Source organism: Triticum aestivum, chromosome 5B, assembly GCF_018294505.1.
Source record: "Triticum aestivum cultivar Chinese Spring chromosome 5B, IWGSC CS RefSeq v2.1, whole genome shotgun sequence".
NCBI lineage: Eukaryota > Viridiplantae > Streptophyta > Magnoliopsida > Poales > Poaceae > Triticum > Triticum aestivum.
Window position 1 is genome coordinate 22,710,390 of NC_057807.1, and position 71,733 is coordinate 22,782,122.

At 46.4% G+C, this 71,733-nt stretch overlaps 3 protein-coding genes across 4 annotated transcripts; all 3 read right to left on the reverse strand.

Annotated features, from left to right (window-relative positions):
* Positions 1–12,630: 12,630 nt before the first annotated feature.
* On the reverse strand, positions 12,631–17,536 carry LOC123110184 (protein AMEIOTIC 1 homolog). Its single transcript, XM_044530659.1, has 6 exons — positions 15,688–17,536; positions 15,194–15,290; positions 14,192–14,254; positions 13,915–13,977; positions 13,699–13,782; positions 12,631–13,534 (listed from the first exon to the last, which is right to left on the reverse strand). The coding sequence occupies exons 1-6, from the start codon at positions 17,409–17,411 to the stop codon at positions 12,926–12,928; spliced, it is 2,640 nt and encodes an 879-aa protein (XP_044386594.1). The 5' UTR covers positions 17,412–17,536; the 3' UTR covers positions 12,631–12,925.
* A 950-nt stretch (positions 17,537–18,486) lies between these two features.
* On the reverse strand, positions 18,487–23,746 carry LOC123115502 (protein downstream neighbor of son homolog). 2 transcript variants are annotated; one of them, XM_044536650.1, is made up of 14 exons: positions 23,413–23,746; positions 22,835–22,908; positions 22,609–22,726; positions 22,407–22,489; positions 22,157–22,319; positions 21,886–22,079; positions 21,295–21,482; positions 21,101–21,196; positions 20,734–20,849; positions 20,048–20,149; positions 19,849–19,958; positions 19,669–19,756; positions 19,167–19,381; positions 18,487–19,058 (listed from the first exon to the last, which is right to left on the reverse strand). In XM_044536650.1, exons 1-14 carry the CDS (start codon positions 23,512–23,514, stop codon positions 18,851–18,853), a joined length of 1,857 nt encoding a protein of 618 aa, XP_044392585.1. In that variant the 5' UTR covers positions 23,515–23,746; the 3' UTR covers positions 18,487–18,850. The 2 variants fall into 2 exon arrangements, with proteins under 2 accessions (XP_044392585.1, XP_044392584.1); XM_044536649.1 differs by having other exon boundaries at positions 22,157–22,322.
* Positions 23,747–39,043: 15,297 nt separating this feature from the next.
* On the reverse strand, positions 39,044–39,960 carry LOC123110185 (uncharacterized). The gene has a single exon (XM_044530660.1). It carries the CDS (start codon positions 39,848–39,850, stop codon positions 39,239–39,241), a length of 612 nt encoding a protein of 203 aa, XP_044386595.1. The 5' UTR covers positions 39,851–39,960; the 3' UTR covers positions 39,044–39,238.
* Positions 39,961–71,733: the final 31,773 nt, after the last annotated feature.

The window sequence follows — 71,733 nt, forward strand, 5'->3', positions numbered from 1 at the left end:
TGGACTCGTGTGCGCCACCTCAAAAGAGTCGCTTGCAGTCGTAGTTTAGGATAGCCACCGAGTCAAAGCTGGCTTGCTGCAGTTAAACCCCACCATCCCCTTTGTTGATAATGATGCATATGTAGTTAGTTCTGATGTAAGTCTTGCTGGGTACATTTGTACTCACGTTTGCCTATTTTATGTTTTTGCAGAGAGACTTCAGTCTCACTAGTAGTTCCCGTGGACTTCGACGTTTAGCTTGATACCTCAGCTACGATCTTGTGCCCTCGGCAGGATCTGGTAGATAGTCAGGCTTCTCAGCCTTTTTCATTTATAGATGTCTGTACTCAGACATGATAGCTTCCGCTTGTGCTTTGACTTGTATGCTCTGATTGTTGGGTCATGAGACCCATGTTTGTAATATCTCGCTCCTCGGAGCCTATTGAATAAATTACTTGAGTCGTAGAGTCATGTTGTGATGCCATGTTGTATTTGCACATATCGAGCATATTGTGTGTATGTTATTGAAATGCTTGGTATGTGTGGGATCTGACCATCTAGTTGTTTATCTTTAGTAGCCTCTCTTACGGGGAAATGTCTCCTAGTGTTTCCACCGAGCCATGGTAGCTTGCTACTGCTCCGGAACACTTAGGCTGGCCGGCATGTGTCCTTCTTCGTTCCTGTGTCTGTCCCTTCGGGGAAATGTCACGCGATGAATACCGGAGTCCTGTTAGCCCGCTACAGCCCGGTTCACCGGAGTCCTGCTAGCCCAGTGCTACAGCCTGGATTCACTCGCTGATGACCGACACGTTCGATGCTGGGTCATGGATGCCTGTCCCTGTAAGTCTGTGCCGCTTTGGGTTTACGACTAGCCATGTCAGCCCGGGCTCCTTATCATATGGATGCTAGCGACACTGTCATATACGTGTGCCAAAAGGCGCAAACGGTCCCGGGCAAAGGTAAGGCGACACCCGTGGGAATACCGTGCGTGAGGCCGCAAAGTGATATGAGGTGTTACATGCTAGATCGATGTGGCATTGAGTCGGGGTCCTGACAGCGTTGGTATCAGAGCTTGACTGCCTGTAGGATTACCAAGCCAAACTGGTCGAAGTTGAGTCTAGAAATTCTTTAGTTATATAAGGGAATTGATTGTGGGATGGAACGTAAGGCTCTTTTTACTCCTTATACCTCATGCCCTTCTGATCTGAGTCATCTTATCTTTCCTGCGGGGATTAAGAACTAGGCTATCTCTTCTTTCTATTAGGATCACGTGTTACTAATCAGTAGACTTATAAGATTGTTGGATTTAAGTCTCAGTTCAGTTCCTACTACTTCCGTATGTTAATTGTTGATCTCGGAACCTTGATATTGTGCTTCTGAGTGGTTATGCCACCATTTTTGTGATTGTCTCAAATCTTTTTGAGCAATTATAGCCGTTATGCTGTCCGAGTCATCCCAGGTTTCTAAATAGTCCGATGCATTTGCAAATCCCTTCCTTCTGTTTCCGATGTTCCCATGGGCCAGATTAACCACACTAATCGGTGTGTTGAGGTAATTATTGCCTCGACATATATGTTGGAATTATTATTATGACCCTAAGTGCTTAGGGGATCATCTAGTGGTCTAGCCATGATTTGTGTCCTAGTGTGAAGATTCTGGCCTTTATTCTCGGAAGCATCCCGTGATGCTACTTAGTAGTAGGTATTCTACTCCTGGGTTCTGAACCCGAGATTCACTCTACCTACTTCATGTGGATAGTAATTGCTAGTGCCTTTAGGATATTAGTAACCTTTGCGATAGTCCTTGAAGTCCGTGGTATCTTCTTCTTCCAAATACCATGAACTACTTATGGCAGATGTTTATTGGATCAAAAAAATCACAATTAGAGTACTCTTGAGGAGTTCTCCATTCATAAATCGTGACTCTGCCAGTTCTACCTTTCTGCATGGGTTATCCGGAAGAAATATGTTGGACTTGGTTCGACATACTAATCTATGCATCCACAACTCAGAAAGTTATATGTTCCTTTGAGTTGTTCTCTTTAGTTGCATTCTGACCCTCGTCTATCAATTGATAGTCAAGAGTATGCGTGCGTTCGTTCATCGATGCCTATGACTCTTGTGGTCTGTCAAGCCATTCTATTCCGGAATGACTAGGAGAAACAAACTCCAGTACCTCTTCCATATCTAGGATTGGGTCAAAGTAGTTGTATTCCGCAGATCAAATGCCAATCCAGCTTTTGGCTCTGCTCTACCTTGGAGTATTACATATTTTATATCGAGATTGTTATAGGAATTGCACACCATCCCATGAACTCTTGGTACAGTGATACTTCTTGCCATCACTGTTCATTCCTCGGCCCTCGTGTTGATGCAACCGGAATACCGACAAATGAATTGTGATGTGTGAAATCAATACTGCTAGCAACCCTGTTGCTTGGTAGTTAAAGGATAATAATTTCATTCTTAGTATGTTGGTTTTCGAATCATCCTTCTAAGACTGATCGTGCTACCTAGTCCTTATTTCGGTGCACCCTTCGATTGATGAGTTAGGATCTTGTCAAGTCCTCACTCATTTGATCATATCGTCTTGCCCTCAAAAGCAAGATTGTTCTCGAGCTTAGTAACATACCGGTGGTTCGTGACTTTCCAAATATCTTCTTGGAGGTGTTACCGGGTTGTCACCTGACCGCTATGTTGAGTTCGTGATCAAGTTGGTTTCTTGTGAACCACCTTCTCTCCAAGAATCGGTGTTAGATATCCCTGAGCTAGTTGGTTAAGCTAAACGACAACTTGGAGAGTTGGAAGATAAAAGCTTGCCTGACTTAGTTCGTTCCAAAGGGATATTCTTGTGTAGTGTGTGTTGAAGAAAGATGATATCTTCATCGATTGGTCCTTGTGATCAGTTGCTGGACCTATTGTCTTATCAATCCTTTGATTTGAGTGTGGGCTATCGTCAAATCAAGTCGGAACCAACGATGTTCGTAATGTTGTCTTACTCGTGGTTGATCCCTCGAGCATACACCATTATATCCTTTGGGTCTGACCAATGCTATCACCGTGTTCACTTAACTATGGAATTCCTTTTAAAAGGAAACCTAGATGAATTGTTGTTGAGCCCATTGACAACATCCTTGTCTTCTCCATAATTTTGTTGAACATTAAGCTAGTGTTGGAAACTTTTGAAAGCATTTGTTCATGCTAGCTCATGAAGCATATGTTTGGATGAAGGTAGTGACTTCCTTTAATTCATGTGCATCTGATGCAAGTTGCCGCCGTGGATTCGAGAAAGTCAATGTTGCTTTCTTTGGAATCATTCCAAATCAGTCATGCACACGTGCGAAGAATGCTGTGGTTTGAAGACTTGCAACCTTCAATCTATATGTATCCCTAGCACACCAAGCCACTGATTGATTTGTTCAAGGAGAAGGAGTTCCTTCATAAGAGCTAATCCGGACTTATGAAAGAACTTCGATACCCTCGTTGATGGTTCCCCCTCCTGAACTCGGTAGTGTTTTATTATAAGACTACCACGTGGTTATGCTTGTCTGGGACAACGCGTTCACATGTTTGTAGCAGAACCAGCTCATGTTTTGGAGCTTGCTATCGTAGTTCATCTCCCGAGAATCCCGCAACGTCATCTCGTCGATTTGTGTTGCAAACTTTCATTTTTCTTCCTAAGACTCGATGAGCCTGGAATATCCTAACACCAACCAGAGCTGAATCTCAGGCAGATATGATGGTTGGAACATTACCCCAAGAACTATAATATGGGTCTCCCGATAACCGGTAAGGTGGATGTCGCGGCCAACACACCCATCCGGTAGACCTATTATTATAGTATCTTGTTTGAGGAAGTTGGCCACCTCCCCATAAGGATTTCGTAGGATTTACCTCCCTAGTTGTTCCTTATGGATTCTTGTGCTCCCGAAGTCCGACCTTTACTTGATGTTCTAGATACCAGACCGTTTCTATGAATGGGTTACGCTAGCACATCAAGGAGAACATTTGAAGCGGAGTGCTAAATGTCTCTCGGTCGATCATCCAGATTTTGTTCCTTGGCTTCGCTAAGGTGAAATCTGAGAAGGTGTTATCTTCCTTTGCATCTGCATCTTCCATCACCATTCATCATGGTAGTGAGTTGTGTTACCGGACCCTTGACACGGATGTTGGTAAAACCTTGATGATTGTGGAAATGCTCAAGTTCTTGAGAGCACGCGCAAGCGCTACGTGTTATCCTCGGCACTAGCTGGGTTTGCTCTCAGTTTCCTCGGCAAATGCTATGACCTTTTCAAACAGTAAATTCACTCTCTTTGTTGGGTTCTTCCCCAGTTACTAGAATCATTCCCAGCATCTGCATTTTGTTCCTAGCTTGCACCGCCAATGTGCCATTCTACCATGGGTCCCTTCCATTTCCGGTGATAAGCAAAAATCATCCATTACGTTGTCTTCAACAAGGTAATCCACATCATCCAAGTCCGAGTATGCCATTCTACCGACCCCCTCCAAACGATCGCTCGAGAATTGCCTTAGGCTTGTTTAAAGAGTTTCAATGATCTCTGAATCAAAAGTAATTCTTTTTGCCACTTAAGGGGATATCTCTACGAGTCACCTTCCCTAAGGTGTATCGTTATGGTATCATGGCAACTCAACTCCTCGCTACGTTGACAATCGTTTACCACCTTCTTAGGTATGAAATTGTTGTCTACCTAGTGAACCTTCGTCATCCGTTTCTTCCACCCCTATTGATGTGTATCTCGTGTCTCAACCCGAAAGATGGTTCTATGTCTCATTCCGTAAGTTAATCTTGAGTTGTTCGATCTTCGAGGAGATCGACCCTTCTAGAGTCTCCTTTCCCCCCCCCCTGTCATGTTGACAGGATTTCTCAGAGCAAGACGACAAGACAAAGATGGTGTTCAAATCAACGTTCATTTGAAGTGCACCCTGGATCGTGAACATTATACTAGTTGCGTTTCCCCTTCACCTTACCCTACGCTTGAATCTCGAGACGAGATTCTTGTTTAGTGGGGGTGAGTTGTCACATCCCTAGCTTCTGGTGCTGTCTGGTGTGTGCATCATGTTTAAATTCAAATGAAAATTTGAATTGGGGAATTTTCAAAAGCCTCAGAATCCTTTAAAAAAATGATCAAGATAAAAATTGCTTCAAATAAGTCCAAGAAAATGTTCCTGTTATCCTCTGGAAATATTGGCAAGAGGCAAAATCCAAACCAATATTTTTGGTGTCTCAGAAACATTTAATTTGGGCATTTGAATTAAATCAATAATTATTTGAATTGGATTTATATCTACTATTAAATAAATATAGGTCCAATAATTCTGAAATATTTTGTGGAGCATTGTTTTAATTCTTTTAGCTCCTAAAAATATTGTCAGAAGCAAAATAAATTGAATTGGTTTCAAAACCAAATTCAAAACAAACCTGCAAAATAGAAAACTGAATTAATTAGAAAAAGACAGAGAGAGAAGGGAATTACCTGGGCCACTTACCTGTAGCCGGCCCAGCTGGCCAGCTCCTCCCGCTGGCCCAGCCCACCGCCGCCTCCCTTCCCTGTCGCCTTCCTCCTCGCGCCAGTAGGCAGAGGAGGGACACGGCGCGCGCGCCCGAGCTCGCCACGCCACCACCCTGCTCGTCTGCATCGCCTGGCCACCGCGACGCCGCGCGTCATCTCCTCGGCGCCGCCCCGACCCCCCTGGACCCCCTCACTCTCTCCCGAGCTCTCCCCCCCCCTCTGTTCCTCTCTCCCTCTCGTGCCGAGCGCAGCCGTCGCCACCGACGCCGTTCGCCGCGGCCACCGGCCACCCCTCGCCTCGCCGATGCCTCCAGAAGAACCGCCGCGCCTTCTTCTTCGTCTCCACCAACCCATGTGACGCCGGAAGCCTCGGAGCGCCGTCCCCGACGCCTTCTTCCTCCTCGGGCCACCGAGATCGCCGGCGACCTCCCGTCGTCACCAGCCCCTCCCCGAGCCCACTGACCACCCCTGCGGACTCGCTGTGAGCTCCTACGCCTCCCCTCCCTCTTCCCCCCTTCGATTGTGCCCTGTAGCCCCGATCCCACCGGAGCCGCGAGCTCGGCTCCGCCGGCGATGTCGCCGCCGTCACTGCAGACAGCAAGGCTCGAAACCGAGCACGGCACCGTGCTCCTAGCATCCTCAGGAGCTCGGCGAGCCCCTTAACCATCCCTCCCGTCCTCTGTGGCCTCGCCCCGCTCGAACCCGAAGCTCCGGCCGCCGCCTCGCTCGCCGCCGGCACCGATTCCGGCCGCCCCGAGCGCAACTGACTCCACCAAGAGCTTCGGCTCGTCCCCAGCTCCTCCTAGATGCCCTCCGCGGCCCATTTGGTCGCCGGAGTGGCCAAAACCACTCTCGCCGCCGCGTCGGGCTCGCCGGCGGCTAAACGCCGGCAGCCGACTTTGACTTTGACCACGGGTGGGCCCCGGTTGACTCTCCTGAGTCAATGACAGGTGGGGCCCAGCCCTGTTAACTATTAGGATTAGTTTAATTAATTTTAGTTAAGCTAATCACACTGACATGTGGGTCCCAGTGTCAGGTTTGACCTGGACCCGGTCTGTTGACCTGCTGAGGTCAGCATGACGCAATGATGACGCAGATAATCATTTTCTAAAATAATTCAGAAAATCCAGAAAATTATATAAACTTCTAAAAATCATAGAAAATTAACCGTAACTCCAAATTAAATAATTTATATATGAAAAATTATCAGAAAAATTCAAGGAATCCATCTGTACCATTTTCATGCATGTTAGAACAACTTATAGCTGCTGTTTAGCACAAATCAAATAAAGGGCATTTAAATAATCACATATGGAGTTTGAATTTGAATCTTGTATTCAAACCAACTCCATTTAATCTGTTGCTAGTTGCATTAGCCCAAAACACATTCATTTTGCCATGTCATGATCATGCATCATATTGTGCATTGCATTGATTGTGTTCCTTCTGTGTTGCCGGTATTTGTCCCCTCTCGATAGACGTGATACCGATGATGTGATCGTTGACACTGATGAAGACTCAATGTTATCTTCAGAAGTGCCAGGCAAGCAAAACCCCCTTGTTCATTCCGATAAAATCCCACTCTCTCGCTCCTGCTCTCTTTTACTGCATTAGGACAACATCGATTCATCTGTTACTTGCTGCGGTAGCTGAACCCCTTTATCCTTTGCATGACCTGTCATTCCACAGTAAATAGATGAAACCCACTAGCATGAGTAGGAGTTGTTTGAGCCCTGTTGTGCCTACTCATTCATGTTTGTTTGTCATGCCTGCTACTGCTTAGAGTTGAGTCAGGTCTGATTCATCGGGGATGAATCAGAGGCGTGTGAACCTGTCCTACTGTGTGTGAGCTAAGTGTGTGAACACGATTTGGTAAAGGTAGCGGTGAGAGGCCATGTAGGAGTACATGGTGGGTTGTCTCATTGCAGCCGTCCTCAGGAACTGAGTTCTGTGTTTGTGATCCATGATTCAGCTACTACCATACATTGGGCCCTGAAACAATGGACCCCGCTCGACTTCTTATTCACCCTTGTCCTCTGTCCAGGAGTTGCAAGTAGTTTCTGGTGTTTGTAGTATGCTGGAGGCCGTGGACAGCGCTGACCGTAGGGGTGGGCTGTGATGCGGTAGGCACGTGGCCGGGTAACCGGGCGCCCGTTTGGTGTCACGGAACCCTGTTCACATCGTTTGGGGCTGTGAGCGAAACTCCGGCCGGATCTCCTCATGGATGGAACCCGAATAGGCGATAAACCTGGACTAGAGACTTGAGTGTTTAGGTAGGTCGTGGCCTACACCCACGTCGGCTTTCGCTTGAAGTCTGCCGAGCACATGTCGTGTGCAGACGCGTAAGTGGTGGAAACATGTATGAAGAAGTACACCCCTGCAGGGTTAACATCATCTATTCGAATAGCCGTGTCCGCGGAAAAGGACTTCTGGGTTGCTTATATCAGTTCATAGACAAGTGAAAGTGGATACTTTAAAATGCGCAAGATAAGCGTGAGTGCTATGGATGGCGTTCTCGTAGGGAGACGGGAGCGGATCCATAGTGGTGTATTGATATGGTGAATATGTGGACTCATGTGCGCCACCTCAAAAGAGTCGCTTGCAGTCGTAGTTTAGGATAGCCACCGAGTCAAAGCTGGCTTGCTGCCGTTAAACCCCACCATCCCCTTTGTTGATAATGATGCATATGTAGTTAGTTCTGATGTAAGTCTTGCTGGGTACATTTGTACTCACGTTTGCCTATTTTATGTTTTTGCAGAGAGACTTCGGTCTCACTAGTAGTATCCCGTGGACTTCGACGTTTAGCTTGATACCTCAGCTACGATCTTGTGCCCTCGGCAGGATCTAATAGATAGTCAGGCTTCTCAGCCTTTTTCATTTATAGATGGCTGTACTCAGACATGATAGCTTCCGCTTGTGCTTTGACTTGTATGCTCTGATTGTTGGGTCATGAGACCCATGATTGTAATATCGCGCTCCTCGGAGCCTATTGAATAAATTACTTGAGTCGTAGAGTCATGTTGTGATGCCATGTTGTATTTGCACATATCGAGCATATTGTGTGTATGTTATTGAAATGCTTGGTATGTGTGGGATCTGACCATCTAGTTGTTTATCTCTAGTAGCCTCTCTTACGGGGAAATGTCTCCTAGTGTTTCCACCGAGCCATGGTAGCTTGCTACTGCTCCGGAACACTTAGGCTGGCCGGCATGTGTCCTTCTTCGTTCCTGTGTCTGTCCCTTCGGGGAAATGTCACGCGATGAATACCGGAGTCCTGTTAGCCCGCTACAGCCCGGTTCACCGGAGTCCTGCTAGCCCAGTGCTACAGCCTGGATTCACTCGCTGATGACCGACACGTTCGATGCTGGGTCATGGATGCCTGTCCCTGTAAGTCTGTGCCGCTTTGGGTTTACGAGTAGCCATGTCAGCCCGGGCTCCTTATCATATGGATGCTAGCGACTCTGTCATATACGTGTGCCAAAAGGCGCAAACGGTCCCGGGCAAAGGTAAGGCGACACCCGTGAGAATACCGTGCGTGAGGCCGCAAAGTGATATGAGGTGTTACATGCTAGATCGATGTGGCATCGAGTCGGGGTCCTGACAATGGGCCAGAAGTGAAAACGGGCTGGAATCATATTGGATGGCCCAGATGACGCTACTGGGCCTAATTCGAATAGGGTGTAACGGGCCTTGGGTTAGCGGGCTGTAAATGGGTTATATGCGAACAGGCCGTTAACAGGCTTTCCATGGGCCGGCCCACCACCTTTTGACCAAGTTAAACGGGCCGGCCTTTTCACAGGAATGGGCATCTGTTGGGCCGTGCCACGTGTCGACGTATCATAGGCGCCTTCTGTCCAATGAGTGGATGGCATCTGTCCTAGCGATGAGCCGACACGTGTTTCCTCCAGCCAATGATGATTTTACATGTGGAAAATCCCCATTGGTCGGGGCTGTTAATGGGTTATCGGATCCAAAACCCGACCCGATAGCTTAACGGTGTTCCATTACGGTGGATGCCACGTGTCGGTCACCCTTGACGAAAGCACTTCTGTGACGCACGATTTATCGTCATGGAAGTGGACACTTCCGTGATGATAATTTTGGTAATGTCATGGAACACTTCTACGACAGCACAGGTATGACTATCTTGATTCTATCATAAAATCCTCATGGATGTACATGCATGACAGAAAACGTGACCTACTGTGACAAACATGTATCATCACAGAAGTGTATTTTTTTGTAGTGATCTGGATTATGTACTTGAGGCGCTTCGAGGCATGTCTGCCTACATGAACATGAGCTTCTCCAACTAGAGCCAGGAGTAGGCTCCTGACCAACCGTCGCAATGGTCTTGCTGGTTTGGGCTTGCAAAAGCCTAAACTTGGGGGAGGTTATCACCACTTCTACATCAAGATGTGGTGGTATTTGAATAATTTATAATGATGTTGTATTTAATCTCAAGGAGCTTCAAAACACTTGTGTTGGTTTGTTCCAACACTTGCTTTCACTAGTGCAAGTGACTGCTATACAAACCGTTTTTGCCCCCTTTCCGCGATGGAGTTTTAAATCGTCGCCTTGCCTGTGTGTGCGATAGGGGGGTCCTTCCACACGACCTAGAAACCTCATTATACAGGTGGGGCAAAAAGAGCTCGTGTGCAATCGGGCAAGCCATCGCACACAATTATACAGGCCCAATCGTTTCTGTTTGTATGTAGATCCCATACAGTGAATCCAAGAGAAATCTTTTCGTTCGTTTATACATCCCACACAGTGAATCCCAGACAAATGTTTCCGTTTGTAGGTACATCACCTGACAATTTTCCCCATCACATCGTCTATGATAGTGTTGCCATTGCAGACAATATTAATAATTTTATCGTTTGTGTATTAAGTGCATCACGCACGATGTCTTCAAGAAACTGTGTGGCATAGGCTTTCCATCACACACATTTTTTATATGGAAAACATTTGCGTACGGTGGCCTAACGCAAACAGTTGTCCAGAGGAAGTCGTGTGTGATAGTTCATTGATCCAACGTGTTTACTTCCTAGAAACAACGTGGGTTGTCCGAAGTCATCGCCCACGGTGTTGTCTCAATAATTGTAGCAATAGAAAAAAACCAATTAGCAGGCCTATTATTTTTAATCCATTTAGTAATCAAATTGACATTTCATATTAAACACACCATATATTTAATTTTTGTAATACGAAACCAGGATTTCACAATTGAAATACATCAGAATGCAACATCATATAGCTTCATCACTCAGTTACACCATATAGGTATATAGCTAGCTACCCCCATTACACAACAACATCAAGTTTCACATGCAACATCTAAAACCTTTGGAAAATAGCATCATAGATGGTAGATAGGCAGATGAATCACATCTGGAAAACTATTGAAGTGGAAGGCGAATATTGAGGCTTCAATGATGTTGAAGGTCCTTGCAACTTTAGGCCAGTGACTGTGGATGATTGACCGCCCATCTTTCGTCCTCTTGAGGAAGACTTTTGTATTGTACCGTGGGTGTTGTATGAGCACCTTCCTCGCCTCTTGACCATACAGGTAGTTTGAGAGGTAATCATCAGTGAACTGCTTTGGAAAGGACTGAAAACAAAGATATGCATAAATACCTTCTCTAAAATTTGAAATGGCGCAAAGGAATAAAAAAACAAGATATAAGAGTTAGTACCATCATGTAGCTCACTGGTGTCTTCTTCATTGTGTAGACAAAGATCTTGTTGTTTCATGTTGCTAGTTTTTTTATCCTAACACTTTTTTCTCAGTTTCTTGACTTGACTGACATTCATGGACATCTCATTTCCCCAATGCAAAAAATGGGTCGAATAGTGGGTCAAAATCTCTAACAGCATGACCTAGATGTGCAAGACCAAATTGTTAAAAATCTAAATATTAGAATGGTTCATGTAATTGTGCAATAATGTGTTATTAAACAAAGGACCATGCATTGTGCAAACCTCGGTGGTAAATCTCAATGCCTCCCATTGTTTTCTTGCAACACATATAAGTTAGTTATTGATCAAGTTAAGTGAGGGTTGGCATACTATCAGTAAATATGTTGACGGAAAATAAACACATTGCAGATTCAGCAGATTAATTCAAGCCAAAGACATTGATCACTACTTTAGTGAATCTTCGAACAGACTCCAAGATTGTGTCTTCACCAATGTGAACATAGTCATCGATTGCACCGGCCGAACACCCATATGACAAGACTCAAACAGCCGCACATATGCCAAGACTCGAACAACCCCAATGCATTTCATCAGAGGGCTTGCACTTATCTCTCCACATGCATTTCTCTGAAGCTTGAACCAATCATCATATCTCTCAATGGCTTTTTGCAATGGTGAGAGAAAGACTTGTGTGCATCCGAAAGCGCCGGCAAAAGTACTTCTCCGGATAGGTTGGCTTTGTGGCAAAGTGGTCTCTCATGATCTTCGCATGACCCTCCGATCTATCACGGTTGATGTGTATGCAGCCAAACTGTGATCCCCTCCTCGGCCGCCGAACATCATCATTGAAAATCATGCCTAAAACAGTGTCATAGTCATCATCGTCTTCTTCCTCTTCGGATGACGAGGAGTCCTCCAAAGCCATCTCTCTCTACCTCTTCATCTACAATTCAAACGGCTTGGTTCAATCCAAACAGCCTGGTTCACACAGAAACGATCAAAAACCTCACCTAGTCAATTCGTCGAACACTTGCGGTGCGGTGGTGGTGCACCGGCCGGTCGGTGTCCTTCTGGCCAAACAGGCCGGTACGACGAGAGGGAATGACCTACAACAGTGTGCAATCAACGTGAGATGCGACGGCCGACAGAAAAAGAAGAAGAAAAGAAGCAATCCAACGAATCATAACAACAATGGCGACCGCGGCGGCGGTTCACCTGGTTCCGGCAACGGGGACGGGGGCCGAAAGGGCTGGACGCCGGGCAGGGGAGGCAACGAGGCGACAGCGGGGCCGGCGGGCGGTCATCGAGGTGACTCGGCTCTGTTCTCTACTGAATCCGCGTGTTTCTGTTCTCATCTTCAGTTTTGGAAAATTTGGTGGAAAACATTGATGTCAAGACTAATCGAGGATCAGAAAAACTAGTTAAGCCGTCTCCAATTTCTGGTCCATGACGAACAGATTAAACAGCAACATACAGAAAGACGAGGTCTCGAAATCAAAGTCTGATCCATGGCGACGACGAACATACTAGAGAACAAACAAGAAGAAAACTAAAGGTTGGCAATGGAGATCCCAACGAAAGCGATGCCACAGTATTGTCTTTCTTCATCCTCTTCCTTCTTCTATCCTGTTTCCTGTGCAGTGGTGGACTGGTGGTGGCTTGCTACGATCTGTCTCGTCAATGGCGATGGGGGGCAAAAACTTGGAAGGTCGGTCAGTAGGAGGGGGTGGCGAGGGCCAGCTCGGTGCCCACTCTGCCGCGGCCGCCGGCCGTCGCCGTCTTCCCGCCTTCCGGCAGGCCGGCGGCGGCTCCGCACGGGAACGGCAGCGACGCCGTCGCGTCCTGCGCCGTGTGCCGGAGCTGCAGGTCGAGGCCGCCGGAGCGGGACTCCGCTGGCTCCTGGAGGCCGACGTCAACCCTGGCGCTGCTGCTGCTGGTGGCCGGCGGCTGCGGGGGTGGCTGGACCGGCGAGTCCGGGGCGGGGAGGAGCAGGAGCTTGGCGGAGGAGGCGGCGTTGGTGGAGGATGCCGACGGCGGCGTGGGCGGGAGCTCCAAACCACCATCCATCGCGCACCCGTCGTCGTCCACGGACGCGACCCTCGCCGCCGTCGGGGTCCGCGGGGACGACGGTTGCGCCTCGTGCGGCCACTCCCTGCGCCTCCCGCCGTCGGCGAGCTGGTCGCCTGCGCCATTGCTCGGTTCCTGCCTGTCAGCTTGGCGGCACTCCCTGGCGCACAGAAGAAGACGCGGCTCCGCTCCCATGATCCGCAGCTGCTGCTGCTGCTGCTGCTGCTCCCCATCATTCAGAAACTGCATGCCCTCCTGTTCATCACACACACAGCACTAAGTTAAAATTACCAAATCATTCCTCAAATCTGATGCTAATATGTACGCAATCATCAGGCACAGAATCTTGGATCAAATGCTATCATGACAAGAAATCAGAAACATTATTCGTTACTCATCTTGCAGTCAAGTGTGTGTACCTTGAGAGACAGGAAAGAAGTGGACAGAGCAGCCACCTGCTGCTCCAGCCTGCTGTTCTTCTCAAGCACAGCCTCATACTTCTCCTGCACAACACATTCAGGCACATGACATGATTAACTCATCATGAAATGCAGATGCATGGTGCTGTACACTGACAACAGGTGCTGTGCAAAGATTGGTTAAAATCCAGATGATTGGTTAAAACTCAGATGTACCTTGAGGAACAGAACCTCCTGCTCCAGCTTGCCATTCGACCGTGTCGCGCCGGCGTACTTCTCCTGAAAACAGATCCACAGCAATGGCTTCAGCAGGATCAACAATGTGGTTATGTGGAGACAACAATTCAACCAGGAAAGCAGAATCTCATTATTTATTCAGATTTAACTTGGCAGGCATTTCTTGCAAGATAACTAACTAGATAAGTATATATTTTTCTTCAATAAATAAACTAGATAAGTATGATGAATTTAAGCTGAGGAGTCGCAGCAGTACCTCCAAGGACAGAACTTGCTTTTCCAGATTGCCATTGGCCTTCAGCACACACTCATACTTGTCCTGCAAATAAGATCATCATGAGTTCAAGATCAGCTTAGGAAATGCTCCATGGAACAAACAAAAAGAATGTAAACTTTGCAATTCCTACAGCACTGGTGGAAAGAGATATGCACTCTGATGATTAATAAAACTACCTATGTCAAGTGTACTTTGCAGCATATCTGCAGATCATCAATGGAAATAAAAAGGTGCTTTGCCTAAACATCCACCTTAACCTCAGTGTAAAAAATGAAATGTGAGAAGCAAAGCTGAGAAAGATTGGTGAGTACTGCAGGTGTCTCTGCAATGCTTTCCCAGAGGAGACAAATTGAGAACTACTCCCTCCGTCCGAAAATAATTGTCACCAAAATGGATAAAAAGGGATGTATCTAGAACTAATATACATCTAGATACATCCCCTTTTATTCATTTTGATGACAAGTATTTCCGGACGGAGGTAGTAGTACAAATGTACCATGCTTTGGAAAGGCAAACCTGCTCCTGCATCTCACAAATTTATGATGCAGTACTGCAATGCAATGTACTATGAGGCGACCAAAACCAAAACTTGCCACTTGGAAGCAACTCAAATGTCAAAATGTCTTTCTTTCTGTGATTGAAAATCCAAAAACAAGACTATCACAAAACCAAAACCAAAGACTTTCCACTTCCAATCCAAGCAAACTCAAATGTCAAAGTTCTTTCTTTAACTGAAACTCCAACACCAAAGTATTCACAGAAGATGGAACCAGAAACCCTGACAGCTGACAAGTTTGCATCACAACTAAGGGGGTGGGCTACATCCATGCATGCATACCCCATTTCCCCATAATTTTTACTACAACAAATGTACATGATGCAGAACAGGGAGATGTAATTTTGACAGCAAATATACATGATGCAAACAGAGAGATGCAAAGCAAGAGAGATGCATATCTGAGGACAGATAAGTGTGGTCACCTGATAAGGGTCATGAGAAATGCAGGCTTTGGGTGCCTCAGGCTTCACTTCATTGTTCATTGTGCCTTGATGTGCCTTCACCAGCTGCTGCATGTGCCTTCACACACAAATTCAGAGCAACAGAATTCAGTGCCAACACAAACTGAATAGAGCAATGCAAAAATGTTGACAATTCAGCACAAGTAATCAACTGCAGCACAAATTAGCATTGCTCTATTCAGCACAAGTGCCTTCATACACAAATTGTAACAAAATTCAGTGTTAACACAACACTGGCATTGCTAGTTAATTTGCTACCTACTCTAGGCAAGAATCTTAACAGTATAGTAGCAATTCAGCAAAAAAGATCAACTTTAGCACAAACATTTCTTCCTCACATGCAAGAATCAATGGATGATCGTATCGGCATTGTAGTGCATTCTCCACTAGAGCAATCCAGGAAGAAGAAGAAGAAACTGCAAAGGAAGATGGCAGGAGAAGGGGGAAAAGGAGACCTTTTTACTCCGGCGAGCTCCTTGGTGAGCTCCTCCACCTGCTTCTTTGCCTTGAGCGCGTAGCCGTCGGCGGAGACGGGGTCCCCGCGCTTCCACCCTGGCGGCGGCACCCAGTACGGGTCGACGCCGACCTCCCGGCGCAGGGCCGCGAGCTCGGCCGGCTCGAGCCAGTACTCCATGGTGCCGTCGGCGGTGTGGCGGCGGCGGATGCGCTCGGCGCTGCCGCGCGGCACCTTGTCGGCGGTGTGCTTGAGGAGGTGGTCGAGGAGGCCCGTGTCGCCGACGTGCTTGCGCGCCGCCTGCCGCAGCTCGCCGCGGGGGACGGTCTTGCCGGGGCGCGCGCCGAAGCGGCGCAGGACGCCGAGCAGCGACGCCTCGGCGGCCGCGTAGCGCGTGGCCGTCCACCGGTCGACCATGCCGCGCGGCGCCGCGGCCAAGGCGGCTGCGGCGGCGGCGGCCTCCTCGGCCTTGACGCCGGCGCGTGGGGGCTTCGTCTCCGGCTCCTCCGTGACGGTGACGGCGCGGCCGCGGAGAGGAGCCTTGCTCTTCCTCTCCCTCTTGACGGCCACCAGCACCACCGCCGTGCGCTCCTCCTCCGGCGGGCCCCTCTTCCGCTCCGCCTTGACCGCCGTGCGCTCGTCCTTCTTCTGCTCTGGCAGGTTCGTCTTCTTCTCCTTCTTGACCACCTTGCGTTCCTCCTCCTCCTCCTCCGGCGGGCACCTCTTCTTCTCCGCCTTGACCACCTTGCGCTCCACCTCCGGCACCGGCGGGGCCGCCTTCTTGGCGCGCTTGGCGACGCCACGGCCACGGCGACGAACGTCCTTCCTCTTCCTCTTGGCCTTGTCCGCCCTGGCCGCCACCTTGCGGTCGCTCTCTGCTTCCGGCCCCGCGTCGGCGTCCTCGAAAACCTCGAGCTTTGGAGCGGGAGCGGGCTTCCGGACCCTCCGCTTGGGGAGGCTGAAGCTGTGGACACTGCCGGGCTTCCTCCTCCTCCGCTTCCTCGTCGTCTTCTCCTCCTCCACGGCCGGCACCTCGCGCTCCTCCTCCTCCTCCTCCTCCTGGCGGCCGCTCTCTCCTCCCTCCTCGGCGTCCGCCCGCGTCTCCCCGAGCAGCCCGAGCAGGTCCTTGGTCTTGACGTTGCTGGAGCTGCCCTCGTCCGCGTCCGCGCTCTCGTGGACGGCAGTGGCGGGCGCGGGACGGCGATCGTGCGGGTTCTCGGCGACGACGGCGGGCGAAAGGCGTGCGCGGCGGTCGTCGTGGCGCGCGGCGCGGTGGCGGGTGACGTAGCGGACCCGCTTCCGCACGCCCCAGCCGAGGCCGGTGCCCTGCAGCGCGAGCAGGCAGAGGTGCGCGCTCGTGGGCTTCCTCGGCGGCGGCGCAGGCGAAGGCGCTCGCGGGGACGGCGCGGGTGGGAGCGGATCCGGGCGCGGCGCCGGGTCGCGCTGGTGCTCCTTCTTGGCGAGGTCGCGCTTCTGCTCCGGCTTGGGGAGGTCCTGGTCGTGCTCCGGCTTGGGGTCGAGGTCGTCGTGCTCCGGCTTGAGGTCGAGTTTGTCGTCGTGGTCGTCGTGGTGGTGGTGGTGGTGGTTGAAGAGGTGGTGCTTGGAGAAGTCGTAGAGGCGGGGCGCGGCGGCCCAGTAGGCGTCGTGGTGGGCGTCGAGGCCGAGGTCGTCGGCGATGGCGCGGCGGCGCAGGACGGCGGAGGCGTGGATGGCCGTGGCGCTCATGGCTTGAGCAGGGCAGAGCAGGCCGCCAAGGGGAGGAGGACGGTGGATGGAGTTGAGCCGCAGGAGCGGCGGGGAGCGGGGTTGGGAGGATCTCCCCTCTCTCTCCCTCCCTCCAGCACACCACAGCAGAGGCGTTGCAAGAAAGTGGGGAGGCCGATGGGTATAAGAAGAAGACAAAGGCGGCGGGTGGTGTGCTGCAGGCGGGGTGGCAGGTCCGGTCAGAGAAGAAGGGGAGGGATGGTTGTTGGGTGGGGGACAAAATTACTGTTCTGACCCTTAAGGTAAACTAAATCCCGATTTGACCTCGTTCCGAAAAAAATTTCGTTTCTGACCTTTTCTGGTGACGCCAAGGTCCCTGGCGTCTGGGTTACGAAGCAGACGCCGGGGTCCCTGGCGTCTGGCCCCTGGCGTCTGCTTCGTAACCCAGACGCCAGGGACCAGGCGGGCAGGCGGGCAGTGCGGGCCAGGGGCCAGACGCCAGGGACCCCGGCGTCTGCTTCGTAACCCAGACGCCAGGGACCTTGGCTTCACCAGAAAAGGTCAGAAACGAAATTTTTTTCGAAACGAGGTCAAATCGGGATTTAGTTTGCCTTAAGGGTCAGAACAGTAATTTTGTCCTTGGGTGGCAGCTTTGATTTGCTTTGGCAGGCGAGGAGGAACACGGGACGAGAGAGGTCGCTTGGGGTTGATCCTATCATCCCTTGCCATGTCTCCTCTGCTGTGGTGTGCTGGAGGGAGGGAGGGAGAGAGAGAGAGAGAGGGGAGATTCGTGGGGAAAAGGAAGCTGAAAAGGGATCGTCTCGGATCAAGGAAAGCAGAAAAGCAGAGCAGAAAAGCTTGCTTTATCTCTGCTCGGTTCCCGCCAGAATTCAAACCCGGAGCAAGCAGACAAACGCGGCCCTCTTCCCGCCAAAAAAAACCAAACGGTGCAAAACGACACGCGACGATCACACTAAACCGGTACGGTGATTATGGAGGATCACACCGACAATTAAGGAGGATCAAGCAAACAGCACGAGACGACAAACCTGACCAACCAACCAACCAAAAGAGAGAAAGAAAACCATCCAAGAAGGAAAAAAAACAAGAAAGCTCCTTTTTCCATCAATTAGCAGATTAATTTCCAGTCTGGGAAGGGTAAATAACATGTCCAAAAGTTCCGCCACGTGAATAACGACACAGTCCTCCGTTACCGCTACCCTACCCTACCCACAGCGCAAAAGCTGAGCAGCTGGAACTTGGATATACCTCCTCCTCCTACAAGCCTATCTTTTCATCCATCAAGATTCTACTTCTACTCTAGATCAACATCATGGCGTGGCGTGGAGGAGCCTTCTGCTTCTTCTGCCCACACCGGAACACCAAAAAATGGCGGGTCCGTGCAAGCGCAAGCACACGCACCGCCCTCTCCGAGCCCCGAGGCGCCGGCCGGGGGGAGCTCACGCGGTCGTGCGCGCGAGGTACTCGCCGCATTCGTAGCTCAATCCCCGGAGCACCGCCGAGCGCAGAGAGAGGACCAGGACAGCGCCGGGGACGCCCAGGGCCTCGCAGACGCCTTCCGACACTGCCGTCGTCTTCGACAGGCCGTCCGCGCCTAGGGATGCCAAGGCGGCGTTCAGGCCCACCGATGAGGGCTCCGTCGCAATCCTGTAACGAACAACAACAGAAGAACAGGCAATCACTATTTTCAGCGCGCGCAGAAAAGGGGGTTTCGACGGGCGATGGATGATGGCGGGGAGGAACTGTGGTGCTTACGTCAGATCGAAGCGGTCCGTGTCTGAGGTCATCACGGCGGAGACGCCTGAGACGACCCACGGCGGGAGAGCCGCGTCCTTGATCTCCATGCTGTAGCACATGCTGCCCGCCGCAAGAGGAGGATCAGACACCTCTGATCCAGGTTCTCCTGCGTCGTCGAAAACGCTGGACGGGGCCAGGCCGCTGTCGGCTTTCCTCATCTCCCTGCATATCACCTGCAAGACCATGTATTCAGACCGAGTTTTTGCGCAAACAAAGCGTCATAAAACATAGTGCAGCTGCTTCGAATTCGAGTGGATGAATAAGGTGCTTCTAGACCGAGTGTTCTGCGACTTGTTAACAGAGAATCCAGTGAACAAAATACGTGACACTAACAATAATTGTGCAATAGTAGCACCACGTGGTTAATATCTGGACGTAAATGTGAGTACGCAAAACCATTTTGCTTGCTGCCTAAGGAAGCAGAGAGGAAGAAAAACAAAGTCGATGGAAATGAAATTACCTCCGGACTATGGAGGGAACCATTTTGGAATGGCACCGGTGAGTATAGCACCGGGACGTCTGCGGCAGATAATGAGTTCAGAAAGAACCTGGAAAAATAAATCACAAGATTAGATTACACAGCATGAAAAACCAGGGGGTTAGAAGGAACAGAGTGATTATTACAGATTAAGCGCCCTACTTGTAGTTCAACAAGACATCATATAAGCCATGAACGCTCTTATTGCCAGTAAACGAAAGGAGCGACTGCGTGGTGTTGTCCACCTCAGATAAAGCATCTATATGAAGTGTCTGCCCATTCAATAGAAAACAATCACAGTCAGTTACTAGATGCAGCCTTGCCAGAGCAAATAAAGGCAAGTTGAAGAATCAAATAGAACCTGGCCCAGGTTGAGTGTTCGGATTTTTGAGAATTCGATCAGGTCGTCTTCGGTAGCCTGCTCCATTTCGGCCTTGCAAAGGGGCATAGAAAAGCAAACACCCTGCAACAATGCAGTCATATGGTCACACAATTATGATCATAAGTGACAATGATGTTTTAACCCAGTACAAAGCTTGAAATCAACACGGCCTAGATTGGCCTGGAGCAATTCGATGCCCTAGAGACCAACATACCAAGTTAATATTTCATTCCTATTATGGTACTCCCTCTGTAAACTAATATAAGACGTTTTAGGTCACTACTCATATTAGTTTACAGAGAAATACCAAATAAGGGTAGAAAATTGACTTCAACAACCAAAAAGATGTTCCTTTCAGTAAAATGGGCAAACGGAAGAAGCATTGGGTTTAATCACAAAAGTATTAAAGCTTTATTCATATGTGGAACTAGTGTGATGTTGTAACTCATATGTCGTAAGTCCCCAAAATAATGGAAGTGGAAAATGAAGAAATCTATAATAGACTTGCCAACCAATAAGTCTGATCTACTTCAGTGAAGTAACACTTTGCAAGCACTAATGTACATAATGGTTGGTTTGTAACAGAAATGGGGCACTGTAATAGGGATTTTAAAAAAGAAATATGAAACGATGATGAGGTCAGAAAAACAAAACGAAGGAGTGACCTGCTTTCGTAGTAGTGACCTCATGCCACGTGTAGATTGTGATAAGTAGGCATTACAGGACTGCTTCTCCAAACAGTTTCCGCGGATAAATAGAGCAAAAAATTGTGCCGTATAAACTACAATAACAAAAGTAATGTTCAGTAAGATGGACGAGGGTGAGCCATAGAGTAACAGTCTAGTAGAACCTAAAGATTCAATGCTTCCAAGGAAAATGAAATATAACTGCAATCGAAGGTGATCTTGAGACAAATGTGGACTCTTAACATGTTCAGAATTCTTTGTACATGTACAAAAACAGTTAAATTTTCCATATATGTGACTTATCAAATTATTATAAAGGATTGAGGTCTGAGGAGCAAGAAGATACCATAGAAGATATTCAACAGATTCTTCCGGAACATGTAGTAAAGATTCTGAAAAGAATCTTCCCAATCCTGATACCTTTTGTGAATGAACTCTTTTTCTACATGCCAGAAGGAGAAAAGGTAAAGAGATACATCCACAAAAGTACGGGGATATTTTATCTTGAAAAGCACACACTGGTTCAGGTCAAGTAGTTACCTCCTTGTGCAGTTGTTGAGAGCATAGCAGATAAGATGGGAGCAGGTAACATGGATTGTGGATATACCCATGACTGCAGTGCCTTCAAGAACAAGAATTCCTTGTTGCTCTCATGCCTCGTGCGTCCTAAACTTTGAGACCTACCTCCAGCAATACTGCCCCTACAACTTGTACTCAAATTGTGACACCTGTTGCAGGCAAGAGTTATTATACTTTGGGCCTTTGAGGCAGAAAATCTAAACAAAACTAACAAAGACGACAGGGTTCAATTTGCAAGTAAATTTCAATTAATTTCCCTAGTGACCGTATGCTGTACTAGACATGATATCACTTGGAGCACTGGATCATACAGACACCAATACTTGACATGAAATTGCAGGTGTAGTGAGCATCCAATGAGACTAAATAACTAAGTGAGACTAAATAACTAAGAGAGTAAGAGACACATACCATTTACATATCTAATTTTCAGAGTGTCAATCTAAGACATGTCACCAGTTCAATCAAGATACTCATGAACTTTCTCTGGGAAGGGTGCATTTTCTAAATGAAAACAAGAAAGAAATGCAAGAGAAGCTAATGCATACGCACCACTTCACAGAAGATGATGAAACAAACTGCAGGGTAGTCTTCAAGGTGAGATCCAAAGGAGCTCTTTTTCCTGGTATTGTGATCATGGAAGGGCACACCTCTGAACACTTCAAAGGAACATCACCAGCCTGTATGTTAGTGCCACTGGAAACTCCAGAAGCACCACGAGCTCCGAACCCTTTCATCACTTTGTCCTACACAAAGCACTAGAAAGATTAGAGGATGAGTTAATATATACATATACTGTAGCGCCTATGTGGATGCTCCTTACCATGTCGAATTTGCTAGAGCCAGCCTGCTTCTCATCGCCAATGTGAAGCTCTGATACACTCCGCAGAGCATTCTTGCTGCATTTCTCAGCTTTCCTAAAACCTGGTTTTGCTGCTTCCGCAAGAGATGGAACAGAAGAGTCCAACTGGGCAGAGTCGCCATCGCTGCTGAATTTTGGGGAAGAAAACAATCCAAATAAGAGCATGGACATTGCATGAAACAAGATCAACTGTCTCTGGTAAAATAATTACCGTGGAAACGGAGATTCTGCAGACTGTGAAGCCGTTACAGCATCAGCATACTTGGGAGCCTTCTCATTGTTCAGTAAAGCATCCTGCTTTCAAGACATTATAACAAGTTACTTATGTAACAAAACAAGTGGTTCAACATGATGCTATCAAATACTTGGAGAGCAGTGAACATCATTTTCTTTAACAAGACACAACGTCTAACCTTACAATTTTCTTTCCCGACGTTTCTGGATTTTTTAACTGGGAACACCTCTGTGACACGAGTGCTGATGTATTTGGATATTTTCTGCTGTTCTGGGTTCCGAGGCCCATTGCTTGGCCTATACCCACATGCAAAGATTAGTCTGGCATCAAATTTCCCAACAAAGCAAACACAAGAGGAGAGGAACATCAAGAAACATGATTACAGCAGAACACTTTATATATACCTATCAAACGCCGCGGAAGGGAGTGTCGGATCATCGGCAACCTTTTCAGACACGCGCCGCTTCAACTGCTCTTCCTGCAGGAAACAAACAACGGAACAAGTTTCAGTTTTCGTCTGCGACCTTGTAGCATATAATGCTTGCAGCAGGATTTGCTGCATTTTTAGTGTGTGATAATGTGGCAGTGTGAACTGGAGACGAAGCTCTAGCAGGCCCCATGTCTCCTCTTGTGTAACATAAAACCCTTATAAATTGATGAAATACGGAGCCTATGGTTCTTCATAACACATTCATAAGTGAAAAACTGACAATGCGGTTAATTTGCAGCGCACTTTGCTGTACATATGCATATATACCAGTTAGTAGATTACAATGCAGCACTGCATCAAACACTTGGCTAAATTCTGGTGCAGCTACTCTCTGGCTGAAACCTAAGCGCCGTAAACGGTTGGATATGGGTAATAAACCCCTTTCTTTCAAAATAACTGCAGCGCTGCATCTCTGGATTGTGCCGACAAGGAACTAAGCATGGATTGGAGGTATTATGTAAAAAAAAACAGGGTGGGGGATTGGGGCATTACTCGCAGCTCGGAGGGGGTCTTCCGCTTCATCCTCGGGGCCTCGGCCGGCCTCCCGATGAACGCGCCGCCGCTCGCCGCGGGCTCGACGGCGGCCTGCGCCATTAGACTGCTGGCAGCATCCGAAACCCCGCCCAGGTTATGCCTGGTCCGACCTCACTTTCGCTCCGTCCCGGACGCGGCGGCGGGGGCGGGAGCGAAGGAGGGTTTCTTTTGGGTAGGGATTGGCGACGGCGGAGCGAAGCGGAAGCGGGCGGGCGGGCGGCGGAGAGGAGAGGGAAAGATTTTCCCCACCGGGTCCGGGCGACAGGGAGAGAGCCGAGTGGAGAGAAGCCGAGAGTTTCGGGGAAATTTCGGCCCAGCCCGCGCTGCTTCCCTCCCACGCCCACGCCCCGCACCAATTTCCTTTTTACCCCTATAAAAAAACAATTCTCTCTTTTTTTTTCACAATACAACCGAAGTCGCTCACATACACGAGCATACCTCACCCCTGTGCTATGGGCACCTCCGAGAGACTAAGCCGGCATAGCATCTGGAGATTTCACAAAGTCACCACAGACGTTTCGCATTCGACGGGATCATCTCCTCCCACTAAATAAACATAGCCGGAAGGCTGAAATAAATCCAGAAATAATGCGGGCATCAATGTCAAGTGTATGACTTGAACCCTTGTGGGTTGGGATACCGCTGTCCTTCTAACCATTTAACCACAGGTTGGTTCGCATATTCTCTTCTCTGTGGGACCCATCCAACACGCAAGTACTAAGTTCACTAAAACACACCTCGAAAATCTACCGTCTATCTATCTACTACTTCTGTAAAAAAAATGTGCTATGCACACGATGCTCCACAGATGATTCGGTGCCTAATTTGATTGGCGCTGATTAGCAAAATAGTGTAATCTAACAGCTAATTAGACCTGTCGTCCGAAGATCAGACGGAAGGTTGTCGTCCCCATAGCAGTGCTCTGTAAAAATAGGAAGGACGAAGAACCAAAGTATCTGCACTGTCCAATAAGGATAATCCAATTATGCATGGTCCTCCTATGTTTAGCTTTAATTATATTTTAGTGCCCATCAAATCTCTATGTGCATCTGCACCGTCCATAACATAGATCTTCTATTTTACTTTTTTGTGGTTATACTGACATTCTTTAAAAAATTATTGGGCCAATTAATTAGTATTTTGTCTTCAGAAATTAAAATTCACATTTCTATAAATACAATATGCCTTTGTAACTGTTTAATACCTTCATTCCGTGTTGCTCTCGCATGCACACTACTAGCTATCAAACTGAATGAGAGCAACTATGTCGGCTGATGAAGCTCTCCAAAGAAGTGTGTGCTCATCGTATAATCTTAACTTGGTGTAAATTGTGTTTAATTGTTTACTCTCCATGGAAGTTTAAGTTTAATTTGCCAAGTACATTGACATGAGTTCATTGATGTGAACAGATCTGATGTTTTTGGGTATTCGTTAGTGAGACCGCAAGCACCGCCTTGACTTGATTCAACCGTCATGATTTCCTATAAGTACCAAAACCATCCATCGTACCTCCAGAAGAATTTTATCGCCGCTACAAGTCTTTGTTCCGAAGAGATCCCATTTAGAGCCATGCTCCGGAGCACTAGTGGAGGGGAAGCCATTGCCACGGCCATCTTCATCAACCTTGCTGCCTCCATGACCATGTGTGAGTAGTTCCCTTAGAACCTACGGGTCCATAGTAGTAGCTAGATGGTTTTCTTTATCTCTTTTGGATCTTCAATACCATGTTCTCGTTCTTGATCGAGGTCAATTAGATGTAACCGGTGTTGTGTTTGTTGGGGCATGATGAATTGTCACTTTATGATCAGAATGTTCACTAAAATCAACTGAATCTGTTTGGGTCTTGTTACTACATAAATAAAATACATTTGTGTGCTCCCCGATCTATCTATCTTCTTTGGCCAAGTTCGATGGGTTTTTTTTTCTTTAGAGGGAGTTGTGCTTTGTAATCGATTCTATCTTGCGGTTCTCTAACCCAATGATAAAAAGGTCCAAGACATGTATTGTATTGTTCCACTAAGGATAAAATGACAGGGTTTGGTCATATTGATTTACTTCTTTCTGTCTACATTATGTCATCTTTCCTATTGTGTTACTTTGTTTCTTGCAAACTTAATGCCTTAAAATGCATGCTGGGTAGAGGTTTTGGCGTGGAGTATTAGTAGTAGATGCAATTGGATTAACGGTCTACTTATCACAGACGTAATGCCTATGTGATATTATGCCTTGAATGATCATAGTCATAAATATTGCAATCTGTTCAATTGCCCAACTGTAATTTTTTACCATGACATTCGCATGTTTTTGAGAGAGATGCCACTAGTGAACCTATGAACCTCGACTCTATTCTCCATCAGTACATTCTTCTAACAAAATTTCCTCTTTTTTATTTACCTTATTGTTTTACCACTACATATATCTATTTGCTTTTAATCTTGTAACTAGCAAGACAAGGGGCTTGGCAACCCTCTTGCCACGTTGGGTGTAAGTTTTTATCTTGTTTGTGTGCATGTGCTGTTTATCTTGTTAGTTTAGAAGCTCTACTGGTTCGACAAACCTTGGTTCTTAACTAAGGGAAACTTTGTTGTTGTTCTACTTTACCCTTCCTATTGGAATCAAAACAACTTCTATGAGAGTAGCTGGCACCAACCGGGATCTTTACAAATAAGGTTGGGGCAATCTCCACGGCTAAATTGGTGGCTCCCAACATCACCATGAAGCTTCATCGTAATGGAATGTGGTTCCGCGGTGACCTCTTTCATCTAGGGTTCCCAAACACCCAAGTGTAACAAGTTGATGAAGATGAAGAAGCCAGGAACGCAAAAATAGGTTTGGTGGGATTGAAGATCGAGTGAATCTCCTCCAATCCCCAAAGAGTTGGAGAATTTGGGTGGATGGGGATGGAGATCTCAAGCTTTGGTGTTTGACAATGGAGGGAATAAAGCTCAAGGAAGATTAGGAGTGACGTCTAGCCCTGAGCACCCGGGGGACAAAGTCCCGGGAACCCGGATAGATCAAATGCCAGGCATACATGGGGCCGGGCACCTGGAGGTCCAAGACCCCGAGCACTCAAACTATCTAGAAAGAAAACGCCCTACCCCGGGCACCCGAACTCCAGGGACGACGGGCACCCAGACAAGGCCGAGGCCATTACAGATTCTCTGGTGCCTCCGGGCACCCGACCCTCTTGAGGGGGTCACTTTTCTTCGATGAGAAACCCCTACCAATAATCATGGAATAAGTGGACAAACGTTACGAGTGAAATATGATTAAGCTGCAACCCCTCTTAATAGTACAGAAGGTCCTACGATTCAAAAAGTTACCAAAAAGACTTTCGAGCCTCCAAAGAACACCGTCTTTTGTAGACCGAATAGAGAAACCAATGTCCTGAGATAAACTTGACAAACGACATTAGTTCTCCCAAATTGTATTTAATTGCACTTTCATGTGGATATAAAAGAATATTGGACACCATAACAACTACTCCCTCCGTTCCACATTACTTGTCGCACGTATGGATGTATCTAGACGTATTTTAGTTTTAGATACATCCATTTCAACGACGAATAATTTGGAACGGAGGGAGTAGATGATTCCCCGCGCATCGCCGCAGGAGTCGTTTCAATTATTTCAGTGAGAATCAGTTATGTTAAATATGAATATTGAATTATATACATATTACATGTGTAAAACAAAAACAAAGTATGATGATGATTAGTTTAGGAATTAGTTACAATCAAAAGACCAATATTGTCTAGTTAAAAGGATCAACCTCCTGAGAATTTCTTGCACACCTAAGAAATTTATGTCAGCTAGATTCCTATTGATAACATTGGATCACACACCCATCATCTGCACACTATTAGACCCAACCCACATTTTGTAGCGTCACTTGAACGAAAATAAAGCCATACACTACAGTGCAGACAACATGGTAAGTACCCCCTCCTTTATGGTTTATAGGGTTTATCTTAAAATTTTAGTTTTCTCATTTTATAAGGTTCAATTTGGTTGTTTTAGTTTTTCCATTTTATAAGGCTCAATTTGGTTGTTTCCCATCACATGTTCAGATTCCAAGGTGCATTAAATCATTGCATGCAAGTATTTAAAGAAAATTGACCAATGCATGTACTTTATGCATGCATGCATTGCAATTAATGCATTGATAAACATAATTTTTTGAGAAAAAACAAAAGCACTAATTAGGTGCTTTTGCAAACTACAAAAAGTATTCCACCCCTCACCATCTACCTTGGTTGATGAGATTTTTGAATTGAGCCTTATAAACCGAAAAGGAGGGATTACTAATGATCACAACTGAGGACCCCATAATTCAAAGCAAGAATCTGGACTGGCTGCTACATACTCCCTCCGTTCCGAAATAATTGTCGCTGGGGGTATCGTTCCGACCAGGTGAAACAGTGTAAAAGTACAATACTACTCCCGATCTGAAATCAATCGGGAGGCATCTTCCTCCGTCGCTCCTCCCCTCCGACAGGCTTCTTCGCCGTCGCTGCTCCCTTTCGCCGGGCTCCTCCGTCGTCCGCATCTCCGGCGTACTTCCCCGCTGCGGTCCGCAGCTCCCTCGCCGGCCGGCCGCCCTTCCCCGCCGCGGTCTGCAGCTCCCTCGCTGGCGCCCTTCCCGCCGGCTGCCTGCTCCACCACAGCTTCAGATCCTTTGCTGCTGGCCACAGATCCTTCGCCGGCCGCCTCCCCCCACTCCAATCAAGAGCTTGAGGTCAGCCACTGCGCTGTCCACTTCTGCTGCTCCTCTCGTCTCTACTCCTCTCCACTCCAATCAAGAGAATCTGCAATTGATCAAAAAACAGGTCAATTGATGTCAATTTGATTAACTAAATCATCCAAAAACCAGAATGATAAGTCCATATGCTTTTTGACATCTTGTTGTTTGGATGTACTAGGATGGAATGGAAATCGCATCATTTTACCCCTGAATTCGTATGTAATCTGTGGACCAGTCGATGTTTGTTTGTGCGTGCGGTCAGATGACTACCAGTGGGTTGTTCAATCCCCAATGTCTCGCTTTGTAAATTTTTGCCCCCAAATCCTATTTGTGTTGGCTTCAGTGTTTGGTGGATTCTCAAACCAAATCTTATTTTGTTGGCTGAAGAAGGTCAAGTGCCGAAATTTGTTTTGTTCCTTCACCGTGATGTCGAACTTGCAGTGCTGGAGTTATGCCCCTAGGAATGTGTTTGAGCTACGTGGAGTAGTGTCCTAAACAGAACATATGCGCAAAGAAACATTTGCACTATCAATTTATCATCATCATCATACAGTATGCCACTAAGTAGCAACAAACTCTGGCAGCATGTAAAACAATGGGATATAACATTTCAGATTAATGATTGAACACATCTGCGCAAAGAAACATTTGCACTATCAATTTGTCTTGGGACATTGGAGCTCTCCTCTTGTGTCCTCCTGTAGTTGAGGACAACTATTTTGTCTTAGGGACAGTGGAGTTTTACTCTTGTATTTGAAGATATCTAAGGCAGAAGTGGGGAAAGCATCAAAACCTAATCTGTCACACTCTGACATACTGTAAAACCTACTCCTATGGTTCCGAGTAGTGTCCTAACCAATGGTTCTGAGCAAAGAAACATATGCAATATCAATTTAACATCATCACAGTCGGCACTAACTAGCAGAGGACTCTGGCAGCATGTAAACAACTTGACCTATGACATTTCAAATAAATGACTGAAAATAAACCACTACTAAGCTTGCACACTGATATGGAGCACTAAATGGCAGAATGATTAGCTAAAATGACAGTTAAATGTGAACAAGCCAATTCATTCTATTACCCCTGTTTGTGTAGAATAGAATAGAATAACAATTTGTCTATTCTTTTATTAATGGTTTTCTACCCGAAAGCATTGTACTCTGCACCTGTATGGGTTCAGGAAATTGCAACCAGGACAAATCCAGAATTTCAAAGTATTACCCAAATTGCCACATGTAACGAGGGTTAAGCCAAAAGGCTCTTTGTGACAGGTTTCTTTCCGACGAGTCATTAGATCATACCTGGAAATAGTTGCATGACCACAGCAGCAAGCTTCAACATAATTATTCAGCCGTAGATCAGCAAGACAAAGTTGGCTAACGCTGCTCGACCACCAAGGATAAGAGTCCAGATGTCTTATATTGTGAGAAAATCACACTTCACCAACAGCTAGCTGCAGAACATGATGTTTGGTTATGATTGCATACCTTCAGCAAAATATGACGACAAAATAAAAGTATTGATGTGCTTGTAGCTGCAAAACATTAGGATTTGATCATTAATTCATTATTATCAATGAAAGTGGATTGTCATGTATATGTGCTTCGAATGGTTTGTTTGTTTGTGTGTACCGAATGGAAACTACTATATTTTGGGCCACTGAGTTGTACAATGAAGAACAGTTAGCACCACGAATGCACAACCTTATGCATATTGCAGGACAACAGGTAGAACACAAATGAACAGACAAATCTTTACCCCTGTTTTTCAGGAGAAGAAAATGTTTCTGTTAGTTTAATTAACAGAAAATGTTTTAGTTAATTAAAAAACAAGTTTCAGTCAATTAAAAAATCATTTACTGAAAAAATCATTTAGTTTCATTTTAATTAATTAAAGAAAATGACTTGTTGCTGTTGCTGCTGTTAAAGGAAAGAACTAGGAGAGGAATATGAGAGGAAAGGAGTGGAATAGAAGAGAGAGGAGTGGAGTGGAATAGGAGAGGAGAGGAAAAAAGTTTAATTTAATAATTTAACACAAAAGGAGTGGAGTGGAGTAACAGAAAAGGTCTAATTAACAGAAAGGTTTAATTTGAGTTTAATTAACTAAAAATGTTTAATTTAGATTTAACTAAAAAAGGTTTAATTTCCAGTTAATTAAAATTATCTAAGAAGAGGAGAGGATAAGATAAGAGAAGAGAGGAGAGATAAGAAGAGAGAAGAGAGAAGAGAGCAAGAAGATGCTCCTACAGAAGAGGAGTAGAAAGTTTCAGTTAATTAACTGAAACTACTCCTACAGAGAAGATACTGAGAATCTGAACTACTCCTAATCCTCTTATTGCAAGCCAGCAAATGTGCTCATTAAATGGAGTACTCCCTCTCAAAATTGAACATTGGTAAAACTGAACATTGGCATGTGTAACACTGTACTCCTAGCGAATGTGCTCACTAAATGGATTTTTATTTTCAGAACACATTGATAAAACTGAACATTGCTAACACTGATTTTCATTGACAGAAGCAAAGAATGGTCATGTAGACATTCAGAAGTTAGGCAATTCGACTCGACGGTGTATACAAACTGTTAGACCTTTCAGCCTGAGCATTGATAGTTGTGGATGACACTAGGAGAGTTGGGACAATTTTCGTTGGTTTATTTCTCACACAATGCCATGCCAACCTGAGGGGTTGGGGATACATATTTATAGGCTGCTAGCCAGCCAAGGCATATGCTAAGATGCCAGTCTAAGATGCTAGTCTAAGATGCTAGTCTAAGATGCTAACTGACAGTCCTTGATGGTCAAAACAAAACTCTATCCTAACAGCCAGTCCTTGATGGTCCAGGACTTTATCCTCCTAACTGCCACAAGGACCATGTGCTGCAGCCCCACAAGGACCCTAGTACACAGACTTATCCATCATTCTCCCCCTAAGTCTTGTACGTCGTCTTGTGGGAGAGTTGAATCATCCCAATCCTGGAGCAAAGTTCGAGGAACTTGACTCTCCCAAGGGGCTTGGTGAGCAGGTCTGCGAGCTGATCCTTGGTGTTGATGTAGCTCGCCTCGATGCTCCCTTCTTCCACACAGCTGCGGATAAAGTGATACCTCAGTCGGATGTGCTTGCTCCGTTCGTGGAACACGGGGTTCTTTGCCAGGGCCAGGGCGGACTTGCTGTCCACCAGGAGCTGCACCGTTCTGGTGTCTTGAACGAGAAGATCACCAAGCAGTCGAGCAAGCCAGAGCGCCTGAGTGCAGGCGGTGGAGGCCGCTATGTACTCAGCCTCACAGCTGGACAGGGCCACCACCTGCTGCTTGACTGATTGCCAGCTCACGAGACACTTGCCGAGGAAGAGGAGGATCCCGCTCGTGCTCTTGCTGGTGTCGATGTCGCCGGCGTGGTCGCTGTCGCTGTACCCGACGAAGTGTGCCGCCCCAGGACACCTAGGGTAGTGGAGGCCGTGGTCGAGGGTCCCTGCTATGTAGCGGACGATCCTCTTCACTGCCTGCTGGTGTTCCGACGTTGGTCGCTCCATGAACCGACTGACATAGCCAACGGAGAATGCCAAGTCCGGCCGTGTGTGAGTGAGGTAGCGAAGGCTCCCCATGGGGCGTCGGTACTGCGTAGCATCCACTTCCTCCGTCATGCTGTCGCGGCTCAGTTTCAGCCTCTCCTCCATCGGAGTGAGAGCTGGATGGCAGTCGGTGAGCCCAGCTAGCTCAACGATGCGCTTGGCGTAGGCGGACTGTCGAAGCGCGATCCCGGAGTGGTCCTGGTGCACCTCAATCCCTAGATAGAAGGAGAGGAGCCCCATGTCACTCATCTGGAACGTGGCCTTCATGTCTTCCTTGAACGCCGCCACCTCTGCATCTTTGGTGCCGGTGATCACCAGGTCGTCAACGTAGACGCCCACCAGCAGGGCATTTCCTCCACTCCCTCGTCGGTAGACGGCAGCCTCATGCGGGCTCTGCTCGAAACCCATCTTCTTCAGCGTGGAGTCCAGCTTGGCGTTCCACGCCCTGGGTGCCTGCCGCAGGCCATAGAGAGCCTTGCGCAGGCGGAGCACCTTGCCCTCCTGGCCGGGAATCGTAAACCCCGGTGGCTGATGCACGTAGACTTCCTCCTTCAAGTCGCCGTTGAGGAATGCCGACTTAACGTCCATGTGGTGGACACGCCAGCCCTCCTGGGCAGCCAGCGCAAGGAGAAGTCGCACGGACTCCATCCGTGCCACGGGAGCGAAAGCGTCGTCGAAGTCGACTCCTTCCTTGCTGCAAGAAGCCTCGGGCCACCAAGCGAGCCTTGTGCTTGATGATGGCGCCGGCTCCATCCCTCTTCAGCTTGAACACCCACTTAAGGGTGATTGCGCGGTGACCTCGAGGGAGATCAGCGAGCTCCCAGGTGCGGTTTTGCTCGACCGCATCCATCTCCAACTGCATCGCGGCGCGCCATGCCGCGTCTCTCTCGGCCTCTGCAAAGGATCGTGGTTCGCCGTCTTCACACGCGAGCTGTAGCTGCGCCTCCAGGTCACGTGGCACCAGTCCTGGCACCGGCTGGTCGCCGAGCAGATTATCCATCGTACGGTACCGCAGCGGTTCGCCGTCATACCATGCGTCGATACGCTCCTCGTCGTGAGTGAGCGGGGAAGCGAACTTCATCGGGTTGTGCTCTGCGTGAGCTGGTGCTGATGAAGACGAGCCCGGAGTGGCGACCGTCGGGGCTGGAGTATGTGGCGTCGCCGGTTGTGGTGTCGTCGGTGTAGCAGGCGCCGGAGTCGATGTAGTTTTGGGGGCCGGGGTAGACGTGCCCGGTGAAGAGGAGCTGCTTGCTCCCCCAGCTTCCTTGAAGTGGGCGTACTCGACAATGAAGTCGTCATACGTCGGCGTCGAGCCGTCGTCCACCGCCTTGTCCCATTGCCACCCTCGCCCTTCGTTGAACACGACGTCTCGTGTTGTGCGCACACGTTGTGTCTTTGGGTCGAGGATGCGGTAGGCCTTTGAGCCTTCCGCGTAGCCGATGAAGACTCCCGGAGTGCTCCTGTCGTCGAGCTTGCCGATGTGGCCGAGCTCCTTGGCGAACGCAAGGCAGCCAAAGACCCGCAAATGAGAGACCGCCGGCTTCCGCCCATGCCAGGCCTCGTACGGAGTTCTGCCATCGAGTGCCTTAGTAGGAGAGCGATTGAGGATGTAGACGGCCGTTAGCACCGCCTCTCCCCAGAAGACAGCCGGCATCCCTCTCTGCTTGAGGAGAGCCCGAGCCATCCCCACAACCGTCTGGTTGCGCCGCTCGACGACGCCGTTTTGCTGCGGGCTGTACGGCGTGGAGTAGTGGCGCTGGATGCCCTCATCGGCGCAGTACGACGCGAATTCAGCCGCCGTGAACTCGCCGCCGTTGTCAGTGCACAACATGCACAATTTGCGGCCGCTCTCCGCCTCCACACCAACCTGCGCGCGCCTGATGGCGTCCGCCGCTTCTCCCTTACTCCCGAGGATCATCACCCACATGTAGCGGGAGAGATCGTCGACGAGCAGCAGGAAGTAGCGTCGACCTCCTGGTGTGGCTGGCGTCACCAGGCCGCACAGGTCTCCGTGCACGAGCTCCAGCTTCTCCTTAGCCCGAAATCTCGCCTGTTGGGGAAAGGGGAGTCGTCTCTGCTTTGTTAGGACGCAGATGTCGCAGAACTGCTCCACATGGTCGAGGCATGGCAGGCCTCGCACCATCTCCTTGGCACTTAGACGCTTCAGGGCCTCAAAGTGAAGGTGCCCAAAGCGCTCATGCCACTGCCACGCCTCGTCGTCTCGACGGACAGCGAGACAGACCGGTTGTGCCACCTGCACATCAAGGACGTAGAGTCGATTTTCACCTCTGGGCACCTTGGCGAGAAGGCGACGCTAGCGATCCCAGATGCGTAGGACCCCATGCTCAATCAGCACGCGTGAGCCGTTCTCATCCAGCTGTCCCAAGCTGATGATGGAATTCCTTAGCGCGGGGATGTAGTAGACACCGATGAGCAGCCGGTGCTCTCCCATCTTGGTGGTGAAGATGACGGAGCCGACGCCCTTTATCTCCACAGCGGAGGCATCCCCGAACTTGACGGAGCCTCGCGCATCGGAGTCGAGCTCGGCGAAGAATTCCCTTTGACCGGTCATGTGGTGGGTGGCGCTGGTGTCGAGGCACCACCCCGTAGCCTTGTCCTTCCCGGAGCCATCGCCGAGAAGAGCATGTGCTTTTGGCTCATCAAGGTGGATGAAAGCCTTTGCGACTGGAGTCGCCGAGGGTAGCTCAATGCTTGCATGCACCATGAACAGAGCCGTCTCCTCCTCCTTCGCCTGTGCGACGTGAGCCTGGCCTTGTCGTGGTTGCCGACACTCATTGGCCCAATGGCCAAACCGGCCACAGTTGTGGCAACTGTTGTCTTGTGCCGGCTTGGGCTTGCCAGCGGCGCCGTCCTTGGCGCCTCCGCGGGCGTCACCTTCGGCACGTCCTTGTGCCCTGCCCGGGGGCCTCTTCGCGCCTTACGCTGCTTGCCACGCTTGCGGCCGCCCGTCGAGGAGGAAGGCTCCCCCTTCTTCCTGTCACCAAGGCTGGGATCCCACTGCTCCCGAGTTAGGAGCAGCTTCCCGCCGGTTGTGACGGGCCCCGAGGGGGGCTGTGGCTCGTTGGTGTCGACGACCTTGAGACGGCCTATCGCCTCCTCGATCGTCATCATGGAGAGGTCCAGCAACGACTCGATCGAGCGAGCCATCTGCTTGTACTTCTCGGGAATGCACCGAAAAAGCTTCTCGACAGCTCTCTCCTCGGTGTAGGTGGCATCGCCAAACTTCACCATCTTCTGCAGCAGAGTGTTGAGACGGAGAGCAAAGTCATCAACGTCCTCACCTGGCTTGAAGCCTAGGTTCTCCCACTCCTTACGAAGTGCCTGCAAGGTGGACTTGCGAGCACGGTCGCTGCCGATGCGTGCTGCGGCGATGGCGTCCCAAGCCTCCTTGGCAGTCCGCTTGTTGGGAAGCGAGAACTGCATCTCGGGCGGGACTGCGGCGATGAGGGCGTCCAGTGCCCGTCGATCCTTAGGTGGTCGACGTTGCTGTCCTGGACTGCCTCCCACATGCGCCGCACCTGGAGCCTGACCTTCATGATCCCGGCCCACTCGACATAGTTGGTTTTAGTGAGGGTAGGCCACCCAACACTGGAACCAACATCCCTGACCACAGTCCGAACCTCGTAGAGGCCGCGGTCCTGGTCGTTGCAGCCGCCGTCGCGGTGCGCGCCTCCACCTGGAGCGCGGGCGTGCTCGGCTGCCCACTGCGTCGTCCGCTCCTGCGCCACTTTGGCGCGATCTGCGTCGGCGCCGTCGTCCGCAGGCGCGGAGCTGCTGGAGCTGCCGGGGCTGCCGCGGAGTGCCTTGGCATCCGCCGTAGCCTCACGGGCTGCTTCTGCTGCTGCTGCTGCTTCTACCTCCGCCCTGGCTGCTTCTACCTCCGCTCTGGCTGCTGCCAGCTCCGCTGCAGCCAGCCTCGACACTCTTGCCGCCGCCGCAGCTGCTGCTACAGCCGCTCGCTCACGCTCCTCTGCCACGACGCGCTCGGCCTCCTGCCGGCGCCGCATGCTCGAGGTAGCCGTGTGCTGAGAGCGACCTGCAGACATGGCTCGCTGCAGGGGGGCTGTTGTGTGAAGAGGAGGCCGATGAAGACGAGCTGCTGCTCGACAGTCCGGAGGGAGGAAGGTAACCAGAGGCAGACGGAGCAGCTGCTGCTACCGACTTGGGCTGCTCACAGGAAATGCTCAGGGTACAGGTTAACCTGGCTCTGATACCACTTGTTAGACCTTTCAGCTTGAGCATTGATAGTTGTGGATGACACTAGGAGAGTTGGGACAATTTTCGTTGGTTTATTTCTCACACAATGCCATGCCAACCTGAGGGGTTGGGGATACATATTTATAGGCTGCTAGCCAGCCAAGGCATATGCTAAGATGCCAGTCTAAGATGCTAGTCTAAGATGCTAACTGACAGTCCTTGATGGTCAAGAACAGAACTCTATCCTAACAGCCAGTCCTTGATGGTCCAGGACTTTATCCTCCTAACTGCCACAAGGACCATGTGCTGCAGCCCCACAAGGACCCTAGTACACAGACTTATCCATCACAAACAACAAGGAAGTGTTCATATAGCACATTCAGGTGGAAACAAAATCACTTAAAGCTATCCACCATGGTACCCCTCTCTCTCTCTCTCTCTCACTCACACACACATACGCACACAGAGCAGAGCAAACTCAAAATTGAAATGCATTTTTGCTCCACAAAAGAAAAAGAGAGGGAGGACGACAAGTGAGGCTCACATTGCATCGCAGTTGAAGTAGGACTCGCTGGTGATTTTCAATCGGCGCCCACACCACACTGTGCTCAGTCTCCTACTGCCACCGTATGGTCTTGACCTGGGTGAGCTCGGCCTCCACCACCCCTTGTCGCGCCGTGGTGTGCTGCCGGACGGCGAGCACCCGGCAGCCCAGGCTGCTCACACCGGCGTACGGGCTCGGCGACCTGACGGACAGTCACAAGAACAGAAGCAAATTCAGAGCCAAAAACTGATGCACAAGCAGCAGCAGTAGTGCACAATAAACACACAAGCACAATGAACTCCAGATAGTCCTAAACTTTTACTTATTCCATTACTGAACACTGCAAGGTGATGTTCTGTAAGTTTAGGAGTAGTAACAATTTTAAGCCAAAGGCACAATGAACACACGAGCACAATGGTTACTGAAATTTATCATAAGCAGTTGCATGCATCATCTACTCCTAATCTTTCAGAGTACACACCCTACAAGCAGTAGTACTCACAAATTTACAGAAATTTATCCAGTGTAGTCCTAAGCTTTCAGAGTACAAAAACTTCATGCATCATCTCTGAAATTTACAGAAGTTTATTCAGTGATGTGCAGGCCAGCGGCGGGTGGGTTACCTGATGTGCAGGCCAGCGGCGGGCGTGAGGTAGTCGGAGACTCCTTCTCCGGCAACATCGTCTCGGCATCACACGGCGCGGTCCTCGCGGGACTGCACGAACCCGTTGCTGGCGGTCCTGCTCGTCGTGGCCGCGTGGCTGTGGCTGCTCCTGTCGAACAACGACGCGCTGGCGGACAGCGGCAACGGCACGGTATGCCTGTGCATGGGCCCACAGTGCGTGCCGCCGTGCCCTGTCCCTGGGACGCCGACGCCGACACAGTTCCCCTTCTGGCCGCCAGCGGCCTTCTGCCCGCAGCGGCCGCTGGCGGCCAGGCCCCGTGCGCAGCGAGCCGGAGATCCCCGCTACCCTGAGGAAGGTGGAGCAGCCGCGCTTCAGCTCCAGCCACCGGAGATCCCCGCCACCCTGGGGAAGGTGGAGCAGCCGCGCTTCAGATCCAGCCGCCGGAGTAAAAATGAAATCTTGAAGAGGGAGAGGCGATGGCGTATGGCAACATGGAAAGGCGGCGACGACGCGAGAGGGAGAGGCGGAGGCGCTGCGTGCGGAGTAGAGGCGCCGGTGACGCGTGCGACGGAGAGGCGCCGGTGGCGGTGAGCTAGGGGTTCAGGAGCCAGCGAGCGAGTGGCTGAGCTGAGCGAGCGAGAGTGGGAGGGTAGTTTCAGAAACGACAAAAATGTCGTAACACGATGGAAATTGCACTAGAAACTCCCAATGACAATTATTTCGGAACAGAGGGAGTAAATTTCAATTGCTATAGTAATAAGCAAAAGCAACAGAAGACATGAATGAAAACAGACAAAAAATACAAAGGAAAATAACTTGTATTAAGATAGCAAGCTCATAACTTGTCGGTGAAATTTTGCAAGAGAAGAATTCATAAATACCGCGGCCAAGAGCCGCCCTGTTAAATAATGAGAGGAAAACACAAGCTCCTGATCTCATAAAGAAACAGAACGCATGTATGCATGCTACAAATTTACATTCTGCATGTGATAAAAAAAATCTGGCTCGTCGAATATACACGAAGGATCCAAGTGGATAACACACCCATATTAGATAACAGACAAGGGTCGTATAATAGAAAGAAGCAGGGGAGTAACAACTGGGAATCAAATATAAGCTTCATAGCAAAGAGATTAAGCTCCACACCATTAGGGCCAATCCAATTTTTGTAGCACCACTTAAAAGAAGATAAAGCTATGCACTACAGTGCAGAGGACATGGTGAGTACTACTGATCACAATTTGGGAGCCACATAATTCAAACTAAACTACTACTCCCTCCATCCCATAATATAAGATTGCTTTGCAAGCTAAAATAGCTTCAAAACGATCCTGTATTATGGGATGGAGGGAGTAATAATCTGGACTGGCTGCTACATAGATTAAGACGCGAATGAAAACAGAAAAAGAATGCAGCATTGCAAATAACCTGTATTAAGATAGCAAGCTCGTTGGCAAAGAATAAATAAATACAGCAGCCAGCCCTGTTAAATTATGAGAGGAAAACCTCATAAAGAAACAAAAGACATGTATGTCCAGGCACAGGGGAATATATATACACACACACACACACACCCCTTCCTCCTCCTCATAATATAAGAGCATTTTTAACACTACACTGGTGTCAAAAACGTTCTTATATTTTGGGACAGAGGGAGTATTAAACAGCAGGACAGAGATTGCTCCAACATGACAAATTACGAGTCTCTATGTACCAAGCAAAAGACAAGATTTCTAAATTATATGAGCAGAAACAGAAGCTGCTGACTTCATAAAGAGACAAAACGCATGTATGTCCAGGCACAGGGGAATATGAATGCTCCAACACGGTGAATTATATGAGTGCAGAGGTCGGCACCAAGCACGATAGGCATATAAGATTGATGACTGAAAAAGATACGATAGATGGTAATTTTAGAGGTTGGCGGCAGTGCATAGATATTACAGTGCATAGATAGATAGATGGTAAAACAACAAAGACCTCAGATTGAGTAACAGAGTGCAAACTATAGTACTTCAGTTATCCAGTTATCACTACTAGGGGTAGATAGACAGTAAAATAAGAGACCTCCTCAGATCCAGATCAGAGAGAGCAGAGCTCAGGCGGCGGTTCAGTGCCAAACACCTTAAGGTATGCCTTTCTGTAAGCCTTAATGTCAGCTTCCTTGGTATATTCCTTGAAGTCGTCGGGGAGCTCAGCGTAGCCCTTCTCCTCCACCTCCTCCTTGATCTCCTGCTGATACTCGAAGAGTTCATCCCTCAACTTGTTGAAGAAGCCGGCGGACTTGAACATTGTGAAGCGGGGAGGCTTTTCCCAGGACAGGATGTCGTTCACCATCTCTTCAGGCATCCTCTTCTTCTTCTCCTCCTCCTCCGAACCGGCCTTCCTGAACCCCTTTTTCCGATCGAGACGCCCGGTCTTGATCACTGCATCCTCCTGCGAACCGCCCTTGGGAAATCGCTTCTCTTTACCACGACGCGACGATCCCTTGTCGCCACCACGACGCGGCGGTGCTGCCTTGGGAAATCCCTTCTCTCCACCACGACGCGACGGCATCGGCACCTCCGCCACCTCCACCTCCTGCGAACGCGCACTGGAAGAAGACCCCTTCTTGTTCTTCCGACCGCAACGCACCGGCATTGTCCCTGACACAGCCAGACCCTCGAACAGATCTTCCACGCCGGCAGTCGCCATCTCTCGGTCTAAGCGATTTGGTGATTTTCGATCGATTTGGAACCCTAGCTTCCGACTCGAGGCGATTTTGGGGCTTTTCGACTTGGAACCCTAGATTGGGAGGAGAGGGCACCGCGTCTTCCGTCTTTATAGGGGCGGCGGAGGCCAGCCCTAGTCGGTGTCGTCTCGCTACAGGGATCCAATTGGGCCACGCAAACGGTCGGTTCGGTTCGGCCCATCGCGAAGCGACCTCCGTGCAAGAAACCCCCTCAAAAAAAAAGAAAAAAAGCTAATTATTCGAACATTAAATCGGTTAATTACTATTCATATTATTGTACTAGCAAATATGCCTGTGTGTTGCAACGGGCGTGGAGTCTTACAAAACCTGCTCCATATGTCATTAGGTACAATTTCCTTTTTTTCTTGAGTTGGAACCGCTATGATTTATTAACCAGTCTCCATTTGATTCCGAGCATGATAACACACGCCGGCAGGACATGGAACCATGTTTTACAAAACTTATTCGTACAACCTTCCTTAGTTAAAATATGGGCAACTTTGTTCGCGAACGACGCACCCAACAAACCTTGGACTCCACAATGTCTTGAAGTTCTTTGTCATATACGCACCATTTTTTATATTCAGTTCTAATAAACGTCGGTATTAATGTTACATTGTTGCTTCTCGGTTGAATTTTGGTCATGAAGAAGCCACCTTGGCATTCTTCGCCTAATTGAAGAGTTCATGGAATAGTGTCCGATTCAGTTTTCTTTTTTTCATTCCAGAAAACACGATTTTATTTAATAAAAATAAATTCTTTATTAAAAAATAGTGACTGTTTTTTGAAAAAAATTAAATGCATTTTTTAAATGGAACAACTTTTGGGAATTTTGACCAATTTTTAAAAAGTGTGAATATATATAACTATGTACTCATTATAAAACTATTTTTACTATGTTGAGCTTTTTTTATATATAAGTTTGTTGTTTGGTGGGGAATCGTTATTCTTGTATTTTTCATTATTTGGGCTTGGCCCAAAGAAAGCTCATGACATGGACACTTCACATGGGAGCAACTAGTTGACGAGCGCTTCTTGGGGAGCCCCACAACGATCAACGCCACTTGGCACGCTCTCAGTCGTCCGCTACGTGTCGCGCTCTGGGCGCTCCGTTCGGATTTTGTTTTTGTTTTCATTTTTCCGCATGTGTTTTCGGCTTTTTAAATGGGTTTTTCTGGGTTTTTTTAATGTTTCGGTTTTCCACCGCTCTTCCTTAGCTTTTGGATCAAAAAAATTTAGAAACAAAAAAAATTCGCGCAAAAAAAATCTATTTTTTTCTTTCGCGAGAGTCATGGTTTTGTTTCCGCGAAAGGCACGGTTTTGCTTTCACGAGAGTCACGGCCGTGCCTCTCGGAAACGAGAAAGAAACGTGTTTTCTGTTTTTTCCCTTCCGCGAGAGGCACGGTTTTGCTTCCGTGAGAGGCACGGTTGTCCTTTCACGAGAGTCACGGCCATGCCTTTCGGAAAAGAGAAAAAACGCGTTTTTTCCTTGCTTCCGTGAGAGGCACGGTTGTACTTTCGCGGAGGCACGGCCGTGCCTCTCAGAAACGAAAAAAAACACATTTCCTGTTTGTTTTCACGAGAGGCACGGTTTTGCTTCCGCGAGAGGCATGATTGTGCTTTCGCGAGAGGCACGGCCGTGCCTCCTCGAAAACGGAAAAAACACGTTTTCTCTTTTTTTTCGTGAGAGGCACGGTTGTGATTTCGCGAGAGGCACGGGCGTGCCTCTTTCGAAAAGGGAAAAACCCGTGCTCCCGTTTCGGGTTTTTCGTCCGGTTTTTTCATGAAAAGAAAGTTCGTCAAAACCTATCAACATGGGTTCTAGTTTTGAAGATCTCGACGCGAGGATTCCAACGGTGAAAACAGTTCTAGATTTTGGATGCACGGTTTAAGAGATAAAACATTTTGAATAAACAGATCTACGAACAATGAGAAAATTTCCATGTTGCAACAAGTGGCGCACATGCGGCGCGCCACTTGTCGCAACATGGGAAGGTGGGAATGATCTCTGCAATGAGTACTCCTCAATTAGTGATTTCGACTTCATGTACACACATAACACTTTGGTATTAAAAAGGAGTGTCTATTTTAATTGACTGAAATTGAATTGGCCTTCAATCAAATACTTGTAGAAGAAACTCCTGAACACAAACATACTAGAAATTCATCATTAGGATGCTGCAAAATCATCATCAACCTGTTGTACAATCATCAACACATTATCAACTAATCACATACTCCCTCCGTCTCATAATGTAAGACGTTTTTTGACACTACACTAGAGTCAAAAAACGTCTTACATTATGGGACGGAGGGAGTACTAAACATTTCATCATCATGAAGCTTTAAATACAGTTTTTACTACTGAAATTTATAGTCAACTCACTATGAATAAACAGTAACTTTAAAAATGTGTCGAGCTTTGATGAATTTTACAGTGTTCGTTTTACTAAACTTCAAGTCATTTACAACCAGAACACAACAAAGATACTGGAACTTCAGTAAAAATAAGGAGAAACAACCAGTAACAATGTGTGCTTTATGATCAGATAAGAACGAGAAAGAGGATGGAGGAAAAAAGGGAAAGAATAGCTACACAATCAGGAAACTACAGTCACACCAAAAAGACAATGCACGTCTGTACTCACGCAATCTCCTTCAAATAGTTCTTCCAGTACAAAAAGATAAATACCTAAGAGCATCATCAAAACATTTCTAGAACACCAATAGTTCAGAAAAATGTAGCACTGTAAATTAAGGTAACTGTATACTGTAAAATCTATACCAGGTCACAATGCAGGAAAACAAATTAAACATAAGATTATGTTCCATGTGTTGGGAAACGTACTAGAAAACAAAAAAATTGCACCTACGGTCACCCAAGATCAATATGAAGATGCATAACAGGTTGGGATCACGATCGTTACAGTCACTGAGTTGCAACGGCAGAAGAACGTGTCGGTGTAGATCATACTTGGAGTCCCTCAAACCGTCGATGAATGATACCTCATACCTCCCACAAACAGTCCCTCGAACCAAAGGCCGAAAACACGGCCTCTCTACTTGGTTGCAAGTGTGCAACCTTCACGCACTACTAGGGAAAAGCTTATAGACACACTACTGGAAACTGGGAATTTGCCATCAGCCAGCTCTTTGCCATCTGCCAGCTGATGGCAAAGAACGTCTTTGACATCTGCTTATAAAAAACAGATGGCAAAGAACTGACAGACGACAAAGAACATGGTTGCCATCAGCCAATTCTTTGCCATCTGCTAGTGGATGGCAAATAATCTTTGCCATCTACAAATAATCTTTGCCATCTGCCAGCAGATGGCAAAGAGGTGGGTAGGGTCCAGTGCTGTAACGGCCTATCAACCCACCTCTTTGCCATCTGCCAGCAGATGGCAAAGAATCTTTTCCCCCTCCCCGCGGCCCTCCCGGCCACCGCGGCGTGCCCCGCGGCCCTCCCCGCCACCGCAGCCCGCCCCTCCACCGAGCCAGGCCGCGGCGCCGCCCCCTTCCCGCGACCCTCCCCGCCACGGTATGTGTGAAATCTGAATATATGAAACTGAACCAAATTATGTGCTATCTGTACTATCTGAAATATGAAGTTTTTGACATATTAGCAAAAGCTACAGAATTGTCTGTCACACTGTATTGGCATATAGCTACAGAATTTAACAAAAAGCTACAGAATTTCCAAGTCAGTGTGCCTAGATCCCCAAAATATGTAATGTAACATAAGCATCCATCCAAGTCTAGCTTTGATTACATAAACCTGACATTTACAAGTCAGTTTTCATAAAGATGTAAACTTTTCATTCACAAAAAAAGCCTTCCGACACAGGATTTTCTTCAATAATTGCCACCGGCAGTGAAGTACTCCATGAACCTGCCCCTTGCTGAACCTGATCCCCTCATTACTGGCAGCTTCTCTCTGTTGTTAGCAGCAGCTGGTTGTGAGGCAACTTCTTCTATGTCAAACCCATGAAAAGGATCATGTGCTTGGAATACAACATGCGCACCCGTTGTTGTATCTACTTCAGCTTGAACATGAACATGTGTTGCTTCATCTTGAACCTGACCGGGTGTTGCTTCATCTTGAACATGAACTCATGTTGCTTCGGCTTGACCATAAACTGGTGTTTCTTCAACTTGAGCATGTGTTGGTCCTTCTTCAAATATTCTGCTATTACTCTGAACAACCAGTACAAGCACTCAAAGTTGTGTTAACAAGCAGAAATATATGCTAATTACATTTATGAATATGTTAATTACCTTGTGCTTGTTTTTCCTTATTGCCAAATCTGCTCTCAGTGGTGTGGAACAACTGGTATACTTGTGACCAGGTCTGTGGCAATTCGAGCATGTCGTTGTTGTCATCCTATGTCTAGAATCTGGTTGAGGCATCTCATGCACCCCCTTCCTTCTGCTCTTCTTAGGTCTTTCAGGGTGTCTAGTGAAAATTGGTGGGTCAATATCTGGTGTTTCAGTCTTTGCCCAGCTATCTTTGCTAGGAACAAGATATATAATATTGTTGTAGGCAACCTGGTACATAGGCCTTTTGAAGAATGCACCCATATAATCTTCAGGATGCTCTTTTTTCTTATAAATGCATGACACTGCATGTTTGCATGGCACGCCATTAATGTCCCACCTTCTACATCCACATGTATTAGCATCGACATTAACAACATATGTTTTCAATCCAGAAGTAACTTGCCACAACCCTTTACCTGCACATACTGGCCTACAATGTTTTGCCCTTGTCTTCTCAAGTTCCAACTTCTCTGCATAGTTTCATGTGATCTCCCAGTTTGAATTAGCGAGCCCCTCTCTGTTGCTGTTGTATCTGACCATTAGCTTCGTCCTAATGTTGTCTATCATGGTTTGAATGGGCTTGTCTCTAGTTTCCAGGATATACTTGTTGAATACTTCACTTAAGCCGTTCACCACTAAATCAGTTTTGCAATTTGTGTCCAAGGCATGCCTTGCCCAATGCCTAGGTGGAATTTTGGATAACCATTCCCATGCACTTTCGCTCTCAGACTTCAAGTCACTAAATAGACACTCCCTATTTATTTGTGAATTATGAGTTAGGTCATATATTTTCCAATTTTGTTATGAAAAACATCATATATATTTGCGTTGATCGGGTGGATTTAAATGTGCAGTTGTTTCATCGATGTGAGGGTCTGGTGTTCAACAACCTCCCCGTGCATTCGACGAGCTCCGCCCCTGTGTTCGTGGGTGAGCACAAATGACATCTCCTCCTCTCCCCCTTCATTTGCTCTGTTCCGGTCTTCCTGCCGATGAAACTTGCTAGCTATAGGTGTATTCAATCATCAGTATGCGTGACCACTATGCGTCTCCCATTCGAAAGGGTTACATCTATAAATATGCATTCATTTGCATATTTATAACCGTAATTCTTTCGAATTGTCCAATGTTATCCATGGACAGCCCGAGTATGTGTAGATTGGGTTCGTTTTCCCATATGCTCTGCTCCGGATCCGATGCAGAATTTCGTCAGTGCCTCTCTGTTGTTCTCCGGGTACACATCCTCTCTGCTTATTGCCGAGACGTGTATCAGGAGAATAGCGGGGAGGTGCTGCCGAAATTTTGTGTCGGATCTTGAGCAGAGCATGGGAAAATGAACCCAATCTACACATACTCAGGTGGGATTAGGACCTATCTTTACCTATTAGCGTCTAGGTTGCATGGACGTAATAAAACTGAGAAACTCTATTAACTGATGAATATGGTTTGCTGAGTTATGTATGTATTTCTTGTGTGTCCAGTAGCTAGGCAAGATGAGTGATCATGTGTGGATGTACACTGATCACCCTAGTCAGAAAGACATGACCCCTGAATGGATGACAAAAACCAAGGGGTTTATCAGAGCCGCATTTGCAAATGGACAGAAAACAACCTGGTGCCCCTGTGTCGAGTGCGACAACTATCGTAAGATGTCAGAGTTTGAAATGATCAAACACCTGCAGAAGTGGGGTTTTACGCCCGGTTATACGATGTGGACATTTCATGGTGACTCTGCCCAACGTTCCAGAGCTGAGGAGGGCCGTCGTCGCACCGACGAGCATGGTACCAGGATGGAAGACATGGTGCAAGACTTTGATGATGCTCGGGATTTGGACGATGAGATGGAGGAATCTGCAAAGGCCTTCAATGATATGTTGGAGTCTTCGAAGCATCCTCTCCATGAGCACACCGAGCTATGTTAGCTGGATGCCATCGCACAAGTAAAGGCAGAGAATGCTATGACGCGATAGTGACACTATTTGGACGCTTTCTACCCAAAGGCCATATAATGCCTGCAAACCTGTACCAGTCGGACAAAATCCTCCGTGTACTTAAGATGCCCTATGAGAAGATAGATGCCTGTGAGAATGGATGTGCCTTATTTAGGCTCCACTATGCGGACTTGAACTATTGTCCCATTTGCAAGTCTTCCAGGTATGTTGAGGTAGACAACGGTATGGGTGAGAAGAGTCAGACCAAAATCCCCATTAACATTCTTCGGTATATGCCAATCATACCAAGACTTCAACGTCTATTCATGTTCAAAGAGACGGCCAGACAGATGACATGGCACAAATTGGGCAAAAGAACTGAACGGGGTGCAGATGGGAATCTGATGATGGTACACACATCGGATGGTGCTGCATGGAAACACTTCGATGCATTGCATGATGAAAAAGCGGCAGATCCAAGGAATCTTCGAGTAGCCGTCAGCACGGATGGGTTCAATGTGTTTGGTATGATGGCAGCCCAATACAGTTGTTGGCATGTATTTGTCATTCCACTCAATGCCCCCCCGGACAGATTATGCAAAGAAAGAACATTTTCCTGACGTTGATAATTCTGGGGCCCAACTATCCGGGGAAGAATATGAATGTGTACATGTAGCCGCTTAAGGATGAACTACAAGAAGCTGTGGATAATGGGATCAAGACATACGACGCCGCTACAAAAAAACTTCCTAATGCGTGTGTGGTACATGTACTCGATGCATGACTTGCCGGCGTATGCGCTATTCGTTGGCTGGTGTGTGCATGGAAGGTTCCCGTGCCCCACATGCAAGGCAGCTTTTGAGTTTCGTCGGCTGCAGGCGGGTGGCAAGTTTTCTTGCTTCGACATGCATAGACAGTTCCTGGATCCTCACCATAAGTTCAGAAAAGACAAGAAGAACTTCATCAAAGGTAGAGATGTCAAAAACTCTGCACCACCTGCATTGACAGGCCAATAGACCCTGGATCAGTTAAACGCTCTCGAGCCGGATCCAGAGCGTCCAGGGTATTTCAAGGGGTATAATACGGAACACACATGGACCCACAAGATATGCTTGTGGGATCAGCCGTACTTTAAAGACCTCCTTTGCCCACACAACATCGACGTGATGCACACTGAAAAGAATGTCGGTGAGGCCCACTTTGGTACATTGTTCGGCATAGAGGGGAAAATGAAGGATAATCCTAAGGCCAGAGTCAATTAGGAGGCTCTATGTGATAGACCACTACAAAACATGAAACAACCAAAAGGAAAGAAGAACTGGGCGAAGCCAAAGGCATGGTTCAATCTTGGAAGGCCGGTTATGAGGGAAATACTCCTGTGGGTGAAAAAGGAGTTGATGTTCCCCGATGGGTATGCATCGAATCTAAAGAGGGGAGCGAGCCTTGAAAAATTGTAAATATTTGGTCTCAAGAGTCATGATTGGCACATATGGCTTGAGCGGGTAATGCCGGTGATGTTGCGTGGCTTTATCCCTGAGGATAAATGGCTAGTACTGGCAGAGCTGAGCTATTTCTTCCGTGTTCTATGTGCGAAAGAATTATCGCCTGGCTTGCTAGAAGAAATGGAAGAGTTGGCACCGGAGTTGATCTGCAAGTTGGAGAAGATCTTTCCACCTGGCTTCTTTAATCCAATGCAGCATTTGATTTTGCATCTCCTGACCGAGGCACGATTGGGGGGGGGGGCGTGCAGAATTGTTGGTGCTACGCAACTGAGAGGATGCAGAAGACGCTTCGAGCAAAATGTAAAAATAAACGTTGAATTGAAGCATCGGTGGCCGAGGCATTCATTACTGAGGAGGCAGCAAACTTCGTGACAGCACACTACAAAGCCAAAAATCGTCATTTGCATAATCCGAAGCCTCGGTACAATGTTGGCGACCCTAAAAAGGGTGGATCCAACCTTAGCCTATTCAAAGGGAAGCTCGCACCAGCCGGTGCTTATACTCCCTTATTGTTGGATAACGACGAATGGCAGACCATTACGTTGTATATCTTGAACAATCTAACAGAAATGCGGCCGTACATCGAGTAAGTTCTCGGTACATTGTTTCGCAACCTCTACTTCATTTGAACTGCTCTTATTCCTGGATATTTGATACAGTCGATACGTCGCCAAATTCTCGTATGGAGCGGTTATCCAAAAGGATTCCGTCGAAGAGTATGAGCTTCTGGCAATGCATGGAGGCGGCTATCCTGGTTTCATCTCTTGGTTCAAACAAACGGTATTTCCATTAGACCATTTCATTTCTTCTTCTAATTTCTGGCTAATGCAACAATCTTTTCGTATTAAACTTGTAGGCTAGTTTAGAATCTATGGACGCCGAATTGAGACAAGTCGCTAATGGTTTTGACTATAAGGTCCATTCATTTGACAAATACGACATCAACGGGTATCGCTTTCGTACCTATGGCAAAGAGCTATCTATGGCCGACCGAAAGTCTACAAATTGTTGTGTCTCTGCTATCGGCGAAGGAGATACCGAGTATTATGGAAGAGTTGAAGCAATTTATGAACTTCTATTCTATGGTGCAAACCCACCGAACGTCGTAGTCTTCAAATGTCATTGGTTCCAGCCAAAAGAGACTAGAAGGACTCATGAACATCTAGGGCTAGTCGAAATCAAACAAAGCACCCATTTGGATGTTCCCGATGTCTATATTACGGCTCAACAGGCAACCCAAGTTTTCTATCTATCGTGGGCCTGCCAAAGTGATCCAAATCTCGAAGGTTGGGGTGTCGTTTATGAAGTGCCGCCACGTGTTAGACCACCTCCCCCCAATGAAGAGGATTATGAACCTCACGTTAATCCAGACACATATGAAGGAGAATTGTTCCAAGAAACACGTCTTTCCAAAAAACGTTTCAAGAACCGCTCACCTCATAACATTCAAGTAGACAGCGGCAGTGAATCCGAGCCTGAGCAGGAACAAGAAGAGCCGGAACAAGAAGAGGTTACTGCTGCGGATGACCTGTCAATGTTTGACCGATTACATGCAGGAGGCCTTCCAGATGTTGATGAATTTATTGATGATGATGATGATGAGCACGTCATTACTGATAGTGATGAGGATGATGCATTTATTGACCCTGAAGCATATATAGACGATGATGATGCATTTATTAATGATGATGATGAAGATTAATATTATAGTTCATGTCAGGTATTCCATTATTATTATATACATATATATTATTAATTAGTTCAAGTTTTAACCTAGCTAGCTCTAAAATGAGCTATACTTAGCATTTATTCCTCCAAAATGAATTTGTATGCTTAGCTAGCTCAAAAATGACATAACAACCTTAATTAGCTCAAAAATGACTTTAACCTATGATAGCTCTAAAATGAGCTATACTTAGCATTATTCCTCTAAAATGAATTTATATACATATTATTATTCATGTCAGGTATTCATTTTTTTATGTTGTACTAATTTCATTTAGTCTTTGTCATTCCAGGTGTTGACAGATGGTGGGCGCGGGCCGAGAGCGCTCCGGGGCTCCTACCTCGGTGCGTGGTGGGAGGGGTAGTTCCATTCCCCCCCATAGCCTCCGGAGAGCGCTAGATCTCAGTTTGCAGAGTCCAGCGACGGTCGCTTCTTCTTCGGCCGGGAGAGGTCGGGGGGGGGGGTAAGAAGAAGGAGAAGGCTGCTAGAGGTGGACGTGGCGTCGGGAGAGGTAGGAAGGCTGCTACGCCTTCCTCGCCACCACCCCCAGCTGAGTCACCCGACCACAGGGCTGCTCCGTCTGAGATCGAGCCATCTAAGGTGGACCCGTCTCGGACTCCACTCCATGAGCCTCCGGCCGACGAGCCTATGGCAGACGCGCCTACGGCCGACGAGCCTCGGGCCGACGACGAGCCTCGGGACGCCGAGCCTCGGGCTGCCGAGTCTTTGCCCCATGAGACTCCGGAGCTCAGACGGGGTTACGCTGAGTCGGAGCCGAGCCCATGGGAGGACTGGACGGAGTCGAGTGCACATGGTTGTGTTCAGGGTGGAGACTATAGTCCTGATAGCTATAGCGAGGGTGAGTGAGTTGAGGGGCGCAAAGTCTACTAGCGTGGTCGTACAAAGCTCCCACCCACCCCGCGACCCCCGACCAGAGGTGGTTGATTGCGCCTAACGGGGAGAAGTAAGTGCATTTACTCTTTTTTTAACCTTTTGCCTTGACGTTTCTTCGAATATCGAATGCGTTGGCCTTGTCATACTGCAGTTCTTGGACACACGAAGATGGTGTCCGCAGGCCCAACACTGTCCTTGGTGTGATTTGTCGCCAGTGCTTCCCGAGGTGGGTCACGTTGCCCGGTGAGGGCCGGGTTCCAGAGCTAGGAATGACCTGGGAGCACTACTTGGCTGCCCCGGCCCCGCCGGAGCATAGGTCGGCGATGTCGAGTGAGACACGGTGGCTGACATTGTGATCGCCACGTTTTGGGTAATTTTTCCTTTGCCATTTACGTTGTGTTTTCTTCTTTGATTGCATACCTTCTACATGTGTTTTCTTGTTTGATTGCAGACCTTCTAATCCATGTTTTCTTGTTTGATTGCAGACCTTCTACAGGTGTGCTGAGGGACAGGAGGAGGCCGCGGCTCGGTGAAGGAAATATGCCCTAGAGGCAATAATAAAGTTATTATTTATTTCCTCATATCATGATAAATGTTTATTATTCATGCTAGAATTGTATTAACCGGAAACATGATACATGTGTGAATACATAGACAAACATATAGTCACTAGTATGCCTCTACTTGACTAGCTCATTAATCAAAGATGGTTATGTTTCCTAACCATAGACATGTGTTGTCATTTGATTAATGGGATCACATCATTAGGAGAATGATGTGATTGACATGACCCATTCCGTTAGCCTAGCACTTGATCGTTTAGTATATTGCTATTGCTTTCTTCATGACTTATACATGTTCCTGTAACTACGAGAATTATGCAACTCCCATTTACCGGAGGAACACTTTGGGTACTACCAAACGTCACAACGTAACTGGGTGATTATAAAGGAGTACTACAGGTGTCTCCGAAGGTACATGTTGAGTTGGCGTATTTCGAGATTAGGTTTTGTCACTCCGATTGTCGGAGAGGTATCTTTGGGCCCTCTCGGTAATGCACATCATTATAAGCCTTGCAAGCAATGTGACCAAATGAGTTGGTTACGGGATGATGCATTACGGAACGAGTAAAGAGACTTGCCGGTAACGAGATTGAACTAGGTATTGGATACCGACGATCAAATCTCGGGCAAGTAACATACCGATGACAAAGGGAACAACGTATGTTGTTATGCGGTTTGACCGATAAAGATCTTCGTAGAATATGCAGGAACCAATATGGGCATCCAGGTTCCGCTATTGGTTATTGAACAAGAATAGTTCTAGGTCATGTCTACATAGTTCTCGAACCCGTAGGGTCCGCACGCTTAACGTTACGATGACAATTTTATTATGAGTTTATAAGTTTTGATGTACCGAAGTTTGTTCGGAGTCCCGGATGTGATGACGGACGTGACGAGGAGTCTCGAAATGGTCGAGACATAAAGATCGATATATTGGAAGCTTGGACATCGGAATTGTTCTGGGTGAAATCGGCATTTTACCGGAGTACCGGGAGGTTACCGGAACCCCCCGGGGGGTTATTGGGCCTACATGAGCCTCGAGGGAGAAGAGGGAAGGAGGCAGGAGGGGGCCGCGCGCCCCTCCCCTTCCTAGTCTGAATAGGACAAGGGAAGAGGGGCGGCGCCCGCCCTTTCCTTCCCCTCTTCCTCCTCTTTCCCCCCTTCTCCTATTCCAACTAGGAAAGAAGGGAGTCCTACCCTCGGTGGGAGTAGGACTCTCCCCTTGGCGCGCCCTCCTTGGCCGGCCGCCTCCTCCCCCTGGCTCCTTTATATACGGGGGCGGGGGGCACCCCATGGACACACAAGTTGATCTACGTATAGTTCCTTAGCCGTGTGCGGTGCCCCCCTCCACCATATTCCACCTCGGTCATATCGTCGCGGAGTTTAGGCGAAGCCCTGCGCCGATAGAACATCATCATCGTCACCACGCTGTCGTGCTGACGGAACTCATCTTCGGAGCTTTGCTGGATCGGAGCCCGGAGATCGTCATCGAGCTGAACGTGTGCTGAACTCGGAGGTGCCGTACGTTCGGTGCTTGGATCGGTCGGATCGTGAAGACGTACGACTACATCAACCGCGTTCTGCTAATGCTTCCGCTTACGATCTACGGGGGTACGTGGACAAATACTCTTCCCTCTCGTTGCTATACCATCACCATGATCTTGCGTGTGCGTAGGAATTTTTTTGAAATTATTACGTTCCCCAACAGTGGCATCCGAGCCTAGGTTTTATGCGTTGATGTTATATGCACGAGTAGAACACAAGTGAGTTGTGGGCGATACGAGTCATACTGCTTACCAGCATGTCATACTTTGGTTCGGCAGTATTGTGAGATGAAGCGGCCCGGACGACATTACGCGTACGCTTACGCGAGACTGGTTTCACCGTTACGAGCACTCGTGCTTAAAGGTGGCTGGCGGGTGTCTGTCTCTCTCACTTTAGCTGAATCGAGTGTGGCTACGCTCGGTCCTTGCGAAGGTTAAAACAACACCAACTTGACGAACTATCGTTGTGGTTTTTATGCGTAGGTAAGAACGGTTCTTGCTAAAGCCCGTAGCAGCCACGTAAAATTTGCAACAACAAAGTAGAGGACGTCTAACTTGTTTTTGCAGGGCATGTTGTGATGTGATATGGTCAAGACGTGATGCTATATTTTATTGTATGAGATGATCATGTTTTGTAACCGAAGTTATCGGCAACTGGCAGGAGCCATATGGTTGTCATTTTATTGTATGAAATGCAAACGCCCTGTAATTGCTTTACTTTATCACTAAGCGGTAGTGATAGTCGTAGAAGCAATAGATGGCGTAACGACAACGATGCTACGATGGAGATCAAGGTGTCGCGCCGGTGACGATGGTAATCACGACGGTGCTTCGAAGATGGAGATCACAAGCACAAGATGATGATGGCCATATCATATCACTTATATTGATTGCATGTGGTGTTTATCCTTTATGCATCTTATCTTGCTTTGATTGATGGTAGCATTTTAAGATGATCTCTCACTAATAATCAAGAAGTGTTCTCCCTGAGTATGCACCGTTGCGAAAGTTCTTCGTGCTGAGACACCACGTGATGATCGGGTGTGATAGGCTCTACGTTCAAATACAACGGGTGCAAAACAGTTGCACACGCGGAATACTCAGGTCATACTTGACGAGCCTAGCATATACAGATATGGCCTCGGAACACGGAGACCGAAAGGTCGAACGTGAATCATATAGTAGATATGATCAACATAGTGATGTTCACCATTGAAACTACTCCATCTCACGTGATGATCGGACATGGTTTAGTTGATTTGGATCACGTGATCACTTAGATGACTAGAGGGATGTCTGTCTAAGTGGGAGTTCTTAAGTAATATGATTAATTGAACTTAAATTTATCATGAACTTAGTACCTGATAGTATTTTGCTTGTCTATGTCTGTTTGTAGATAGATGGCTCGTGCTGTTGTTCCGTTGAATTTTAATGCATTCCTTGAGAAAGCAAAGTTGAAAGATGATGGTAGCAATTACACGGACTGGGTCCGTAACCTGAGGATTATCCTCATTGCTGCACAGAAAAGTTATGTCCTGGAAGCACCGCTGGGTGACAGGCCTGCTGCTGATGCAACTGACGATGTTAAGAATGTCTGGCAGAGCAAAGCTGATGACTACTCGATAGTTCAGTGTGCCATGCTTTACGGCTTAGAACCGGGTCTTCAACGACATTTTGAATGTCATGGAGCATATGAGATGTTCCAGGAGTTGAAGTTAATATTTCAAGCAAATGCCCGGATTGAGAGATATGAAGTCTCCAATAAGTTCTATAGCTGCAAGATGGAGGAGAATAGTTCTGTCAGTGAACATATACTCAAAATGTCTGGGTATAATAATCACTTGATTCAATTGGGAGTTAATCTTCCTGATGATAGTGTCATCGACAGAATTCTTCAATCACTGCCACCAAGCTACAAGAGCTTCGTGATGAACTATAATATGCAAGGGATGAACAAGACTATTCCCGAGCTCTTCGCGATGCTAAAAGCCGCGGAGGTAGAAATCAAGAAGGAGCATCAAGTGTTGATGGTTAACAAGACCACCAGTTTCAAGAAAAAGGGCAAAGGGAAGAAGAAGGGGAACTTCAAAAAGAACAACAAGCAAGTTGCTGCTCAAGAGAAGAAACCCAAGTCTAGACCTAAGCCTGAAACTGAGTGCTTCTACTGCAAGCAGACTGGACACTGGAAGTGGAACTGCCCCAAGTATTTGGCGGATAAGAAGGATGGCAAAGTGAACAAAGGTATATGTGATATACATGTTATTGATGTGTACCTTACTAATGCTCGCAGTAGCACCTGGGTATTTGATACTGGTTCTGTTGCTAATATTTGCAACTCGAAACAGGGACTACGGATTAAGCGAAGATTGGCTAAGGACGAGGTGACGATGCGCGTGGGAAATGGTTCCAAAGTCGATGTGATCGCGGTCGGCACGCTACCTCTACATCTACCATCGGGATTAGTTTTAGACCTAAATAATTGTTATTTGGTGCCAAGCGTTGAGCATGAACATTATATCTGGATCTTGTTTGATGCGAGACGGTTATTCATTTAAATCAAAGAATAATGGTTGTTCTATTTATATGAGTAATATCTTTTATGGTCATGCACCCTTGAAGAGTGGTCTATTTTTATTGAATCTCGATAGTAGTGATACATATATTCATAGTGTTGAAACCAAAAGATACAGAGTTGATAACGATAGTGCAACTTATTTGTGGCACTGCCGTTTAGGTCATATCGGTGTAAAGCGCATGAAGAAACTCCATACTGATGGGCTTTTGGAATCACTTGATTATGAATCACTCGGTACTTGCAAACCGTGCCTCATGGGCAAGATGACTAAAACGCCGTTCTCCGGAACTATGGAGCAAGCAATTGATTTGTTGGAAATCATACATACTAATGTTTGTGGTCCAATGAATGTTGAGGCTCGCGGCGGGTATCGTTATTTTCTCACCTTCACAAATGATTTGAGCAGATATGGATATATCTACTTGATGAAACACAAGTCTAAAACATTTGAAAAGTTCAAAGAATTTCCGAATGAAGTGGAAAATCATCGTAACAAGAAAATAAATTTCTATGATCTGATCGTGGAGGAGAATATTTGAGTTACGAGTTTGGTCTACACTTGAAAAAATGCGGAATAGTTTCGCAACTCACGCCACCCGGAACACCACAACGAAATGGTGTGTCCGAACGTCGTAATCGTACTTTACTAGATATGGTGCGATCTATGATGTCTCTTACTGATTTACCGCTATTGTTTTGGGGTTATACTTTAGAGACGGCCGCATTCACGTTAAATAGGGCACCATCAAAATCCGTTGAGACGACGCCTTATGAACTGTGGTTTGGCAAGAAACCAAAGTTGTCGTTTCTTAAAGTTTGGGGCTGCGATGCTTATGTGAAGAAACTTCAACCAGATAAGCTCGAACCCAAATCGGAGAAATGTGTCTTCATAGGATACCCAAAAGAGACTATTGGGTACACCTTCTATCACAGATCTGAGGGCAAGATTTTCGTTGCTAAAATCGGATCCTTTCTAGAGAAGGAGTTTCTCTCAAAAGAAGTGAGTGGGAGGAAAGTAGAACTTGATGAGATAACTGTATCTACTCCCTTATTGGAAAGTAGTTCATCACAAGAACCGGTTCCTGTGACAACTACACCAATTAGTGAGGAAGCTAATGATATTGATCATGAAACTTCAGATCAAGTTTCTACTGAACCTCGTAGGTCTACCAGAGTAAGATCCGCACCAGAGTGGTACGGTAATCCAATTCTGGAAGTCATGTTACTTGACCATGATGAACCTACGAACTATGAGGAAGTGATGATGAGCCCAGATTCCGCAAAATGGCTAGAGGCCATGAAATCTGAGATGGGATCCATGTATGAAAACAAAGTATGGACTTTGGTTGACTTGCCCGATGATCGGCAAGCAATTGAGAATAAATGGATCTTTAAGAAGAAGACTGACGCTGATGGTAATGTAACTGTCTATAAAGCTCGACTTGTTGCGAAAGGTTTTCGACAAGTTTAAGGAGTTGACTACGATGAGACTTTCTCACCCGTAGCGATGCTTAAGTCTGTCCGAATCATGTTAGATATTGCTGCATTTCATGATTATGAAATTTGGCAAATGGATGTCAAAAACTGCATTCTTGAATGGATTTCTGGAAGAAGAGTTGTATATGATGCAACCAGAAGGTTTTGTTGATCCAAAAGGTGCTAACAAAGTGTGCAAGCTCCAGCGTTCCATTTATGGACTGGTGCAAGCATCTCGGAGTTGGAATAAACGCTTTGATAGTGTGATCAAAGCATATTGTTTTATACAGACTTTTGGAGAAGCCTGTATTTACAAGAAAGTGCGTGGGAGCTCTGTAGCATTTCTGATATTATATGTAGATGACATATTATTAATTGGAAATGATATAGAATTTCTGGATAGCATAAAGGGATACTTGAATAAAAGTTTTTCAATGAAAGACCTCGGTGAAGCTGCTTACATATTGGGCATCAAGATCTATAGAGATAGATCAAGACGCTTAATAGGACTTTCACAAAGCACATACCTTGATAAAATTTTGAAAAAGTTCAAAATGGATCAGGCAAAGAAAGGGTTCTTGCCCGTACTACAAGGTGTGAAGTTGAGTCAAACTCAATGCCCGACCACAGCAGAAGATAGAGAGAAAATGAAAGATGCTCCCTATGCTTCAGCCATAGGCTCTATCATGTATGCAATGCTGTGTACCAGACCTGACGTATGCTTAGCAATAAGCTTGGCAGGAAGGTACCAAAGTAATCCAGGAGTGGATCACTGGACAGCGGTCAAGAACATCCTGAAATACCTGAAAAGGACTAAGGATATGTTTCTCGTATATGGAGGTGACAAAGAGCTAGTCGTAAGTGGTTACGTCGATGCAAGCTTTGACACTGATCCGGATGATTCTAAATCGCAAACCGGATACATGTTTTTATTAAACGGTGGAGCTGTAAGTTGGTGCAGTTCTAAACAAAGCGTCGTGGCGGGATCTACATGTGAAGCGGAGTACATAGCTGCTTCAAAAGCAGCAAATGAAGGAGTCTGGATGAAGATGTTCATTTCCGATCTAGGTGACATACCTAGTGCATCGGGACCAATGAAAATCTTCTGTGACAATACTGGTGCAATTGCCTTGGCAAAGGAATCCAGATTTCACAAGAGGACCAAGCACATCAAGAGACGCTTCAATTCCATTCGGGACCAAATCCAAGTGGGAGACATAGAGATTTGCAAGATACATACGGATCTGAATGTTGCAGACCCGTTGACTAAGCCACTCTCACGAGCAAAACATGATCAGCACCAAGACTCCATGGGTGTTAGAATCATTACTATGTAATCTAGATTATTGACTCTAGTGCAAGTGGGAGACTGAAGGAAATATGCCCTAGAGGCAATAATAAAGTTATTATTTATTTCCTCATATCATGATAAATGTTTATTATTCATGCTAGAATTGTATTAACCGGAAACATGATACATGTGTGAATACATAGACAAACATATAGTCACTAGTATGCCTCTACTTGACTAGCTCATTAATCAAAGATGGTTATGTTTCCTAACCATAGACATGTGTTGTCATTTGATTAATGGGATCACATCATTAGGAGAATGATGTGATTGACATGACCCATTCCGTTAGCCTAGCACTTGATCGTTTAGTATATTGCTATTGCTTTCTTCATGACTTATACATGTTCCTGTAACTATGAGAATTATGCAACTCCCATTTACCGGAGGAACACTTTGGGTACTACCAAACGTCACAACGTAATTGGGTGATTATAAAGGAGTACTACAGGTGTCTCCGAAGGTACATGTTGAGTTGGCGTATTTCGAGATTAGGTTTTGTCACTCCGATTGTCGGAGAGGTATCTCTGGGCCCTCTCGGTAATGCACATCATTATAAGCCTTGCAAGCAATGTTACCAAATGAGTTGGTTACAGGATGATGCATTACGGAACGAGTAAAGAGACTTGCCGGTAACGAGATTGAACTAGGTATTGGATACCGACGATCAAATCTCGGGCAAGTAACATACCGATGACAAAGGGAACAACGTATGTTGTTATGCGGTTTGACCGATAAAGATCTTCGTAGAATATGTAGGAACCAATATGGGCATCCAGGTTCCGCTATTGGTTATTGACCGAGAATAGTTCTAGGTCATGTCTACATAGTTCTCGAACCCGTAGGGTCTGCACGCTTAATGTTACGATGACAGTTTTATTATGAGTTTATAAGTTTTGATGTACCGAAGTTTGTTCGGAGTCCCGGATGTGATCACGGACGTGACGAGGAGTCTCGAAATGGTCGAGACATAAAGATCGATATATTGGAAGCCTATATTTGGACATCGGAATCGTTCTGGGTGAAATCGGCATTTTACCGGAGTACCGGGAGGTTACCGGAACCCCCCGGGGGGTTATTGGGCCTACATGAGCCTCGAGGGAGAAGAGGGAAGGAGGCAGGAGGGGGCCGCGCGCCCCTCCCCTTCCTAGTCCGAATAGGACAAGGGAAGGGGGGCGGCGCCCCCCCTTTCCTTCCCCTCTTCCTCCTCTTTCCCCCCTTCTCCTATTCCAACTAGGAAAGAAGGGAGTCCTACTCCCGGTGGGAGTAGGACTCCCCCCTTGGCACGCCCTCCTTGGCCGGCCGCCTCCTCCCCCTGGCTCCTTTATATACGAGGGCTGGGGGCACCCCATGGACACACAAGTTGATCTACGGATCGTTCCTTAGCCGTGTGCGGTGCCCCCCTCCACCATATTCCACCTCGGTCATATCGTCGCGGAGTTTAGGCGAAGCCCTGCACCGATAGAACATCATCATCGTCACCACGCCGTCGTGATGACGGAACTCATCTTCGGAGCTTTGCTGGATCGGAGCCCGAAGATCGTCATCGAGCTGAACATGTGCTGAACTCGGAGGTGCCATACGTTCGGTGCTTGGATCGGTTGGATCGTGAAGACGTACGACTACATCAACCACGTTGTGCTAACGCTTCCGCTTACGGCCTACGAGGGTACGTGGACGAATACTCTCCCCTCTCGTTGCTATACCATCACCATGATCTTGCGTGTGCGTAGGAATTTTTTTGAAATTACTACGTTCCCCAACACTCGGGTTATCGACGCCGAGTGCAGGTGCCTACTTGGAAACTTTCGGCACGAGGCTCGGACGTAGGCTGTTCGAGACTACTTAGCACAGACTGGTATTAGGAGGAGAAAAGAGAAGTGCCGGGACAAGTATTTGAGTAAGGAGAAGTACATGAAGGTAATTACCTATTCTTAAGGCCTTGTACTTAGTTTCCTTGATTTGATTCGTAGGCGTAGTGCTCAAATTTCTCTTGCTTAACTTAGGTGCCCCCGAGATGGTGTGCAGACAAGATGGACTGCTAGGAGGTGTTGGTGGATGAGTGGTGCTCTCCCTAATGGCGCGTCGCCCACAACATAGCAAAGGAGAAGCGTTTCAAAATGAAAGGTGTGCCACACCATCTAGGCAGCGTCGACCTACATGGGTACGGGAAAAACTGGGTATGTGTGGTTTGCTTCATGATTCATGCAAATTCATTCTTTGTGCTAGCTTGAGTCCTTAACTAATACTCTGTTCCTCTCTTTTAGTCAAAACACAACAAGGCTCCAGTGCCAGAGCTGTTTGACCTCTATGGCATGTCCAATATTGCACCGTACAAGAAGGCCAAGGCATTCTCTGAGTCTGACCTCGAAAATGCAAAGAACTTCAGCAACGAGGCCTCCCACCACAAGATGGTGCAATACGTTAAGCAGGGGAAGGCGAGGAAAGGGCCGGACTTTAACCCGAGCCGGCCTCTTGATCCAGAGCCGGTGATGATATCTGGTGGCGGGAGGTCCCATGGCTCGTTAGCCATTGGTAATGGACTGATACGTTGTAGTAGCACTCTCCCGCATATCAAGAAGCGCCAGACCAGCTCTGATCCAGAGATACCGCCTCGTTTACGACCAGTGGAAATCGAATTCCAGGTTTGTTATACGGACTCAGTAGCCTTTCCTCCATTACATGGTGTTTGCGGCCGTCGATGATTACAATGCTAACGAGTGGTGTTGCAGGCTGCTATTGAGCCAGAGAGAGTGAAGACCTAGGCTGCTTTTGAGGAGAGGGGCCGGCAGTTGGCGGAGAGGGACCGGCAGGCGGCGGAGAGGGACAGGGAGAATGAGGAGAGGACGGCTAGGCTGTTGGAGGAGGAGAGGAACCGGAATGACTCGGCTAACCGGGCCATGTACAAGCTCTTCGTGGTAAGTTTCTTCTGCATATTAGCTAAATCATGCACGCAATGTTCCTTTCATTAGTAACTAATATGACTGACTCGTCAAAACCAAATGTGCAGTCCATGTGCGAGAAGAATGGCCAGACCCCTCCGCCGATGCCAGTCATTGCTCCGGCGGGCACGGTGAGTTTCATTTGAACGGTCATTAGTTACTAGTCTTCACATTTGAGTTGCATCATGCTAATGATACATTGGAAATAATCTTTGGTGCAGCGTAACTCCCGACAAGCATCGACCGATCCTTCTTCGTCTGCCACTGGCGCGACCGGTCCTACACCTACACCTCCGTGATGACGGTAAGTTTCCCAAGTGTTTTGCTTAATAGAGTTTTGTTGTGATGCCATGTTGTATCTACACATATCATGCATAATGTGTGTATGTTTGAAATGCATTGTATGTGTGGGATTCGACACCTAGTCGTGTGCCTTTGGTAGCCTTCCATACAGGGAAATGCCTCCTAGTGCTTCCACTGAGCCATGGTAGTTCGCTACTGCTCTGGAACACATGGATTGACCGGCATGTGTCCTTCTTTGCTCCTGTGTCTGTCCCTACGGGGAAATGTCACGCGGTGTATCACCGAAGTCCTTTTAGCTTGCTACGACTTGGTTGCACTCGCTGATGACCGACACGTGCATTGTTGGGTCATGTATGCCTGTCCCTGTACGTTTGTGCCACCTTGGTTTTATGACTAGTCATGTCGGCCCGGGTTCTCTACCATATGGATACTAGCGACATAATCATATACTTATCATTTTTTCCTCCAAAATGACTCAATATGCTTAGCTAGCTCAAAAATGACATAATAAGCTTAATTAGCTCCAAAATGACATATTTAACCTAGGATAGCTCTAAAATGACCTATACTTAGCATTTTTCCTCCAAAATGACTTAACATGCTTAGCTAGCTTAAAAAATGTCATATTTAACCTAGGATAGCTCTAAAATGACCTATACTTAGCATCTTTTCCTCCAAAATGACTTAATATGCTTAGCTAGCTCTAAAATGATATAATATGCTTAAGAAATGACATATTTTAGGTCCTAAATGACTTCATATGCTTAGCTAGCTCCAAAATGACATAATAACCTTACTTAGCTTCAAAATGACCTATTCAACCTAGGCTAGCTCTAAAATGACTTATACTTAGCATTTTTTCCTCCAAAATGACTTAATATGCTAAGCTAGCTCAAAAATTACATAATAAGCTTAATTAGCTCCAAAATGACCTATTTAACCTAGGATAGCTATAAAATGACCTGTACTTAGCATTTTTTCCTCCAAAATGACTTAATATGCTTAGCTAGCTTCAAAATGACCTATACTTAGAATCTTTTCCTCCAAAATTAGTTAATATGCTTAACTAGCTCTAAAATGACATAATATGCTTAAGAAATGACATAGTTTAGCTCCTAAATGACTTCACATGCTTAGCTAGCTCCAAAATGACATAATAAGCTTAATTAGCTCCAAAATGACATATTTAACCTAGGATAGCTCTAAAATGACCTATACTTAGCATTTTTCCTCCAAAATGACTTAATATGCTTAGCTAGCTTAAAAATGACCTATTTAACCTAGGATAGCTCTAAAATGACCTATACTTAGCACCTTTTCCTCCAAAATGACTTAATATGCTTAGCTAGCTCTAAAATGATATAATATGCTTAAGAAATGACATATTTTAGGTCCTAAATGACTTCATATGCTTAGGTAGCTCCAAAATGACATAATAACCTTACTTAGCTTCGAAATGACCTATTCAACCTAGGCTAGCTCTAAAATGACCTATACTTAGCATTTTTTCCTCCAAAATGACTTAATATGCTTAGCTAGCTCAAAAATTACATAATAAGCTTAATTAGCTCCAAAATGACCTATTTAACCTAGGATAGCTCTAAAACGACCTATACTTAGCATTTTTTCCTCCAAAATGACTTAATATGCTTAGTTAAAAAAAGCTTCAAAATGACCTATACTTAGAATCTTTTCCTCCAAAATTAGTTAATATGCTTAACTAGCTCTAAAATGACATAATATGCTTAAGAAATGACATAGTTTAGCTCCTAAATGACTTCACATGCTTAGCTAGCTCCAAAATGACATACTAAGCTTAATTAGCTCCAAAATGACATATTTAACCTAGGATAGCTCTAAAATGACCTATACTTAGCATTTTTTCCTCCAAAATGACTTAATATGCTTAGCTAGCTTAAAAATGACCTATTTAACCTAGGATAGCTCTAAAATGACCTATACTTAGCATCTTTTCCTCCAAAATGACTTAATATGCTTAGCTAACTCTAAAATGACATAATATGCTTAAGAAATGACCTATTTTAGCTCCTAAATGACTTCACATGCTTAGCTAGCTCCAAAATGACATAATAAACTTACTTAGCTCTAGAATGACCTTAACATGTTTTACACCAAAATGACTTAGTATGCTTAGCTAGCTCAAAAATGACATAATAACCATACTTAGCTCCAAAATGACCTATTTTACAGATATAAGTTGCATCATAATAATATTCACATTGTAGTTGCATCATAATAATATTCTTCTTCTAGTCTTCTTCTTCTAACTTTCTTCTTTCCCATTTTACAGATTTGCTTAAGATCACGGAAGCTTGGGTTGATGGAGTGCTTGCATTTAGTTTTTTTTTGACCTTGTGAAACTTGCTACCTATGGATGAAACTGTGTAATATTGATGAAACTATGTATATGTACGGATGAAACTTGCTACTATTGGTAACATGTGTTGGATACATATGTGTTCATGACTATTGGTAATATGTGTTGAATATGCTATATTGGTCATATAAATATATTTGTGTTTGATTTCTGTGAAAATGAATTGATATAAGAAAAAACAAAATTAAATGGGGCAATATAGTCACTTTGCCATCAGCTGGCAGATGGCAAAGAGGCCACGTGTCATCTACATGTAAAATTTGGGCTGGCCTATTTGGGCTCTTTGCCATCTGACAGCAGATGACAAACCTCTTTGCCATCTGCTGGCAGACGGCAAAGCATGTAGCCTTTGCCATCTGCTAGCAGATGACAAAGCATTCAGCCTTTGCCATCTGCTGGCAGACGGCAAACAGCCTGCAGCCTTTGCCATCTGCTGGCAGATGGCAAAGAGCATGCAGCCTTTGCCATCTGCTGGCAGATGGCAAAGTATGCCGTTAGCCTTCTAACGGGGCTAACCCCGTTAAGAGGCTTTGCCATCTGCTGGCAGATGGCAAAGCCACAGGCTCTTTGCCATCAGCCAACAGACGGCAAAGAAGCCTTTACCGGCAGGGTTTCAGACAAACTGTTTGCCATCTGCTGGCAGATGGCAAAGCCTTTGCCATCCGCCGACCATGCCTTTGCCATCTGCCATGGCAGATGGCAAAGTGCCAGATTCTAGTAGTGACAGGAGCTTACTAGCAGCGCGCTATATTTACCCGCGCTATTGCTACATACTAATAGCGCACTATATTGACCCGCGCTATTAATATATATTACTGGTAGCGCATGGCCTCAAAAAGCATGCTACTAGTAAATATCCCCGACCATACCCTGCAGACAGAACGTAGTAGTAGCGCCGGTTGTACTACCCACGCTACTGCTAAAAAAATAATTATAGCGCGTGAGGTACAACCCACGCTACTATTCTCGGAGGACAAAACCCCGCTGATGGACCTCAACTAGTAGTAGCGCCGCTCACCGGCATGTGCTACAACTAAGCGCACCCATCCCATTATCACCGCTCAGAATCCCCAATCTCTCTCTCGCGCGAGCCCCCCTCTCTCCGCTGCGACTCCTCGCCACCACAGCCACATACGACAGCCACCTCGGCCCGCTCCGGCGACTCCTGGCACCGCCAGACACGCTCCCGAGCTTGCCTCCCTCCACTATGTCCTCCCCTTCGACTGGATTCGACGCTCGTGCCCACTAGCAGCCCTCCCCCATGGCTAGGGTTTCGGGCACGGCGGCGTCTCTCACTCCGACGAGTTCAACCCATCCTCCTTCCTCTTCCTCTCTCTCTCCCTCCCCGTGCCTAATCTCTGGTGGGGTCTTCTCTTGTAGATGTGCCGAAAAGAGGGAGATCAACCAAGTCCTAGATCCAGCACACCTCCATGCCATGGACCCTTGACGAACGAAGGTCGAGGAAGGCCACTGCGTCTGTGCTCGGCCACGAGAAGATGACATGGAGCTCGTCTTCCCGCTCATCTGCTTGTCAAGGTCGCATCTATCTTCTCTGCTCCCACTCTGAAAACTGAACCCCTTTCTTCTCTGTACATTTGATAGGTTGCAATTTTGTCATTCAACTGGATAGATGGATGTATTCGTTTTGTCTTGCACTATATTCTTGCTCAATTGTTGTTAGTGCTCAATTTGTACTTGTAGCAGTGGCACAAGTACAAGAAGGGTTTCTGATTTCTCACTTGTGCAAAGAATAAGTTCAGTCAATCTAATATGTGATTAGGCAACCAGGTTTACTGTACTCAAGTTCAGTTTTTGTCATGCTGCTGCACCAAGATTTCCCCTTGACAAATTTCTGTTGTATCCTTGATTGATGCTGCACCAAGATTTCCCCTTGACAAATTTCTGTTGTATCCTTGATTGAAGCCGCACCGAGTATTCTCACATCTGCCCGAAGGTGTCCACCAACTTACATAGGTGAAAACTGAACCTCTTTCTTTTGTACATGTATCTCCTATTGGAAATAATCTTTCCTTAGTCTTATCTACATCCAGATGTATTAATAGTGGAGTCTATACGTGAGTGCTAGCTAGTTAGTTTCCTTTAGTAGTACTAGTTTTACGTGTACATGCAATAGGCTTAGGATAGTTGCAATCACCCCTAGGCCACACGGGGGGCGACCGTGCCCTCGTCCGCTCCCTCCCGCTACTGCCAAAGGTCCCGCCGGGCAAAGCCCGGGCGGTGACGACGGCAGCGGGGCCTTCTCCCTCGCGCAGCGATGGCGTTCTCTCCTGGCGGTGGCGGCACATTGCTCGGTGGCGATTCGGCAACGTGGAGCGGCGGGATCCTTCCCCCCACAATGCTTTAGTTTGCTTATTAAATGGTTGCCTGTTTCAGGGGTAGTTTTTGTGTTCATTGGTAGATTGTATGACAGTGCGTCTTGTTTTTATCACTTCAGTCCAGTTTGTCTTCAACAAATACCACTCTTAGTGTTCGGTATGAGTACTCTTAGACCAATTAGAACTTATCATCATGGTTAGCGCTTGGCATTTAGCAGCATGTTCACCCGAATTACTTATCATTATGGCCGGTTAGAGAAGATTTTATGCCTGTTCACTTGGATTCTTACAGAAGGCTCAGTTTATACGTGTTCTTATATAGTTATATGTCACCCCATATTAGCTGATGCATGATGGGTTTGGTTAACGTTTCCTTTGTAGATGACATAGATGTTGCATATTGTTTCTTCTAAATACACACTAAATCTTCAGTTATCTGCATGGTATGTACTCTTAGTCTACATTGCATTTGCCAAAGAGAGTGGTTTTTTGGCGCTAGGTATGATGCCGAGACATTGAATATTTTCTGCATGCGACGATACTTTTAGTGGTCGACCAACATGCAGGTTGTATGTGAATGAAGATCTCCAGAGATAAATTTGTTTTTTGATAGGTTCGGTGTGCTTGAGATTTCTTTTGGTTCCCTGTCAAATACTATGGCTGCTGCCACAAGCCATGTCCTGCCTATTTCTCAATTCTCATACTGCTACCTCGCCTCTTCTCCTCTCCACCTTTACTCGGTGGAGAATCAGTTGGGCAGATCAAACCTCCTGCATCCTATTCCTGTTGCTGGAGACAAGAACTATTACTCCATCGCTCCTGGACAGCTGCTGGACGTGATGCTATCTTGCCGGAAGTAGTAGCAGACTCTCAAGCCAATCCATCGCATGCATGCATCAATTGAATCCACCATTGATCATCAGGGCACTGTCCCATGCATATATAAGTTGATTTGGCAAGAAACATACCAATCTTATTGATAACCCGCAAGTATACGGGATAGTTATAGCCTCTTTCGATAAGTAAGAGTGTCAAACCCAACAAGGAGCTAAAGGTAGAACAAATACTCTCTCAAGTCCTATCGGCCACTGATACGACTCTACGCACGCTTGACGTTCGCTTTACCTAGAACAAGTATGAAACTAGAAGTACTTTGTAGGTGTGATAGGATAGGTTTGCAAGATAATAAAGAGCACGTAAATAAAAACTAGGGGCTGTTTAGATAAAGATGCAATAAAGTAAATATAGTGAGTGTGGAATGGTGATGGTAGGAGTTGTGAAATTGTCCCTAAGCAATTGACTATGTTACTAGACAGGTAATCACTATTGCAATTCTATTTGAGGGAGAGACATAAGCTAACATACTTTCTCTACTTGGATCATATGCACTTACAATTGGAACTCTAGCAAGCATCCGCAAATACTAAAGTTTCATTAAGGTAAAACCCAACCATAGCATTAAAGTATCAAGTCCCCTTTATCCCATACGCAAACAACCTACTTACTCGGGTCTGTGCTTCTGTCACTAACGCCACCCACCATAAGCAAATCATAAACATATTGCAAACCCTACAGCGGGAATCCCTCACGCTTGCGCGACACAGAGGGCACAATAGGACAACACCAATATTAAACATGCAACTCAAACCAATCATAGCAATTCATCAATCACCGATAGGACAACGAAAATCTACTCAGTCATCATAGGATGGCAACACATCATTGGAAAATAATATGAAGCATAAAGCACCATGTTCAAGTAGAGGGTACAACGGGTTGCGGGAGAGTGGACCGCTGGATATAGATGGGGGAAGGTGATGGAGATGTTGGTGAAGATGGCGGCGGTGTTGGTGAAGGTCGCGGTGATGATGATGGCCTCCGGCAGCGCTCCGGCGCCACCGAAAGCAAGGGGGAGAGAGCCCACTTCTTCTTCTTCTTCTTCCTTGACCTCCTCCCTAGATGGGAGAAGGGTTTCCCCTCTGGTCCTTGGCTCCCATGGCGTGGGAGGGGCGAGAGCCCCTCCGAGATTGGATCTATCTCTCTGTTTCTGCGTTCTCAGATTCTACCCCTTCGTCGTTTCTTAAATATCCGGAGATCCTTAACTCCGATTGGGGTGAATCTTTCGCCCAGATCTTTCTCATAAAATTAGCTTTCTTGCGCCAAAAGAAGAGCGTCAACCGCCTTACGGGTGGCCCACGAGAGCCTAGGGAGCGCCTAGGGGGGTGGGCGCGCTCCCCTGTCTCGTGGCCACCCCGGACACTGTTTCACATTGATTTTACTTCCCAAAAATCATAAATATTCCAAAAAAAATCTCCATCCGTTTTTATCCCGTTTGGATTCCGTTTGATATCGGGTTTCTGCGAAACAAAAAATATGCAACAGAAAGGAACTGACACTAGGCACTAGATCAATATGTTAGTCCCAAAGATAGTATAAAAAGTTGCCAAAAGTATATGAGAGTTGAATAATATTGGCATGGAACAATCAAAAATTATAGATACGACGGAGACATATCAACATCCCCAAGCCTAATTCCTGCTCGTCCTCGAGTAGGTAAATGACAAAAAAGATAATTTTTGATGTGGAATGCTACCTAGCATAATCTTGATCATATGTCTAAACATGGCATGAATATTAAGACACGAGTGATTCAAAGCAATAGTCTATCATTTGACATAAAAAACAATAATACTTCGAGCGTACCAATAAAGCAATCATGTCTTTTCAAAACAACAAGGCAAAGCAAGCTTATCCCTACAAAATCATACAGTTTGGCCATGCTTCATTTTCATCACACAAAATGCTCCCATCATGCACAACCCCGATGACAAGCCGAGCAATTGGTTCATACTTTTTAACGCGCTTCAACTTTTTCAACCCTCACGCAATACATGAGCGCAAGCCATGGATATAGCACTATAGGTGGAATAGAATATGATGGTGGAGGTTTATATAGAGAAGACAAAAATGGGAGAAAGTCTCACATCGACGCGGCTAATCAACGGGCTATGGAGATGCCCATCAATTGATGTCAATGCGAGGAGTAGGGATTGCCATGCAACGGATGCACTAAGAGCTATAAGTGTATGAAAGCTCAAACTGAAAACTAAGTTGGTGTGCATCCAACTTGCTTGCTCATGAAGACCTAGGGCATTTGAGGAAGCCCATCGTTGGAATATACAAGCCAAGTTCTATAATGAAAATGCCCACTAGTATATGAAAGTGATAATATAGGAGACTCACTATATGAAGAACATGGTGCTACTTTGAAGCACAAGTGTGGAAAAAGGATAGTAACATTGCCCCTTTTTCTTTTTTTTCTTTTTTTTCTTTTTCTTTTTTTCTGTGGCCTTTCTTTTTTCTTTTTTGGCCTTTCTTTTTTTTCTTTTTGGGGACAATGCTCTAATAATGATGATCATCACACTTTTATTTACTTACAACTCGATATTACAACTCGATACTGGAACACATATATGACTCTATATGAATGCTTCCGGCGGTGTACCGGGATGTGCAATGATCTAGCGTAGCAATGACATAAAAAACGGACAAGCCATGAAAACATCATGCTAGCTATCTTACGATCATGCAAAGCAATATGATAATGAATGCTCAAGTCATGAATATGATGATGATGGAAGTTGCATGGCAATATATCTCGGAATGGCTATGGAAATGCCATGATAGGTAGGTATGGTGTCTGTTTTGAGGAAGATATAATGAGGCTTATGTGTGATAGAGCGCGTCGTATCACGGGGTTTGGATGCACCGGCGAAGTTTGCACCAACTCTCGAGGCGAGAAAGGGCAATGCACGGTACCGAAGAGGCTAGCAATGATGGAAAGGTAAAAGTGCGTATAATCCATGGACTCACATTAGTCATAAAGAACTCATATACTTATTGCAAAAGTTTATTAGCCCTCGAAGCAAAGTACTACTACGCATGCCCCTAGGGGGATATATTGGTAGGAAAAGACCATCGCTCGTCCCCGACCGCCACTCATAAGGAAGACAATCAAAGAAACACCCCATGCTTCAAATTTGTCACACAACGGTTACCATACGTGCATGCTACGGGACTTGCAAACCTCAACACAAGTGTCTCTACAATCCACAACCACCCACTAGCATGACTCTTATATCACCATCTTTATATTGCAAAACTATTGCAAGGAATCAAACATATCATATTCAGCGATCTACAAGTTTATGTAGGATTTTATGACTAACCATGTGAATGACCAATTACTGTCATCTCTCTAAATAGATATAAGTGAAGCAAGAGAGTTTAATTCTTTCTACAAAAGATATGCCCACGCTCTAACAAGTATAAGTGAAGCAAAAGAGCATTCTACAAATGGCGGTTTTCTATGTGAAGAGAAACATGCAATCCAAACTTCAAATGATATAAGTGAAGCACATGAAGCATTCTATAAAGCCATACTCAAAAGATATAAGTGAAGTGCAATGAGAATTCTATAAATAAACCAAGGACTATCTCATACCAGCATGGTGCATAAAACAAAAATGAAAACTAAATGCAAAAGACGCTCTAAGACTTGCACATAATGCATGAACGAAATGAATACGAAAACATACCCATACTTGTTGAAGAAAGAGGGGATGCCTTCCAGGGCATCCCCAAGCTTAGACGCTTGAGTCTCCTTGAATATTTACTTGGGGTGCCTCAGGCATCCCCAAGCTTGATCTCTTGCCTCTCTTCCTTTTCCTCATATCGAGACATCCTCGATTAGACACTTCATCCACACAAAACTTCAACAGAAAACTCGGTAAGATCCGTTAGTATAATAAAGCAAATCACCACTCTAAGTACTGTTGCAAACCAATTCATATTTTGTTTTTGCATTGTGTCTACTGTAATATAACTTTTCCATGGCTTAATCCACTAATATAAATTTATAGATTCATCAAAACAAGCAAACTATGCATCAAAAACAGAATCTGTCAAAAATAGAACAGTCTGTAGCAATCTGAACATCCACCATACTTCTGGTACCCCAAAAATTCTACCAAAATTAGGAAACATAAACAAGTTGTATAGAAAGACAGTGCAAAAGGAAATAGAACCAATTGACATTTCAGTTAAAAATGTAAAATCATGCACTACAGCCAAAGTTTCTGTCCTGCACCGTACAAACCAACAAGCATTGTAAACATCCTAAAGGCAAACCTTTGCACATTGTTTTTATAATACAATGGAATTATACAAGGGGATAATTATTTTTGATGAAAAGTTTCTTTAATCAAGATTCACAAAGTTTCTGTGAGCATGAACAAAGTTCAAGGAGCTCTCCCACTTCAACAATGCTTGTCTCTCTCACTTTCACTTTCCTTTTTGAAAAGTTTTTAGGTTCCCCTCTTTATTTTTTTGTTTTTAAACAATATGAAAGCACTCAAAAAAGAAATGACTCTCTAAAACTTCCGAGTTGTCTCCCTGGCAACGCTTTCTTTAAAGCCATTAAGCTAGGCATTTAGTGCTCAAGTAATGAATCCACCCAGATCCCAAGGTATATCAAAGCCAATTTTAATTAACAATGATTTGTAATTTAGTAGTGAGCACAAAGTAACATATATCATGCAACAACGAAGTCTAACTCTCGTCCTATGCATCGGCATGTCATAAAAGAACAATTCATGCACACATAGTAAAGGCCAATGCATAGTATAAAGTTTCTTGCAATTCTATCATATTGGAAACATAAAGAGGCAGAGATAGAGTTACTCTCTCATAATAATTGCAAGTAGGAGCAGCAAGCACATGCATATTATATTCATCAAAATCATCATGTGCAATGGTAAAAGGCAACCCATCAATATAATCCTTAATAAGCAGAAACTTCTCCGATATAGTGTAGTTTGTAGAATTCAAAAAGATAATAGGACTATCATACGTGGGTGCAATAGCAACAATCTCATGTTTAACATAAGGAACTATAGCAATTTCATCTCCATAAGCATAATTCAT

Excerpts from the sequence above, each read along its gene's own strand:
- LOC123110184 (XM_044530659.1), bottom strand. The coding sequence starts at position 17,411 with ATGAGCGCCACGGCCATCCACGCCTCCGCCGTCCTGCGCCGCCGCGCC. Across the intron at positions 13,783-13,914 it reads AGGAGGTTCTGTTCCTCAAG|GAGAAGTATGAGGCTGTGCT; the intron begins GTACATCTGAGT and ends TGTGTTGTGCAG. Across the intron at positions 13,535-13,698 it reads CTTCTTTCCTGTCTCTCAAG|GAGGGCATGCAGTTTCTGAA; the intron begins GTACACACACTT and ends TGTGATGAACAG.
- LOC123115502 (XM_044536649.1), bottom strand. The coding sequence starts at position 23,514 with ATGGCGCAGGCCGCCGTCGAGCCCGCGGCGAGCGGCGGCGCGTTCATC. Across the intron at positions 20,850-21,100 it reads TCTGTTGAATATCTTCTATG|TTTATACGGCACAATTTTTT; the intron begins GTATCTTCTTGC and ends TTGTTATTGTAG. Across the intron at positions 19,959-20,047 it reads GAACACTCAACCTGGGCCAG|ACACTTCATATAGATGCTTT; the intron begins GTTCTATTTGAT and ends TTGAATGGGCAG.
- LOC123110185 (XM_044530660.1), bottom strand. The coding sequence starts at position 39,850 with ATGGCGACTGCCGGCGTGGAAGATCTGTTCGAGGGTCTGGCTGTGTCA.